Source organism: Papaver somniferum, chromosome 6 (assembly GCF_003573695.1).
Source record: "Papaver somniferum cultivar HN1 chromosome 6, ASM357369v1, whole genome shotgun sequence".
Classification (NCBI taxonomy): Eukaryota; Viridiplantae; Streptophyta; class Magnoliopsida; order Ranunculales; family Papaveraceae; genus Papaver; species Papaver somniferum.
Window position 1 is genome coordinate 71,482,571 of NC_039363.1, and position 72,089 is coordinate 71,554,659.

General features: G+C 35.7%; 2 protein-coding genes and 1 long non-coding RNA gene across 4 annotated transcripts; 2 read left to right on the forward strand and 1 right to left on the reverse strand.

Moving 5' to 3' along the window:
• Positions 1 to 6,464: 6,464 nt before the first annotated feature.
• Positions 6,465 to 12,273, reverse strand: LOC113285760. Its single transcript, XR_003328914.1, has 8 exons — positions 12,040 to 12,273; positions 10,370 to 11,070; positions 10,126 to 10,275; positions 9,536 to 9,951; positions 8,071 to 9,269; positions 7,764 to 7,965; positions 6,801 to 7,137; positions 6,465 to 6,689 (listed from the first exon to the last, which is right to left on the reverse strand). It is a non-coding gene; the product is annotated as an uncharacterized LOC113285760 (long non-coding RNA).
• Positions 12,274 to 12,859: 586 nt separating this feature from the next.
• On the forward strand, positions 12,860 to 17,743 carry LOC113287949 (probable beta-1,3-galactosyltransferase 2). 2 transcript variants are annotated; one of them, XM_026536842.1, is made up of 11 exons: positions 12,860 to 13,399; positions 14,080 to 14,182; positions 14,314 to 14,375; positions 14,476 to 14,687; positions 14,791 to 14,854; positions 15,408 to 15,480; positions 15,597 to 15,717; positions 15,813 to 15,900; positions 15,987 to 16,112; positions 16,236 to 16,345; positions 17,206 to 17,743. In XM_026536842.1, the coding sequence occupies exons 1-11, from the start codon at positions 13,269 to 13,271 to the stop codon at positions 17,352 to 17,354; spliced, it is 1,239 nt and encodes a 412-aa protein (XP_026392627.1). In that variant the 5' UTR covers positions 12,860 to 13,268; the 3' UTR covers positions 17,355 to 17,743. The 2 variants fall into 2 exon arrangements, with proteins under 2 accessions (XP_026392627.1, XP_026392626.1); XM_026536841.1 differs by having other exon boundaries at positions 12,862 to 13,399; positions 14,311 to 14,375.
• Positions 17,744 to 18,033: 290 nt separating this feature from the next.
• On the forward strand, positions 18,034 to 19,113 carry LOC113287950 (CASP-like protein 2D1). Its single transcript, XM_026536843.1, has 3 exons — positions 18,034 to 18,423; positions 18,505 to 18,616; positions 18,714 to 19,113. The coding sequence occupies exons 1-3, from the start codon at positions 18,233 to 18,235 to the stop codon at positions 18,978 to 18,980; spliced, it is 570 nt and encodes a 189-aa protein (XP_026392628.1). The 5' UTR covers positions 18,034 to 18,232; the 3' UTR covers positions 18,981 to 19,113.
• The last annotated feature ends 52,976 nt before the right edge of the window (positions 19,114 to 72,089 follow it).

The following is a 72,089-nucleotide window of genomic DNA, read 5'->3' on the forward strand; positions in this document are numbered from 1 at the left end:
TGCACCTCAAGTGCAATCATGGTCCTGTGCACTGATTTGGTCGCTTATGGCATGTACAACAAGAACCAAGCGTTACGTTGACGAATTAAAATAACATCACTGACATTATAAAACATCGATTATTCGTACAAGAAGGTTGAGAACGATAATCTAGGTCATCTGTACACTAATTGTACTTTACATATGTCATACCAGTAGTAGTATTGTTAGACTCAATATTTTGAAACGACATTAATAGTTACCGGATTAACCATTAGCAGCAGAACACATGATCCAATGAAATCCTTCCTGCAATTTAAATACTAATATTTTTAGATATATTTTTAAGAAGTTCAAAATAAACTGATTTTAATTTGGGTCACCGTTAATAATTATGGTGTTCAATTATAAGGTCATTAATAAGAGAGGACCATGTTCAAAAAAAGTGTCAGCATGTTCGAACCACGAGTTATCCGTCAATTAATGAGTCCGCTTCTCAACCCAAGTTCCACACCAAAGTTTACTCCTACACATGTTGACAGTTGATACTTGTTAGTTTACTCATTAATGTGCCCTTTGCATTTGCCTGTATGTACGTACCTAGACTAGAGGAATGTATTTGTTTTCCTATACCCGATATATTGGGATGTAGATAACATATTTTATTCGAAACTGCATACAGAATTGATTATTAGACTTACGTATTTTGGAAGAGTTGCACTGTGCTTCTCCTCATTTTGTAGTTCTAACTCCCTGTATAATACGGAAAGGAATCAAATTTTGGACAAACGTAAACGAAAACCATGTTATTGGCAACCCTCCTTAGCAGAGTTGCACTTGGTGGTACCAAAAGATAATATTGCAGTCTAGTTAATTCCTCGGAGACAAGCGACTGCAAATCTCGACTGTTGCTAGTGATTTAACTATCAGTTTATAAACTCATTTACAAAAACCTGAATTATTTCGACAAAATCGATGAATTTCATATTGTCATTAGCAATCTTACCTACTAAACAAATTGAATTATTCTTAAATCAAATCTAATCCTTGCGATTAAGTCCAAACCGACCAATTAGATGGTACATCTAGGTAATGCTACCGAATCTAACCTTTCCTCTGAATTTCTTGTTAATTATTTACCATTATTCTTAGAAATCCTCGTAAAAACTCGCCGTCATTTTTAAACTTTAGATAAATATTATTGTTTCATTTACCAAATTAAATACAGTTTTAAAATAACGAATAGACCCTCCAACAGATTTTCAGTTGGAGTTGTTAAGAGGATCAGAAAGAGTTTGACGAGATGAAGCAATCTATTTTGACTGATTATCGGAAGAAAGTATACGTGTCAGTCATCTGACTCATGTGTACCCATCTCACGCAGGGATTTTCAGAGGATTCATGTGATCAAAGAATGGACGCTTTACTGTGAATAATAACACACGTCACAGACCCATCTAACTATAGAAACCCATAAGATATTGACACGAATCTTGTTCTGCCAGACCTTTAACACGTGCCTTTTATCTTTGCATTTCCATATCTGCCCTTCATTGCTGTGACAGTTATGGTTTCCCCGACTCCCCGGAGTCTGCGACGGTAAAAAGAAAAATGAACTGAAAGTGGTTCGTCTACACAAAAATTCGAATCAAAATTGTGGAGCTAAGCTGTATGTCTCCTACAAATGGGGGATGAATATTTTATCAAGAGACAATTTGTATGATTTGCGGTCTATCACGTGTACTAGCTACAGAAAACGTGGCAGTAAAAAGAACCGTCACCTGAGATGATTAAAAGGTCGGACCGTTGGATATGTCGGGTATCTTGGTTCAAATTTCATGTGCAGCATGTGTGTTAAGGCTAAACATCCCCACTTTTGCAATAATAGAGGTATACAATTGGTCCATCCATGTGTTTATATATATAAATCAAAAGACTTTGGTTTACCATCAATTTATTTAAATGCGAGAAAGAAAGGTAAGGTGGCGATGAGCTTTCTTGCATATGATGTGGTACCCACCAAAAACAATGGGTCGATCATGGCCGTTAATGAGGGTGTGGTGTGCCGTCATCTTTATTACACAGGATCGAGGTCGGCTAAAATAGTAACCAGCATTTATTTGAGTAAGATCAATCGAGTCTTTTCGATTGTGTACTTCTTCTTCCCTAAATGGCTATATCACTTTTGGGAATAATTCTTCCGTAGTGTGTACAGTTTAGAGCAATTATTTAATGGGAGTCTTGAATTGTGTAAAGCAAATCTAAGATATAATGGCTAATTCTTTTAATGTTTATCAAAATATGGAAAGTACTAATTAATAAGGTTTAAAGGAAAGCTTGGGCTTGTCCTTGGATTCATTCATTTAAAAGGAATGTTTCTCTAACAAGATGACGGGTGCACACCTCAACTAGTTTTACCAAGAGTCGAGAAATTTTTACATCGAGCTCAAAAACTACTAATTAGCTAAAAACATATCCACAGGGGCAAAAAAGAGCATTGCGTAGTCAGCAAAGCGAAAAACTAAGTTGCAAACACTGGAAGTTTAGCTGATTGTACGTATGTGTCTGCCCAAACAAAAAATCCTGGCTCTGTCATGTACCGGCATGAGCCGTGCACACCTAAGTTTATAGTGAATGGATACATATTAAGCTTTAAAAAGTCAGGGTGATACTCTTAGAGTTACTAAAACACTGTTCATGTTATTTGTGCCAAATCAAAATCGTATCCAATGAAAATGGAACAAAAACTCCATTTGAATTCAAATTAGTTAAATTTAGTTTTTAACCGTATCTAATAATTCCAATCGTACCCTTAACCATATATACGGTTTCTTCAAAATAGAAAATTTTGGCGGAAATACAATTTCAGCAGATCGGAGAAGAGGATTGAAGATCTTCTCTACCAGAATCTTTATAGAGATATCTAGAAAAATCAAAACCAGATCTATATTCTTATCTCTTTCTCCGGTTCGATTCTGATGATTTCGGAAACTAATTTTCCGATCTCGGTTTTGTTTCAATTTAGTTGAATAACAGAAGAGATCGTAGATTTCAATCCTTCGAATCTGAAGATTTATGTGTATTGTTGAAGAAATTCAATTTATTTTGGTTTTCGGTTCTCATCTTCTTCGAAGAAAAGAAGAGAAGTAACAATTTAATCCTTCGAATTGTCATCTTGAGTCTGTAATCATACGTTGGAGTAGTCGGATCATATTCATCAGGAACGCGATTTCGATTTCCAGGTATTTTTATTTATTTGTTTTGTTTTGAATTTTCTAGTTGATTTCATAATAGAAGTTACAATAATGTTACAATTTTGGATCGTTGTTCGTATTGAAATAGATTTGCTTCTGTTGATTATGTTTGTTTCTTGTTGTTCATGGTGAAATCTGTATGAACGTAATTTTGTTGTTGTTAAGCTGTCATATAGTTTTCAGTTTAAATTGAGTGAAACCTTTTTTGGTTCTATACTTTTGCTTGTAGATATGAACTCTGTCATTGCAGCTGTATATTACAATGAAGCTTCATTGTCGTTTCGTATTGGTTTAAAATCAAATCTTATGGATTTGAAGGATAATATTTGTTTAAATTGGGTTCAACTATCTCCATTCACTATTGAAATCATTCACAAATTTGGTGAGCAGCAAAAGGTACTTCAGTCTGATTATGATCTCCAATCAGCTGCTGTGTTTTCTCTGTTTAACAAGTTGCCAACACTAGACTTATATGTATATCATAGAGGTGAAAGTTCAAGTTCAGTATGCCACATAGGTGCTAGTTCAAGTTCATCATCCCATGGGTCAGAAGTTGTACCTGTTAATCAGCCACTAGTTACCGCTGTCACTGATTATGATGACCCTAAAGTAGTCAAAGAACCGTTGAAATCCGCTCGTTGGCTAGCTTTTTTTCACAGTGTTGAACAACTGTTTCCAGGAGGTGTGGACCAAGTGCGTCACGATTTGATAAAGTACCATGCTGCAAATGGTTATGCATATAAGGTAACAAGAAACGAGAAGTTGTGGATTGCTGCTTGTTGTGCTAACAAGAAGAAGGACAAGTGTAATTGGCACATGTATGTTGTTTCTTGTGACGGTGTCGAAGGAAGTCCCTTTATTATCAAAGAGTTAAATAATCAGCATACTTGTGACGGTGGATTTATTAATGTTCCAAATGTATCGAAGAACCTAATAAGTTCCTTGATCAAGGATGAGATTAAACAGAACCCAAAGAAGAAGACAAAGGATATTATGGAACAAATTAGAAGAGAATATGGCTTTGACATAAGTCGTTATTATGCATACGTAGGTAAGAGACATGCACTGAATATGGCATGGGGAGAGGATGAGAAGTCATTCGCTTACTTGCATTGGTATACAAAGCAATTGTCTGAAACCAATCTTGGATCCCGTATTGTTTTGGAAACTGACACGAGTCAAAAGTTTGTGAGATTGTTCATTGCCCATAGGAGCATGTATCCGTGGATTTAATTACTGTCGTCCCTTGCTATTCATGGATGCAGCACATTTGAAGAGTAAATATCTCGGTCACATGATGGCAGCAACAGGACTAAACGGGGATAATGGTACTGTTTCTTAAACTTTTTTCTGTTGGTTTCTTTTATCATTTTTTTTGATGAAACCTTTTTCTGTCTTGTTGGTTTCATCATTTTTTTGTTGTGTGTTTTGTCTTTTTTTGTTTTGTTTGATTTTGCAGGAATTTACCCTTTAGCTTATGGTGTGGTTTCATCTGAGACTGATGCGAACTGGAAATGGTTTATGGAGCAACTCAGGGATGTCGTTTCTCCTCAAAGACAACTTACATTTGTGAGTGATCGAGGTAGTGGTTTAGTCAACCAAATCCCCGTCGTTTTTCCAGGTGCGTATCATGGGTGGTGTTACTGGCACATGTCAAACAATGTTAATGCATGCTTGCCTAAGTCAGCCAAGACTATAACAATTATGTGTTGAAGTTGTTTGAAAAATGTGCATATGCGAATACACATGTAGAGTTTAAGGAGAGTTGGGATGACTTGATGTTTAAAAATCAGAAGCTACAAGAATATCTTAGTAGGGCTCCACTTGATAAATAGTTTTTTTCCCCGGGCTGTCGACATGGGGAGTTGTGCTCAAATGTTGCTGAATGTTTGAATGGTTGGGTTAAGGAAGAGAGGGAGATGCCTATTGCTGTCATGGTTGATAAAATACGGCTGAAGCTTATGGAAATGATGTGCATTCGTCGTGAAGAATGTGTGACATCGTTCGATTGGCGAGGAGTTTTGTGTCCAAAAATGGAAACTGAACTCTATAACAATAAGATGCATGGCCGTGATTACAGTGTTACCAAGTCGTCTGAATTTGTGTATGAAGTTCATGCCTCATTAACACAAAGGGTTGATTTGAAAGAAAAGACATGCTCTTGCAACCGTTGGAAAATCAATGGCTTCCCTTGCGCCCATGCTGTTAGGTGTATAATGGGGAACGGTGAAGATCCTTATGAATATGTTGAAGACTACTTCACCACTAATTTCTATCGAGAGTCGTATTCAAGACCAATCCATCCAGTTCCCACAGTTGAAAGGCCTGCAACAATTTCACCCAAGTCTGTTGTTCATGGACCTAAAGTTTTGCCACAATCAGGACGTCCAAGTAAGAAGAAAATGATTCCTAATACAGGTTCAATTCCCAAGAAGAAGATGAGAACTTGCGGTGGCTGTAATGAATTGACTACTCATAATAGAAGGACGTGCCCTAATAAGAAGACGTGAAGTCTTTTTTAGACTGATTTACTTTTAGTTTTAGTTCAGACTTCTTCTATTTTTTTATCATTTCGCATACAGTTCGTAAATTTTGAGTATCTTTTTTAGTTTAGACTACAATATGCTTTAGTCTACATTTTGAGAATTCATTTTTTTCTGTCGATTTATATTCCTGTTATTGACTGTTATTGCTCATTTATATTCTATTTGACTGTTATTGCACATTTATGTTCCTGTTTTCTTGGTTACAGTAAAACATGTTGATTTCCTGCTAGTATTTCACCTGCAATATGGTGGAACCCTTTTTGGTTTCATCATTTCTACTGTTATTTTGTAACCAAAATAGGTGGGTCCTTTTTTTTTGGTTAGATCACTGCTTTTGTGAATGCTTTTGTAATTGTCTTGGCTTTTTCCCTTAAACTTTTGCTTTATTATGAATTATTGCCATGCCTTTGAAACATATCAATTTTGCCTGTAAACCAAGCCATGATACGACCCTTTCCCATTTGGTTTCACCTGCAATTTGGTGGAACCCTTTTTGGTTTCATCATTTATGCTGGAACCCTTTTTGGTTTCATCAAAATACAGATATACATAACACTATGCGCCAATATGGTTTCGGTTAAACATAATTGAAAACATTATAAACATTGTTTCCAGGTATTTGTCAGTACTCTAATTGAAACCATTCATACACAATTTAAACCTTTTATAAACTATTACAAGCATTCAAATTTATAAATAGTTGACAGTATACGTAACTTTGCTCTCATGCTTTCTACCCTTTCTGAAATATTCTCCCCATGAGACTCTTCATGCATCAAGGAGGATCTTACACACCATCTTTGGTCTCATCTCATGCACCTTTAGTGAAATATCATCTCCAGGAGACGACGCCATGTTTTCCTTCAAGAGGATCTTCATGTAATAACAAACATGAAGACCACAATCATTCCTGAAACAACCAAAAAATTGTCTCAATATTTAATATTTAAAACTGCCATAAATAAATAAATAAATAATTTTACCGAACTTCCAAACATAGGTGATGATTTTTCTAGCTTACCCCATTTGTTGACAACATGATGGCGTGTGCATAGTGTATGGCGGGGGCTGAGTTGTCTGCTCGTCACGGGGGAGCTTTGCATCGTGCTGTGCAAATGCTGATATTATTCTTTGTCTCATGCTTTCATCACTTTTCCTGCATTCTTCTTCAATGGAAGCCAAGGAGTTGTAGTGAGAAAATTCTGCGGTTTCAGTATCAAAATCTAGCAGTGTCCAATGGTCTACCCCATCTCCAACTGTTGTCAGCAACGGAACGAATAAAAATTATACACTGTAGTCCATTTTGTCGATGAACGCTTCAATTGCACTACCACATCTCATTCTAGTGAGTGACATGTCTGAAAAAATACAAGAAAACAGATACCTAATGAGTGACAGACATGCAAGTGTTTTTTTTCTTCGTAATGAGCGACATTTTTTTCTTCCTAAAGAATGAAACCAAAATTGGTTCCATCAAAATAAACTATATAACCAACAAAATTTAAAACAACTATTTCCACTCATACTTTGATTCTACAATCATCTAGACCTACAATCACAAAACTGATCCCCCGCACATCATAAAGTGTTTAACTGAAGATTGAGAAACAAAAGATGCAATTGGTTTCACTCAACTTGTTTTTGCTACAAAGGTTTACATTCAAAATAATTTAACCAAATTGATACTAAGATCTTCAAATTACAATTCGTATCCACATCCTAAGTAAAACACTCTACTCAAGATGAATGCTTCAAACTAACGAATCTTTCCCACACTTTTTGATGGAAATTTATCTAGTATGCTAGTACTAACAGATCCAACTTAGTCAAGGATGCCAAATTCAACTAATACAGTACACAAGAATCTTGTCATGCTTAGTAAGAATGTATCTACTAAATTAACAGTAACCAGAAATCAAATCTAACCGAAAATCTTGTCCATGCTTAGTAAGAATGTATCTACTAAATTGCAGAGGAAACTTACATAGGCAAATGTGCTTAGAAACACAGCTTTCTTGTACTTCGGATTACCATCTGGTTTCAACTCTTCTTTGAGGATGTTCTTTTGCAATTTCAAGATGTAAAACTCAATGATGTCTCCTCCGACGTCTCCCTTTCTCATCAACAAATCCAGCATCCTCCCAGATATTATCAGTTGGTGCTCCTTGTTCTCCCACGCCGTGTAGCTGTAAAACTCAATCTAGTGAATGTTGGATCTAAGAATGAAAAAAAAAAAAAAAGTTTTTTAGAACACATTTTTTGATGAAACCATTTTTGGTTTCAGCACTTACCTTTCAGTTTTGCTTCTGAAAAACCTGCTCACAAGGGGTCTCTGACTTTCATCGAGTACCTTCATAATTTTCAAATTTTCAACTGCTTTCAACTTCACATCCTTCACCTTATACACCTCCTCATTCTTCGCCTTCTGCTTTATTCTTTTCATTAGGATCTTTTCTCCAATCGCATTTAGTTTTTCTTCTTTTCATTTTCTCAGTTATATAATCCCGATATTTGACTGGTTCTTGCATTTTTCTTCTGTCATCCTTTAGTCTTGTAATCATATTACTCAACTTTTTCTTGGGAATGATGTTTGGAGATCCTTTTTCAACATCTTGTTTTTCACTGTCACTCTGCATCAGTCCTAAACTGAATGCAGGTTCACCGTCTTCTATATCAGCTACATCCTCTACCATTCTTACAGTTGAGTAGTAGTATACACTTTGCACCTTTGTCTTTGACGAACAACCTTCCTTTGCATAAACGGATTCCATTTTCCGAATAGCATCCTCACTGTCCTCATCATATATAAACCGAGTTTCATTGTCTTCTTGTTCAATATTTTGCTTCAAAGAAGAACATTTCTTCGCCTCATATTCGACCTGTTCGGCCACCTTGATATCCTCAATAGTATTTGGAGTCAACTCCATACCCTCTTCTTGTTCATTCCCTGGCTTTGATGAACATTTCTTGGACTCGGATTCGACCTGCTCGTCCACCTTGATTTCTTCAAGAGTATTCGGAGTTAATTGTTCACTCTCGTCCTCCGGTTTTGATGAAGATTTCTTCATTTCAAATTCAACCTGCTCGGCCACCTTGATTTCCTCGATAGTGTTTGGAGTCAACTCCGAAACCTCTTCTATTTATGCTCCTTCTTGTCCTTGTTCTTTATCAGACTCTTCTATTCCTTGTTGTGGTTCTGCATCTAATGAAGAGACAACATCGCCAGATTTTCTGCATCTCCAGACAGTGAAACCCTTTCGGGTTCCATCAAAACATCTTCAACAACATTTCCAGGTACTGAAACCTTTTCTGGTTCCATCAGAAAAGCTACATAACCTTGTATCATTGCTTCACTAGGTTGAACCCTTTCTTCAACATCCTCTTGTCCTGTTCCTTCATGCAGTAAATGCTCTTGTTCTGTTCCTTCATGCAGTAAATGCTTACCGGCAATATGCATCATTTCATCCTCCGCCGCTGCACCTTTCACCACCTGCAATACAAGGTTTAAGATACAAAATGTCACATACTAACATACAAGAAATACAATGTAAAATTACTTTGAACCAGTTTTTCAAATAAAAATGTAAAATTTATAAAAAAATAAAAAAATAACTAAGACATAAAAAAAATGTAAAATTTCTATTTAATAAACAATAAGTAAAATTCGCAGATCAAATCTAACATATCAATAAAAATGTAACATTTTTCAATTCTATTATCAATAAGAAAATTCTGCAAATCTAACTAACATATCACCTCAACATCTGAAACCTTTTCTGGCTCCGAACGAACATCTTCTTTCTGGAGCAAGTCTACTTGGACTCTCTTACGCTTCCTTCTGGAGTAAGTCTTCAATGATGGTTGAAACCCAACCTCAGCGTCATATTTTTCCATACTGCTTTATCTTCTTCGGAGAGTCCATTGTTTCCAACTGTTGTAAGATTTTCAATCACCATTCTTGCCCACCTGTATTTGGCCTCGTAAGAGTTGTCTTCAACTTGTGCAGGCACTTCATTTTCAGCAATATGGTCTGCAACATTGTCTTCAACCGGCTCTTCAGGTTCAACAGAATCTTCAACAACAATATCATCTTCATCTATGGGCTCAACCAAACGCGTCTCTAGATCGTCATATTCAAGCAAGAATGACCCCTTGCGGCGACGCATATTCTTCTGCAGTACATAAGTAAAATTGGTTTCAGCTAATTTTTTTAATAAAACCAAAATTGGTTTCAGATAAAATTTTTGATGGAACCAAAAAAGGTTTCATCAGAAAAAAAGTAAATCTTTATCTTTTTGATGATATTAAATTTGAAATGGATTGATAGAAAAGTAAATCTTCTTTACCTCAGAGTATAAATCTTTCTTGTCGGAGAAATCATCGAAGTTTTCCAATATTTGCTGGAAGACATTGCCAAGGTTCCATCTAGAAAAACTCGGATACCTGTCGAGCCCATCCTTCCTTTTTGCAATCATAGTCATCTCTGCTACACAATACTTAAAAAAAAAACAAGATTCAAATTAAGAATCAATATCAGATACATTATAAAAGAATATAAATTATTAATCAAAAGAACAAAAAGTAACTTACCAGCGGGTAAATTATGCAACCAACTACGTTTTCAACATCGCCATCACAATCTATTATTGACTCAAGTAGATAATCATGGAACACTTGTGGCCAACAAACCTTGTTCATATCAAATACCATATACAAGTACTTGGCATCCAGACTTCGCCCACCTTTGTTGGGGACGAATACCGACACTAACAGGAACATGACGAAAAACTTTACAAACTCATTTGCTTTGGTTTCATCCGCTGCGGCTTTCATCATGCAACGTTGAATATCAGCTTTGAACGTCTTTTTACTTCCTTTAAAATACTGAGCGACGAAGATTTTAACCTTTTTCTCCAGTTTTTCACCTATGCCCACTTTTTCATCTACTTCTACACCCTCCATCATTCATAGACTAAAGATAACAGAGAAAGGTTCTGGAATTGTCTGCAGAGTCATTTTCTTCGATTTACCTAACCTGAAACACAATGGTAGCTTACCATCTTTTCTGAATTCAAGTGACTGTAAAACCATCATGACTGCTTTTGTCTTTTTGACGAGCTCTTCTTCTTCCATTACACCATCAAATAATGGCTCAATGAAACGCCAGAATGGACATGATTTAAGAGCTAACATATACGGTTCTTTGTTCTGTATCAACGCCTTTATGTCAGCTGCTACTTTGCACAAATGATGCAACGAGCATCTATACGACTCTGTTTCTCTTTTTTTACCTGTAAGTGAAACCAAAAGTTAGGTGAATCATAGATAAATATAATGAAACCAATAACTAAAAATGATGCAACCAGATTTGGTTGCATCAGATAAACTAGAAATAAACACGCTAAACAGAGAACACAACAATAAGAGCTTTAGTTGCAAATTATTTTTTAGATAAGCTATGTGTTCGCAAACTCCAGAAAGAAAGAAAAAGAGGACAAAGATCTAACAAAACTGGTACGCTATGTTTTGTTCGTCTTCTTACACAACAATAAGAGCTTCAACGGTTCATAACTCCATATACATCATTCTCATATACATCATCCTATGACCTTAGTTATGTCACAAAATTTTGATTTTCAAAGTAAATAGGCATGATGCATATGTAGGTTCATCAGGCAAATTTTTATTACTTAAAACAAACATATGGTTATTGATGAAACTAAAGTACAAATGGTGTAACCAAATATAGTTACATGAAACAAACTCTTGGTAACCAAATATAGTTTCATCACTTTTTCATTTTGAATGATGTTTGTTGATGTTTGTTGTAAAATGAAAAGTGATGAAACTAAAAAAGGTTTCATCAGAAAAGCCAGAATATACCTTAGCAAGCATCATCAGTTATAGTGGAACCAATTGAACAATTGGAAAATGATGAAACCAAATCTGGTTTCATCAAAAAAATCAGATTATACCTTAGTAATACCAGTAGCACCAAACCATACCCATCAAAAGATTATAAAATCATATATTGATGAAGATGATGGAAACCATATTTGGTTTCATTAAAGAAACCATTGAAGTAAAAAAAAAATCTATTATGAAACTACAGAAACTTATGTATGAAATCAGCAGATGAAACCGAAGATTCATAATCGAATTTCTACGGAACCTAAGATTCATAATCTCGAATTAGGTGAAATAACATCAAAATGAAATCAGTAAAGAGAACATCTGAAGAACAATAAAAATAGGTTTACCTTTTGGAGATCTTTTTTTTACAACCACTTTCCTAATAAGTTTCCTCTTTTCATCTGTCTTTTTCTCTTGCTTCTTCGCCATTTTCTTCTTCGCCTAATTTCTTAAGAACATAAAACTAGGTCAAAATAAAATGAAACTTCAACCTAATTTCCTTTCGAGGAAGGTTAGATTTCTTTGTTACGAGTTCGATTAATTGTTTTCTGTAGCAAGAAGATGAAGGAATCAAAAATGGTTTCAGATCTGGTTTCTGAGGGAAGAGAGAGGGAAGTTTTTGATAGTTTCTAAGTGAAAAGAAGTGTCGGTTAATCGAATAGAGAAGAAAATAGAAGGTGTAGCAAAATAGACGGAAGGGTTATTTAGTCAGTTTAGGTAAAATTGGGTAAATGTGTTGGTTTTGTTTTGTTGGGTCTATTTTAGCTCGATAAGGACCCAATGGTGTTATAACGCGCGCGTTGGGATGGATATTTGGAAATTTTTTGGAGTGCAAGTGCGTAATACATTGGTAATCCGTCGGTAATGCATGGGTCCCAAAGTGGGTCGACGGATCCTAAAATAAACCTCCACTAAGAAGGGTCGACATACGGAGATGACATAGGATAAATCAATTCACAAATGGATATTTCATTTTATTTTATTTATGGATGGAAATGACAAAGTCAAGAAAGTGAGAGAATTTACTATTGATATCAACGTATAACTAACAATGAAACAGGAGGATAGGTAGGTCATTTGGTAATGAATTTCCTTATTAAATAAGGAAGGTTCGTTAAAGTGTAAGGGGTATATTAGTAACTCAATAGTGTTTTGAAGAACACTACAACTACAAAGGGTCAGTAGTCAGTTGTTGAGTCTTCTCTGTGTATAACTTGTTGTAATCTTCTTCTCTCTCTCTTCCTCCTCCATTGTTATTGTTGTTGCCTGCCTGCAAGAGAGAGAAGAAGAAGAAGAAGAAGGAAACTTGAAGTTAAGGTTTCTCTTTTTCAAGTACTAAGTACGAGTTGTTCTGGTGCATCCACTTGTGTAAAGTCAATATATTACGATTCTCTGTTCTCACAATGTGAAGAAAGTTAAAGAAAGAATAAAGAACGGACGCTGATTTTGATTCTGAATTCTTCAAGTACACGATTCCTTATTGATTTTGGTTTTCATATTTTTGATGACATTGGATTAGTTTTGGGTGGAGAGAATTATTGAGTGATTCAGAAAAAATAAGAAGAATAACAAGAAAATGTCTTTCAAGAGTAGAGGAATAGAGTCACCTTCCTCCAATCATAGTAAGAGCAATAGTGTTGTGACTAGAAACTGGGCTATTTTACTATGTCTTGGAAGTTTCTGTGCTGGTTTGCTATTCACTAACAGGTACCTCCTTTTTACGTGAATTTTCTCTCTTATTTCCCATTGATATTCTAATTTTCATCATATGGGTATCAGCTATTACGATGAATTGTGTATTTGGTTGTATAGAAAAGAAAACGTAAAATTCAATACTTTTTTCAGAGGATTTTTTCTGCATTACTGTGAGCGTAAAATCTATGATTTTGATGAATTCTGAGATTTCCTTGTTGTGATTTGGTGTATGATTTTTTTTCCCTTCAAATTTCCTACTTTTTTCTGTTATAAGTTTTGGTGATTCTCTGATCAATTGGTTTGAGTAATTGGGAGGTGGTTAATTGAAACGCCTTTTTTATCCTGGTTTTATGGTTTTAATTTACGTTAGCTGTTCGGTTTGATTGAAATCTTTGTTGTTTTTTATTTTTTTTGTTGAGTTTGGTTAATTAGTCTATAACATCAATTAGGGTTCTTTGTTCTTCTTCCAATGCCGTATGTAGTATCTTGTTCCTGTTGTATAGAGTCTTAAGGGATCTGAATGACAATTCTACTATTTCAGATCCAATTCCCATAATTTCATATTTGTGCTAACGAATTTGAGAATTCTTGATCATTGATTTGTTCCAGTTCAATTATTATTAATATTTTTTAAATTCACATTTTGAAATTTCATTTTATAATTTACAATTTATCAAATTTTTCTTTAATAGAATGTGGACAGTGCCTGAACCTGAAGCTAAAGGTATTACAAGGACAGCTGGTAACGAGAATCAAAGGCTAAGCCTGGTTTCAGATGGTTGCGATCCAACACTTGTGAGTATAACTATGCACTGCTGCATAGATTTATCAAATTCTAGTGTTTTGTCAGTGAATTATATGAATTATGATTCTTTCTTCTATCTTATATATACATGCTGGTATTTTTCTTGTGTTCTATTCAGAAGAGTATAAAGCGTGAACCGAAGGACATTATGGGCGAGGTTACGAAGACTCACCATGCTATACAGTAAGAAACATATTTTCTCTCGTGCTAGCTGGATTTCGTATTACTCTTAAACTTTTAAGTAATCTGCAGTGAAAAATTAATTCCTGAATATGGAATGCAGAACATTAGATAAAACGATTTCGAATTTGGAGATGGAGTTGGCTGCTGCAAAGGCTACACAAGAGTCTATTCTCAATGGATCTCCTATATCAGACAATGTGAAAGTGAATGAGTCAACTAAGAAAAGAAAATATTTAATGGTTGTTGGAGTAAATACTGCTTTTAGTAGTAGGAAAAGAAGGGATTCAGTTCGGGCAACTTGGATGCCACAAGGTCTGTAGATTGATCTTCCGCTTTTTGCTACTATTCTCGTGGTTACCTATTAAAGTTTTGGTTTCTTGTTTGAATCTAATTCAGTTTTCTTTCTTTAAAAAAGGTGAAAAAAGGAAGAAGATGGAGGAAGAGAAGGGTATCATCACTCGTTTCGTAATTGGTCATAGGTCAGTATCCAATATATGCTCTGAGAAATCTAATGTCAGTTATGTTGGATGACGCTTGAAGCAATCTGTTGGGGGAAGTCGTAGTGCTAAAATTTTAAAATACCTAGACAATCACAACTGCTTTTGTGAATGCATTGAGTTAAACATACTATTCTTCTTCATTTATTTTATTAAGAGCAAAGAAAAACTGGACCAAGGAACTCTAACAATCAGAAAGAGAACCAACACACACATACAAAATCAACAGTGACCTGAAATGGACTTCCAAACTAGTTTGAACATTACATTACTCACTCCTTTGCCCATCCTCTTAAACTGGTTTTTCCAAGCATCTTCTTGGAATGTTAAATAGCTTGACCGCTGCCTGCCTTGTTCCATATCTTTATCACAAGCATCTGTTTCAGATGGGTCAGTTTCTTTTGACACTGAAAACTTATAGAAATAAGTGCCAGGAATGGTTTACAGATTTAGAAGTTCTTTAGCGTGTACACTATTTAGAGCCAGACTGTTTTCCTTAAAGTGGATTCTCTAAATTGGACTTGTTATTTTTCAGTGCAACATCAGGTGGTATTCTTGACAGAGCTATTGAAGCAGAAGACAACAAGCATGGGGACTTCTTGAGGCTGGTAATTTCTTAGTTTCTTTTTTACATGTACGCTACCAGACGTCAGTTTAGGAACACTCTCCATTATCTGAATATAAGCTGTAAATTTCACTAATCATTATGTTTATTTATGAACAGGATCATGTTGAAGGATACCTTGAATTATCCGCCAAAACAAAGATATACTTCGCTACTGCTGTTGCGTTATGGGATGCAGATTTCTACATCAAAGTTGACGATGATGTCCATGTAAATATAGGTAAGTCTGTACAATTTTTCACAACAGCTTATTGTTACTCTAAAATGTTTCTCCTTGTTCTAATTCATACATATCTCCTTTCAAATTACCTGCAGCAACACTTGGAACAACATTAGCTAGACACAGATCAAAGCCACGGGTGTATATTGGGTGCATGAAATCTGGTCCCGTTCTCGCTCAAAAGTAAGCAAAATTAACCCACCATAACCATGGTTCAAAAAGTTGATTTGCTGGAAACTGGTTATTAATTTGCATATTCAATGAAACAGGGGAGTGAGATACCACGAACCAGAGCACTGGAAATTTGGTGAAGAGGGAAACAAGTATTTCCGACATGCTACTGGTCAACTATACGCTGTTTCAAAAGATTTAGCTACATATATTTCCATAAACCAGTAAGTTTACACATTCCCTTCTAGCCACAAAACAGAAGTTTTTTTTTTTTTTTACCTATTGGGATTCAGGACCTAGAGAACTACTATCTTGCTTCAATCTCATTGAATTTCTGATGATTCCAGGCATGTTCTACACAAATTCGCAAATGAAGATGTTTCATTGGGAGCTTGGTTTATTGGTTTAGATGTGGAGCACATCGATGACCGGAGACTTTGTTGTGGTACTCCTCCTGGTAAGTTCTAGAATACTATTTTGTTTTCACGGCTACTACCATGAATAAATTTTATCACGAATAACAATGAAATTAGAAGCTAAAGTATCTACTCTATATATTAAAATAAATGAACACAAGAAGAAGAAGAAGCTACTCTATCAGACTGATTCAGACATTACTAGTAATGCACACCTCCTGCTTAAGACTTCTGATAAGAACCTGATCGTATCAACTTCAGATTATATGGACATCATCAGTTAGACGTAATGTAGCCCAACAGGAGTTCCAGGAAATGGTTATAGACAGTGGGGACTTAAAGATCCAAACAGGTCACTTTTTGCCCTAGTTTTTTTACTACCTAAAAAACGGTATAGTGGTTTACAAGCACACCAGTTACAACTTCTACTTCTTTGTTGGTTGTTTGGCTAATAATAAGCTCCGGCTGAACCTCCTCTTTTCGTTTTTTTTTTTAAGTTTAACATGTGAGTGAACGCACAACCAAGAATACTAGCCACAGATTAGCAAAAATATACCAAAAACTAAATGTAGACGGGTGGTGACAATATTACAGGTTGCATTTTAGACCTATAGATTCATCAATTTGCAAGTAGTCCATCCCAGTATACCATTTCAATTGGATCAAGACTCAAGTGAATAGTGACTGGGATGGTTAAAGACTTAAAGGTCAAGCTGTTAACAAATACTATTTTTTAATCGATGTAAAGCTTTAAACAATACCGGGCCGTAACAACCGTATGTCTCGAATGTGGAAAAATAAAAAAAACATCAATAAGTAAATAAAATCACTACTTTATGTAATATGTAGAGATGCTTAGTTAATTAAAATAATAATCAGTGATTTGATAATGTTACCGCAGATTGTGAATGGAAGGCTCAGGCAGGCAATGTTTGTGTTGCTTCGTTTGATTGGAGTTGTAGTGGGATTTGCAAATCTGCCGACAGGATCAAAGAGGTGCATCAGAGGTGTGGGGAAGGTGAGAATGCTCTTTGGAGTGCAACTTTCTGAGTCCCATCATTATCAGCATAAGCAACACTACCAAACTGTACTTCCAAACTCAGGAAGTAATCTGGTTTTTGCTACTAGAACAGAGAATTGTATGTAAACATTACCTTTGTAGAATTATAGAGAAAGAAAGAGAAAGGAGAGGCGTTACCACTGCTTGGGGCTGTTTCTATTTTAGCAGAGGAGATTGACCCCACATTTGTAGCAGAGAAAGAACTAAAGATATGAAAATTTCAGAAATTTCCACTACTCAATTCTTTAAATTGCTCGGAGAGCCAGTTTGTAAGTTTTCCTCCACCATGGCTACTGAGCTTCATCCCATAATAAGTGACAGTATTTTTGAGTAGCCTTTTGCTACCTTTCCTGTTTACATATATAGAAGTTTCAGTGTATTCTCCCTCCTTTAGATAACTATGAACATTTTTGATGATCTTTCCTTCATTTCGAAGCTTCTGTCTAGATGAGTCATGAGTTCTCAACAAGATTAATGGAGGCAATGCTAATGGTGAGTATAGGGAAACCAGATGAGTCATGAATTTTGAACATGGAGTTATCATCATAAAGCTTACTTTCTTTCTAAGCATTGAAACCCCAAGTGTATAAAGCATGCTTTAGCAAAACAAAATCATTCCATGTACTTCGCTTGGATAATAAAGACAAATCAAAATACAGTGTTGTTATTATCACACTAAAAAAGCAATCCCACTATCCACACCTACCACAATATGCCAACTTTGCTCTATACTTCCCCAAGTGTTCAACTTCAACTGATCAGATAACAGAGTTGAAAACCAGTGGCATCTCTTTCTCTGTCTCACTCCAAAACATCTATCTAGAGAATTGAATTCTATCTTCATATTCCTCCTAATTCACACTTAAAGATGAGCAGTGTTTCACAAGTTCAACTCACTTCCTCAACAGAGAATAATCACCATTACCTAAAACACCTAGATTTCTTCTTGAGACTCTCTGTTATACCTTTCAGTGTTGCATCTATATGGGTAACTGCTACTACTAAGCAAGATAACAGTACCTATGGGAATTTGGAATTCAATAATATCATTGGCCTCAAGTAAGCACTAATCTTCTGAACCTTTTTTTTTTTTCTCTTATTTTTTTCAAAAACAAGTTTTTCACTTTGTTAATTCAACAGGTACTTGATCTGCATCAATGCCATTTCTGCTTCCTATGCTCTTGTTGCTATAATCTGTTCATGGTTCAAGTTCTTGTTAACGAAAGCTTGGATTTTCTTTATTTCCGATCAGGTGATTTTTCCTACCAAAAACTTCAACAGTGAACCGTGAATAGATGGACTTTCTATGCTCATATCTTGATCTGTTTCGTGTGGGTGTGTTTTTTCAGATTGTAGCTTATTTGGTTGTCACATCAGGTTCATCGGTGATTGAGATACTTTATCTGGCTTACAACGGTGATAAAGAAGTTTCGTGGAGTGAAGCATGTAGTTCTTATGGAAAATTTTGCAGTAGAGTGAAAGTGGCTTTAATTCTACATGTTTTTACTTTCTTGTGTTTCTTAATTTTGTCAGCAATCTCTGCTTTTAGGGTGTTTAGTAAGTTTGATCCTCCTAGTATTCCTTCTAAAGGAGTGGAGAATGATGGAGAAAGCTAGAAGAATGAAGCTAATGTATGATGTTATACACTGTATGAATAAATGTTACTAGAGCTAGCCTTTTATCATTTTAAGGCTAGATGCCGGAGAAATTAGGAAATGATAATGAAAAGTGGGGGGGTGATAATCTCTATGAATAGGTATTTCAAGTGTGTTTCTTTCTCCTAGTGATTTAGATTTTTGACCCTCTGTCATTGTGTGATTCGAAATGATGAAAACAACAAGCTCAGTGACAGTGGGTGTACCTAACAAAACCACTGCTAAAATTGTGAAAATTTTGAGAACTTCATTTGAAAATGACGAAAGGAATCAAAAGATATGGATGAAAAAGTTGGAAACTCTTTTCAATTCCAAAACACTATCCTTTTTTTTTTTTTTTTTTTTTTTTTTGCTTTGTACGTTTTCTTATCAACTACCTAGGACTAGGCGTAGGAGCTAGGACATTGTTTTGAGTTGGTATCATATTCACAATACATGAACACAACCAGACTTACTCCGGTCAGTAAGCTTGCACCTGTATCGACACGGTCAGGATCGGTCACAACTCACAAGTTACAACGCTTAAGGAACTTATTGGAGAAAAGCCTAAACAGGAAATGATTGTGTTTCGGACCAAACTCCAAAAGTTATTCTTTTGATCTTTTCTTTCTAGTTGCTTGACGGTCTGTTCTGTCATTATTCATTGTGGCTCACGAGGCTCAATCAATCACAGAGGTTTCTAACGATAAATGCCGAATTTGGGTACATGTACAACCACAACCACCGTATATATTAACCACAAGAATGGTTATATGTAAGATCTCTAAAAGATAAAAGTAAAGCTAAGCATACATGGATTGCGGAAGATATTTTCTGTAAGATCTCTAAAAATATGCTATGAGGCACTCACTTTCTAGGCAGCCGAAGTGACTGAGCACTCTGTGCTTCAAAAGTTGCCTCTAAGGCAGTTAAAAATACCATAATGCAAATGAGAAATATATATGCAATTTTACTCATAGTGCAGTATACTCTCCATCAAAATCTAATATATCCGTAACATGAAAATGCAATCTCACCATCTATTGATTAAAAATGAATAGTAACCAGTAGGTCATCTCTTGAGCCTTCTGAATGAATACAATACAAGATAAAATTGAATTGCTATACTAAATTTGCACCAGAAACACAAATATTTATTCACCAGTCACCAGCCTTTTCTTTTTATGTGAAACTCTTATTGGCATTAGCATTGGTAATCAAACATACAGAAAGTAGAGTACTATGGTGGTGACCTGTGAGATCAATAACAAAACAATCACATGCACACAAAGATAGATTGATAAGAGATATCTAATCTTATAACGCGGCCTGGGGCTGTGAGCACGCGGTAAATGTAATAAAACCATAATTATAAATGAAAAACTCAAAAACTTCTTCTTAGAGTCCGAAGTCGACCGCTAACTTAATTTAACGTACCTATGCTCTGGAGAACACAGTAATGTACAGGTACGTGACTAGTAGAAGAATGTACAGTAAGTACAAGAATACTGATCGCGTAATCAGTCATCAAGAAATAGTAAAAAAAACTTATGACGGGAACCCTAAAAGAGGAACATTTAGAGACCGGCAGTGATAGTGTAAGAGGAACAAGAAATGGTAATATTGATGTGCATTAATTGGCTCGTTAGTTTATTCTCACAGACAGATAGTCAAGTTCGATTAAATGAGTACTACTGTATAAAGTTTATTACTACTAGTCTAGTTGTATGTTAATAAGTACAATCGATACAGAAGTAATTATGAATCAGAGAAAAGCTAAAAGAGAGAAGAGTACTTGGTTCTGTTTTCACGTGAAAACTCTGAAACTACAAACAGTGTTTACAATAGTGAATGTCCTTCCCGCATTACCCACCAATCATTCACAACCCTATAGCAGTATTCTAATACCACTATTGATTACTAGTTATTAATAATCCACACCCATCATCACCAGTTGTATAGCTGTTGGTCCATCCAACTTAACTTCAGTTCCTACTATTGTTGCCACTCTCGGGATTGAAGTTCATCAGAATGTACGTACCTTGTCTGACGACGAACAAAAGGAACGCACAAATCACAATGTTCTCCAGAATTTTGTAGTCTAGGTTCTGTTTTCTGAAGAGAATTTCATCAAGAAAATGAAGGAACAAGAACAAAACAAAAGTATATAAAATAAGTGCAACGTAATTCAATTATTCCTATTAGTAACTCAGAAGTTCAGAACATGAAATTGGATTGATCACCATGTATATATGCAGGCATGGTGTTTCTCTACTTAATAAGAAATAGAATTAATAGCTGAATAGAAAATTTAAAATCAATCAAATACCTAACTAGCTATCAATACTTGTCATACTTGTGGTTCCAACAGAGTAACATAACCACACATTTTCTGAGTATGTAGAATCTAGACCTCTGTTCCTTTGCCACCCTTACTAGCTCAATTCTTCTCCTATTCCTTCTTCTTCTACTTCTTCTCCTGCGTCTGGTATTCCTTCCTGAACTTTCTTCTATTTCTTCTTCTTCATCATCATCAGAGTGCTGATCATGGTCATGTGTTTCTGCTTCTGATGATCCAGAATAACACTGACCCATATCTTCAATTGCCTGCGTACGACTTGACAATCCTTCTTGCAGTTTATTATGAGGCAGTGAGTGAGGGAGTGTGAGAGAGAGATGTAAAAGCTTATAATTATAGTGGTGGTGTCTGAAACAATAAACAATCAAAGGTGATCATCAGTACATTTGTTGCAGGATCGATGGTGGGTTTAACCTTGTAAGCTACAGAGGTAAATAGTGAAGATGGTACAGTTTGGTCGGTCCCAGTTTCTCGCATGTCTTGATCAGATAATTATCAGTCTGAGTTGCTTTGACCAACTTTTAAACGTTGATCGAATAACATTTTAGCAAAAAGTGTGATAAATGGTGGATAATTCATGGGTCAAGTCAGTATGTATGCATCTGACTGTTTATAAACTCGAAATTGTTTTTTATTTAACGAGATAAATGGTAACAAGAGACTGGATTAACATAGCTGCCAAAAATGACTAATCGACTAAATGCATGTTTGTTTTTTCCATTGTCGGGATCGTAGCTACTGGATAGTGGCCTGTCATTAAATTTTTAATAGTACTACTAATTAATGGCTTTTTTTTTTCTTTGTAGAAAAAAACTTGGGCAAGCCTAGGAGTTAGTGGCAGGAACAGGGCCACTACTCCTATGATTAGACTTCTTAAGGCCAAAGCTTAATGAAATGTATCCAAATTATGAAGTCTTTGGATAGTTCTAAGGACACCTAAGACAAAAGAAATTACAATTATAGTGTTTCCTACATCTTTATCTAGATTTTTTTTTTGAAGCATAAGTTTTATTAATATTAGAAAGAAATTACACGAGGGTACTTTGTACCTATAGAGTCTGCCATTACAATAGGAGTAATACATAGTGGTGTTATATGATCCGAGATGGTTGTTGATAGCTTTGCTGAAGCGCTGTCGTCCGTCGCTTTGTTTGCTAACCCCTCTGCCGCTTGATTCCCTTCCCTGTAATTGTGGTTTATGGTGTAACGTGGAATTTGGGCCATTCTAGTTTTGATTTCTGCTATCATATTGATTAAGTACCAAGGTGGATCGGTTGTTGAGTTTAAAAAACGCAGGAGGTTTTCTGAATCCGTTTCGAATTGTACCTGCAGCCATTCTCGATCTGTAGTTGTTCTTGTCGCGGTAAGCATGGCCCAAATTTCGGCGGTGAGGGCGGTTGTTATCCCGAGAGGTTGTGCGATGGCTAAGATTGTGATAGCTTCATCGTTTCTGCAGATGATACCCGCTCCTGCAAGACCCGGATGACCTCTAGCTGCCTAAGATTGTGATAGCTTTATCTAGATGTCTGCTGCTTCTTTGATGATAACTGAGGTGGTATCCTTCTCGGACCGTGTTGTGATGGAGCATATAGTAAAACGAACAAGACTTTCCAATGATTCAGCATGAATTTCGACGTTGTTTTGCTACATTTCTTTAACCCAGATGAAAGCTAGGTCTGCCCCCCTTCTCCAGAGTACAATTGAACTTTGTTAAATTAATCCACGATAAATTAATAACTTCATTAAGATAATATTTTTTGTCAGTCCCGATATGCGCCAGTGTGCTAAATGAACAACCATGCTAAATTTATAAGATAATAAAAAATTTAAGTTTCCAATAGGGCCCAACTAATATATCAATCAATAATCAGTGTAATAACACTATATTATGGTGCTTATTAAAATAGGAATCTACGGTTTTTTGATTTTTTGTACGCGTTTACAGTATATTGGACTCATTTCTAATTCTTTGTACTCCCTTGAGAAGTTCGGAAATGATCTTGTTGTGTTGTCTTCTTCTTATTTTAATTTTAACATTAAAGTATATACATTTATATACATAATACTTATGCCATAAAAGAATTAAAAAATAATCTAAATTGAAAATAAAATCTCTAGATATTTGATATTACACACATAATTTAGAAATTTAAAGTTAAATTTGGTACTTTCTCCATTTTGAAAAGATAAACTTGGTTTCCTTATTTAGGTACGTCAAAAAAAATAGTTTTGTTCCATTAATAGAAAATCAAATGTTATGAGTTTACTTATCTAACCATTCAACATATCTCTATTCTTTTTATCTCTTATCACAAAAGGGGACCACTTCTCTCTTTTTTTTCTCTCTAATATGGATCAAGGACGAATTAGGAAAAAACATGAAAAAGTGCCTGTAATGATTGATTTTCTTAATCTTTGTGCAATACCAAATAAGTTGTGATTACTAATTTTCTGGTAACCTACGTAATGTGATCCGCTCATTGGATCAGATACTAAGTTAGTAAAGATACCAGAGCTCAGAGCTGACACAAAGAAATAAAGATACGTTCAAAATGAAATCTGCTCAAAAGATCATGTACTAAGTAAATAAAGATGCTTCGATAGAGCAGATGCTAAGAAATAAAGGTATGTCTGTAAAACATATTTAAGTATGCAAATAAGCTAAATAAAAAGATATCTCAAAAAACATATATAACTTAGTAAATAAATAGCTAAGTGAGAACATAATGTAAGTGCAATTAAGTTGTCAACACACAAGAGATTACATGGTTCGGTTAATCCTAACCTACGATGATGGGTAAAGATGATAAGTTTATTGATGATCTTGGTACAAAAGGGTGGAAGAACTCCAATAAAGAGAGTATGAAGCTCTCGAAGTAAAGAGAAAAAAAGTAGAGAGAGAGAGTCTTTTCCCTAATTCCTAACCAACCTAATTGTCATCTATCAAGAGAAGATAATGATGAGCATTTCTAGATCCCTTTGTGTCCAAGTTATCTCAGTTGTCTTTAGTTCCATTGAGACATGATGGTCATTGGTTAAACTGGTACCTTCTTTAACCATTCACCATCTTCAGTCAGATTATGCCACCTCAGCTTCCTCCCTGTTCCCTCGTGAACCGTTTATCCTCCGTATAAGGTATACTTTTGTTGGCGGCGTACCTTCCCCGGTCAGAGGATACCACGTATTCTAAGCCCACGAGGTTGAAGACCACGCACCTTCACATTAAATGCTGAGCAGACTTCTCATCTACCTCTGACAAACAGACACACCCATGTGCATATATTATAGCCTATTGCTTAATAATTAATCAATCTTGGTAGTGTTTTGGTGTATTCCATTACAACATACTTTCTTATTCCCACCTTTAATAGTACACCACACGTTGATGGAAATAGCTTCGTAATTAAGCAATCTAAGAAATGATGTAGAGTGTGTTGTTGTAACATAATAAGTTTCTCTATCTATAATATTGTGCCATGTGGCACAGTAGATTTTTGGTATCCACATAAGTCTATCTTTTAGCAGTCCTGAAACTATTAGTTTATCGTATCTTGAATATCCTCTAGTCCTACTAGTGCTACCTGCAAAATCCAAAGGAGTTAGTACCGTAAAATAAAGGAAAGACTCTAGGTCTTAGAGAATACATATTTTTATAACTATCCCAAAGACCTCTCTCTGATCAGATATGGTGGGATATTGGAGGTCAGTATCAACATCCAAAGCTTCATTTTTCTCACTAAAAGGTAGTATACGATCCTGATTCCTGCATATGATGAATTTATTATGAGAGTAAAAATGTTGTTTAATTTTGTCAAAGATGTTCCTTGAGTTTGGTCGGGTATGTTTGAAAATAAAATCATACTTAGATTTCCAGATGAACTAGCAAGCAGTAGTATGTATGTTACTACTGTAGGTGAGGTTATTGTTATCTGGAGCAAACCAAGAATTTATCCAATCTATGGAATTTGTAGTGGAGTCAAATTCACAATGATTTGGTCCAAACAGATGGTGCCAGAGGTAACAACAATACATTTTAAGAATAATTGTGTCATACTTTCTTCCACACTATTGCACAAACTTGCAAATTGGATCAATATAGCGAAGTATGCTAGCAATTTTAGCATTTATTGACATAATCTCATGGGAAAATTTCCATAAGAAAATCCTTATAATAGGAGCAACATCCAACTTCCATAATGGATCCCAATTGATAATATGGGAATTTGTTCCATAAGAGTGTTTATCTTTGCCCTGTAGAGAGATTTGGTTGTGAAGTTGCCTGAATCTGTCAGCTTCCATTGTATTGGTCCTCCTCTCATGGGTGAGTGATATCGTCAATAGTAGGTTTAGCTGATTGGGGTCGAACCAAATATTTTTTATATGAGGATTGCCCCATTGTCCATGAGCAGGTGTTTAACAAGCTGCAGATCTTCAGGGAAGTTAGCAGGTTTGGATAGTTAGGTGTTGCGGTTACTGACCCATATTATTTCCATTCTTCGAGCAAATGTGATCTTGAATATTGCCGATTCTTTCTAGGATTCTTTTCCATATCCAAGAATCACCATCCTTGGTTTGGTTTCCATATTGAGAACATTCTTTTTGAAAACGAGGGGGTACCAAAATACACCACCAACTTTTTCGTAGGCAACTTGTATGGACGAAACTCAATTACAATTTCGAGAGTTACAACTTAATGAATCTCAATCATGAATTATAAGAAGATCTTATATCTCTTTCTCTCACAATCAAAATATAAACAGAGACAAGTCCGTGAACCTGATTATTCCCTGAGAGTACTTGGATGATTCTGAAGACCAATATCCAAGATTGACCAAGTCGTATCCAATAATTGCGATTGAATTATTTACTTGGATTAATTTACGTACAACCTGTAATATTTTAATTATAAAGATAAACAATATAATGCAGAAAAAGAAATAACACAGACACCAGAAATTTTGTTAACGAGGAAACCACAAATGCAGAAAAACCCAGGGACCTTGTCCAGATTTGTATACCAAACTGTATTAAGCCGCTACAGACACTAGCCTACTATCAAAACTTCAGACTGGAATGTAGTAAAGATCGAATCTACCATCACAGCGATTCAGTTACAGTTGTGCTCCTTACGCCTCTTGAATCTCGCAATAATATGCGCAATTGAATCCCTTAACCTGACGTCCTTTACATACTTTTTATGGTATGGATATCGGGTATGCGTACCAAAAAGTCGTTGTCGAACTAGTACATGTACTACGGCTCTAGACTTATAATAGTTGTCCCAGTATGTGAACCGGTATGCATATTGTCCTCTATCCATATCTACAGTAGTTCTATATCTCTCTAATAATCAATTCGAAACATTCCCGAATAACATCAATGACACATGTCATTGTTCCAGGCTATTTTCAAATGATTAATTCTTGAATCATATTTTAGGTCATAAACAACAAATTGTTCTTAACCAAATTCATCAAGTATGAACAATGTTCTTAAGCTTAGTCAAGATATTTCGAGAACGATTAACAAGATGAACTTGACTCGAAATTTTTATGATACATGTAATGTCTAATTTAGTCATGCGACATTCTATCATAGATAGTAAGGTGAAAACTTGAGTTATAGGTGGTTCCGTCTTCACTTACCTTTTGTTGAAGAAGTTCTCTAAAAGCTTCGGTTGATCTTCGCCTTCAAGCGGTAGAACGCAGTGATGTCTGGTATTCAACTACATACTTCTATCCTAATCCGAGACTTTACTAAATGTATATTAGAAAGCAAGATATAGTTTTGATAAACTAAATTTGACAACAAGTTTGACATAGCAACACTTGTGAGTTCGACCGACCAATGCTCTAACACTTTTTAAATAAGTATTTTGCATCCATGAGCTGGTACCAGAGAGAGTCCTTTTCCTTTTACAATCTCCAACCAATTTTGATGATCATGGCACTGTAAAAGTGTTCCATATTCATAAACCCCAGCCCTCCGAGGTTTATTGGATTTCATAGAAATCCAAGCTTTAGGGTAATAGCCTCTTAGGATATCAATGACTTTCCCAAAGAAAAAGTCTTATTGGATCTTATTTAGGTCTTGGAAAATTTACTTTGGGAGTTTGAAGCAGTTCATTGGTAGATGCTAGTTGTGGATTCAACAGTTCTAATGAGGCTTTGTCTCCTTGATGGGTTGAATGGGCCATTTTTTCTAATGGCTAGTCTAAGATTTAGTTTATCCACATAATCTTTGAATGAGGTGATTTTGTTTATATTTTGAATATTGGGGATCCTAAATACTTATCATTCAACTCAAGGACTTGAATTCCCATCTGTTGCTAATATATATGCTGAGAGTGGGATCAGTGTTGTTGTTGAAGAAAACACATGACTTATTGAAGTTGATTAACTGAAGTGAGGTGTCACTGAACATTTTGAAGATATCAACTAGGTTATGGATTTAAACTTTGTTAGCTTTACAGAAGACCATCAAGTCATCAGTAAGTAGAAGATGGTTGATGGATGAAGTTTCTTTGCAGATCTTTATGCCAGTAATGAGGTTCATTTCTTCACATTGGATTAGAGTTCTTGAAAGAGATTCCAAGAAAAAGATGAAAAGGTAAGGGGAGAGGGGCTCACCTTGCCTGAGACCTCTAGAGGGTCTAGAATTTATCAGGTGAACCATTGATAAGAACAACTTAAGTTGTGGTGGAAATGCATTGAGATATTTTGCCGCACCATTAGTCATTAAATCCATTTTTCTTCACAATAGCGAAGAGGAAATCTCAGTTCACTCTATCAAAAGATTTTTCCATGTCAATCTTGATACCCATGAGTCCATTATGACCTTTCTTGCCATTTTTTGATCTCATAGTATATATGATTCCATAGGCTATAAAAATGTTGTCAGAGATTTTCTTCTTGGAATAAAGGCTGGTTGGTATGGAGATATGATTTTGTGAAGGAAATATTTGGGGTTTTCTGACTTTGGTATTAAGGAAATAAAGGTGGAGTTCATTTCTTTAAGCATGTGGCCTGATGAGAAGAAGTTTTGAACTATTTTAATAATATATTCCCCCATAATGTGACAACTGGATTGAAAGAAATTTGGAAGGAAACCGTCAGGTCCTGGGACGTGCTTTATCCCCCACCACGCTGAAGAGATTAGCTTTGATTTCCTTTATATCAGGTATTCTATTGAGAGTGGTGTTGTCAATATGGGTGATAGATGTGTGAATCGGATGGATGATGTCAGGGTTGATCTGATGACTCTCAGCAATAGCCATTTTGGTGGTAAAATAGTTAGTGAAGCAAGCAACAACCTCTCTGGCCTCAGTGATCCAAGTCACATTTTCATCTTGAAATGTATCAATTTTGTTTCTTCTGGTTCTGCATTTGGTGGGACCTATGGAAATGTTTTTTGTTCTTGTATCATAGTTTTATAGCTTGATCTTCACTCTTAGTTTTCCAGAATTTTTCCTCAACGTCATACCATTCACCGACCTTTTTCCTAGCATTATTGAGTAATTGACCCATGTCATGCCTGCAGTAATCTTGTGAAGCCAGTCTATATGGTTCTTGCAGTTTTCAATGTTGTTTTGATATTTCCATAGACTTCCTTGTTCCAAAATCTGATGAAAAGTTTGATGTACTTCAGTTTTTTATTTTAGAAATAAGGAAGGCAGTTATCCCGGCTAGATTTTTGCTCCAGCACTCAACAATGATTTTCCTGCGCTTCTCATGATCAAGCCAAGGCCTAAAGAACTTGAGAAGTGTTTTGTCACTTTTCCAGTGAGGATTTGAGTTTAGAAATATAGGGTCATGGTCAGATCCAATAGCAAACATGTTATAGATAGTTGTATTGGGGAACAACAAAACAACAACCAGCTTTCTGAAGCTATCCCTCTGTATAATCCAGTTAAAGCAGGACCAGATCTTTTATTTGACCAGGTAAAAGAGCACCCAGTAAAACCAATGTCAACGAGATCCAGATCATTTATCTTGTCAGTGAACATATTAGCTTCAGTGGTATCCATAGGATGAACACTATGTTTTTCAGAGTCATGGAGAATAATGTTAAAATATCCAATGATAAGCCATTGAAGTTGATTAGTGAAATAAGCCTTCTCAATTACTTCCCATGACTCGGTTTTCTTGGTCAGATCATAACGGTTTCCATTGTAACCAGTGAATAACCAAGGAGGGTTGTGGGCAGTGTTGAAAATAGCATTAATATGGTTCAAAGAGAAGTTAATATTATCGATGTTGATATTAGTTTTCTATATCAAAGACAGACCCCCAGCATTGCCAATAACACCTCCTGGTTCCACAAACCAATAATTGTGCACATTGATATCCTTCATAATTCTCCTTAAATTATATTTCTTCTACTTTGTTTCAGAAAGGAAGAGTATATCTGTTAGAGCACTTCTCGATAGAACTCGCAAGCATTGCTATCTCAAACTTGTTTGTCAATGTTAGTGATCAAAACTAGAAGTCTTAATTTCTAGTATACTTATAGTGTAGTTGAGCACTAGACTTCACGACGTTCATCATTTTAAGACGAAGAACTACTAAGGAGAGCTTGTGGAACTTCATCAACAAAAGGTATGTGGAGACTAAAACTCATCTATCACTTCGAAAGTATATTTATACTTTATCTCATATATTGAGACATAATTCGTGTTACGATATAGTTTTCTATTATACACATTTGAGATTTCGAGCTGAGTTTAACTCGCTTGCATGTGAAAATCGCCGATTAATATATGATCATGGCTATACATTTCTATATTAAGGGATGCATTCTTTGCAAACCGTAGCTATAATGTTCATGAATTGATTCGAGTGAATCAAACCGATTTTGCTTCAATTGTGTTCTTGTATACTTCTATGAGAATATAACAATTGAACTTTAACTAGTTTCATTTCACTCATTTGAACTAGTTATGATTAAGATGAATAAGGTTGATATGAGAGTGTTCATATAGCTTACCTCGGTTAACTACGATTGAGCCAACATGGTGTACACGTTTAGGTACAGTTACATAAACCTAAATGAAGGTACATTTCATTTGTCTATAAAAAGCTAAGTTCGATCTAACAGTTGAAAGATATTAGCTTGAATCTAATCGGGTTTTCATCTAACTGTGAATATTGAATGCTTTGTTACCAAGGTAACTTAGATTGCAAACCCTGATTTGAAAATTATATAAAGGAGAACTCTAACAACTGGGAAACCTAATCTCCACACCTCATGTGTGATATTAGTTGCTTAATCTAGAGTCGATTCTACTTTAACCTTAGATTTTTCACGAAATCTTGTAGGTTAACGACTTGAAGACTTTATTGGGATTGTAAAGCCATACCCAATATTTTCTCTTTAGTTGCATATTCTGATATTGCACTGTTTTATCGTATTGATTACTATCTTCTCTAAGATTTGCTCGAGATTGATCTCCGATAGGCAAGATAAAAAGTAGTCACAAACATCTTCGTCTCATTGTTTGTGATTCTGGTAGGCTTATATAGATGTGTAAATAAGATGAATAAATGGATGCCTACAGTGATACCGCAAGTGCACGGTGTTGTTGCAGTGAGTGCACAAGTACGGTTCGAATCCACAGGGACTTGGGGATGTGTTGAGATTCTCCTAATCTAAGCTAATTCTATATGCAAGGCAGTGACAATGAGGGATAGGCCAAGGAAGGGAAACAAGGCTACAATGCATATGTACAACGACAGTGGCAATGGTATATACAAAGGTAGCAAAGGTATGTACAAGGCAACAAGAAATCCAGGATGCATATCTACAATGACAGTGAAGGTGATATATTTACAGTGAGGTAGTGATATAGTAACAATGTGACAAAACAAAGACAATGGCCAAGGGCCAAAGGCAGTGCCAGGGAAACAAAGTGGAAAAGTAGTGAAGAAAATGAAAACAGTGGGAGTGGAAGTGTATGGAGATGGATGAGAATTCTCTTTCACCTAGCTAGTTAGCCTGGGATAAATCCTTGTCCCTAATGGACAAGAGGGTCTAGTTCAAGCTAGTCTCTTGGCAAGGGCAATTCATGTGGCAAGTTATCTAACCTAAAATCCTTAGATTAACCCCTAGCATTGCCTATCTGATTAAAGCATAAACAATCACAGGTCATTTAGGTTTCTAGGTCTCTAACTAATATGGCTGGTTAATCCCTTAGAACTACCACTAACCCCTAGCATTAGTGGTCTTTTTACAGCACCACTAATCACAAGTCAGTGAGGCTTTTAGGAATTTAGCTAGCCTAGACTATTTTGAGTTCTACAAGAATCAACCTAAAGGCTAACCAACAAGGCTTAAGGGTCTTCTCACCCTAGTGGTGGATTTATAACATGCTGAAGTTAGGAGTTTTCATGTTTGACAAGCATTAAGACTCAAAACAAGAACATGTGAGTCAAACAGGGGAATTACATGAACATTAACGTACACAAGAACATGAACATAACATCAGAACAAAGTTTAGAACACAAGAACAAAATTTAACAGTGAAGAACATGTACTGATAGTATTATGGAATTGAAAATGAAATTAAACATGAAATTAACCCAATTAGGGGGTATCTCGGATGACCCAAGAACCCCTTTTGTATTCTCTACAGCTTTCCTTTTATAGTTTTTCAAAAATACAAAACCATAATTCGAAACCCTAATTTTTTTGGGGAAAATCAAATTCTCTCACCAATTTCCTGAATTGAGCTCGACCCATGCTTTGGGTATGTCCCCTCTGCTCTTCTGAAGCTTTTCCTGCCCTCAATTTTGTCTTCTCCTCGCTGTTGGTGAAACCCTAGCTCGAGCTTTCTTGTCAAACCCACACCTAGGGTTCAGAGATGTGAATTTGGAAAGAAGTCTAGGCTAGGGAGAGATGTCGTGGTGTTGTCGGTGGTTGTGTGGTTCGAGAAGAAGGTGTAGCTGGTGGAGGTGATGGAGTTGCAGAACTGTGGAGCAGCTCTCTGCAGTTTGGGGAAGATGAGAAGAAGAACTCGATGGATAAGAAGGGTCCGTTTGGTTTAGGTCGATGGGTTCGATGGCTAAGGTGTTGAGCGGAATCATCTGAAGTTGATGAGCATCGAGGAGATCCGTTGGATAATCGCTTACTAATTGAATCGAACGGCACGATGTAAACAAGCTCTGAGCGACCGTTGGATTAAGTGATACAACGAAGCTGACGGTTCCAGATGGAGTTAGGTGCTGTAGTGTTAGACAGGAGCTTCAGACTTTGATATACGACGATGCTGCGACCGTAGGATGCTGACATGATCCAATCTGACGGCTAGAAAGGGAAACGGGTATGGATATAGGAAATGGATTTGGGTGAGGGTTTTGGGCCTTGGGTATGCCAAGCCCCATATCTTCTTTAAGAACAATTCTTCCTCTTCAAGCCCACTTCTAATTGATCCGGCTCTTGCAAACATCATTCTTCGCTTCCTCCTAGCGGGAGTTTTGCCGTTCCTTTGCTCTTTTCGCTCCGTGAGATAACCAGGCTTTATTTAGTACCTAAAAATGCAAAATTAATTAAGAAAAGTATTTATTCTTGAAAACAACGAAAACACAGAATATGGGATATAATATAGAATTAATGCACAAAAGATGAGTTAAATGCCAGGAAAAATATATAGAAATATGCACTTTTTAGCACTCATCAAATACCCCCAAACCTGAATTTTACTTGTCCTCAAGTAAAACAAAACTAAGGAAATCCTACCTATACCACTGTCGCTGGTCTCTAGAATGCATTTAGCGTATGCACTAAGCCTTTTAAACCACTAAGTGTCCCTAGTGGACGAGTGAAGTCTCGTGAAGGTTTGCTTAGAACGTACCTACAAAGTTCTAGGACAAAATATAAGCTCAGATTCCATCAAATGTGACATGTGCAAGTCAGTTTAAGCTCACAGCAAAATGGAGATGTCAATCTAGCTATCAAAGGCACAATCCTAGCACTGATAACAAATAAAGACATGTGATAAGAGTGTAAAGTGTATCTACACATGTGTAAAGAAAGATCGGATGTTATGACTACTAATCACCAAGAGATAGTTTCTCAGGCTAAGAACCAAGGTCGAAATCTAGCTAGCTGTCTGGACTTTACGAGAATTGTGAATGAGTTGGAGGTATTTCACAATTACTCGCGTTGTACATCAATGGCATACACCCTCCTTGCTTATTACAACGAAACAACAAAATGACTATTTACATGACTCTTATTTACATTGACTACTCTCTTTTATTTTTGGAACAAGAGAGGATGGAATTGAAAAATAGTTGATTTTTTTTTTGTACTTTCTGATATATTTTTTCTGAATATATACATCGTTTTTTTTTTTTTTTTTTTTTGTTAAGGAAACACTTTTGATACATATACAAAAGGAAACAAAAATTACATGACACTTTGCAAGAGGTAGCCCTTTTTGATGCACCCAGTTAAATTCGATGGTTGTTTTCTTAATGTAACCTCCACCTTCTATCCCAACCAACCAAAGAACAAGCTAGTCAAGTTTCGTTCAGTATTCTAAAGTGATTGGCAACTAAAACTTCCGATAGAACACCTCAAGGATGAGGCTATACATGTATTGGTAGATCGTACGCGTGCAAATTTCTTATCACTATGTGAATTGTGCTAGAATCAGGGTGCCTAAATATCTAGACTAAGACTCCTAATAATTACATATTTGCACAAGAGTCAACATTTCAAGGTAAATGAGCTCCATTTTTATGTTTTTTTCAATTTTTAATTTTAATTTTTTTTAATTTTGATTTTTTTTTTCATTTTTTTCAAAAAGAAGAGTTCTTTTCAATTATGGCATATTATCAAAGTATCTACTTTTCACCCCCAAACCTAAACTAAACATTGTCCTCAATGTTTCAAAATATGAACAAAATTATAATACAACATATGAAGAGGATCATGTTGAGTAGAGAAAAAGGAAAGAGAATACCCGATTTCGGCGAAAGCAATATTAGAACTCCGTTATTCAAGGCAAGAATCCAACATATGTCAGCCGAGATCATATTGGATTAGCAAAATATATACAAAAGGAACAAAAGGGTTTTAAGAAATTTTATCTACTGGATTATATACAAAAATTCACCATACACTAACAATCTAAAGAGTTGAGGATCAACCCAAAAGACAAAGTGTAGAGGTTTCAACAGCTTCACACAAATATAACAGGAAATAAACGCAAGTGAAACTGTGAAACAAAATGAGCTACCCCCAAACCTGGATTTTTCAACAGATAAAATTTTGGATACAAAATCTCGCAGTTTTGGGGGTTCATCATGTACAAGGTCTAACTCAAAGTGAACTGTGCTAGGGACGGGAAAACATGCTAATTCCAACTGTGGCTCCTCAAAGATATTATACTTAGATGCAAAATAGTCCAAAAGGACTTGGGAAGCACACAGTTCCAAACCTAGATTAGGGACTCTCAGAAAATTCGGTTTGACAATATGGGTACAAACCAAATCTAGGTTGGGTGGAAGGCCATCAGATTGTGACTTATGTAGGACGATAGGCACATCATTACTAATCACATCAACATCTCCTAAGTCTTCTACACGTGTCACAACATGCTCACAATCATCAAACAAATTGGCAAGATCACAATCAGAGTCATCAACATCATCAACAAATTTATTCTCATGCATCGGCAAATCAGGAGAAATATCACAATGTGACCTAGGTAGAGAATCAGACACATCAAATATATTTTCATGCATATTAGCATTAGTGTCTACAGAAGATTCAACTATTCCTATGTCATGCTCATCTTCGCAGAATAATTGTACGAATCCCATATCAATATCAAAATCATATGAATTACAATGAGTATTAGAAAAAACAACATTCATGAAGGTCGAGGGCGAGAAGCCATATGTTATTGAACCAACAGGTTCCACAATATTTTCATGTTCTTCTAACATATCATCATAATCATCATAATCATCATCATGGTAGCATGCATATTGGTCCTCATTAACAGTGGTGGTGTCATTAGTCGATTCATGTTCTTCTAAATTAGGTTCATATTCAACATCATTTACATGAATGGGACTAGACACTTCATTAGGGACAACATACATTTCCTCATGAATTTCCTCCTTTTGTAGGTGAAGCAAAATCTGATCTAAATATGCATGAATTCGTGATGTAGATCTATCAAAGTTTTGCTTACTGAGTCTTAAAGCTTCTGTGGTGGAGTCTAAATTCATGGGAGTACAAAATTCTTCATGTTCAAATTGTGGTGAATGGTACATGCGTGCATGGTCATTAGGGTTTACAAAATATTGATCGCAACCCTCAAAGGATTGATTATGTTCCCAATGACTACCATTCTCACAATTTATGGGCATTTCATACCTTGGATTTTCTCTAGATTGCCTAAAATTATGCAAAATATGACAATTCTCAACATGGTGGTCTAAACTACCACATGCGGGACATGCATAGATTTCAGGTTGCCTAAGAAAATTAGATGTGACAGATTCCTCATGTGATTGCATTTCTAAAGCTGCGATTCGAGCTTCTAATTGATCGATCAGTGATGATTGTGTGAGTGAGGCACTAACAAAATGTTCATTTTCACGTTGTGATGAATGATGCATGTGTGAATAGTCATTAGGGTTCATGTATTGAGGCTCGGGACTCTGAAAATGTCCATTATAATTCCTATGACTATTGACATCATGGTCTATGGGAGGTTCGTAACGTGGAGTATGTCCATACGCAAGTTCTCTAAGGGATTTGTTGTATTCCCCAACTGTATACCAAGATATAGACATGATTGGGCTCAAAAGCTAAGTAACTATGTTACAAAGCCCAAAATTTGGTTTTTAATGGGTTTGGATTTTTGGGAAAAATTTGGTTTTTATGGGTAACATTTGGCTTTGTCGGGTTTGAAAAAGAAATTTGGTTTTTAATGGGTTTTAGAAAATTTGGACTTAATGGGAAAAGAAAACACTTTGGTTTATTGGGTTTTGAAAACTTTGGTTTTATGGGATAAGAGGCCAAGCCCACTGTTGGGTTTTGGAAAAATTGTTGTGAAACAGAGCCCAACTTTCGGCCTAGAGTTTGGGTACACGGCCCACTAACGACTTCAGCAAGCCCAGAAACTAACGAAGCCCAGCTGAGTTGGTAGGTTCAGTTAAACTTGTTTAGGTTGTTTGTTGGGTTTTTGAAACCCAAAATTTTGATAGGGACAATCCCACAGTTAAGCTCAAATACAAACCCAAAAGTTAACTTAAATTACAAGCCCAACAAAAAAAATGGAAAAAATTATTACAAGCCCACAAATTAAAAATGGAAGCCCACAGGTTGGGTTCTCTTAATGGGTTTAGGATTACTTTCTTAAGCACAGCCCAGCTGTTCAGTTTGGTTGCAAAAGCCCAGTTGGGCTTTGGATCACAGCAACAGCAGCTCCAGCAGCCCAGTTGGGCTTTGGCAGCAGCAGCAGGAGAAGCAGCTCAGCAGCAACAGCAGCACCACAAGCAGTAGCTGAACAGGGGCAATGTTGCAGGCTTGGCAGCAGCAGCTCTACAGGTTCAGCACAGAAGCAAGCTGCACAGGCCAGCAGCACAGGGAAGAGGAAGAAAGTAGCAGCAAGTGGCAGGCCCAGCTGCAACTCAATCAGCAGCAACAGCAAGGGCTCAGCCAAGCAAAACAGAGTCACAACAGCACAGCAACAGGAGCACCTGGAAAGCTCAACAGAAGCTGTCAAGAACAGCAAGAACAACAAGGGAAAATGATGCAAAGATGAAAAATTATGCAAAGATGAAAATGCAAGTTATGATGAGATAAATGCTTACACTAAATGATTATACTAAATGCAAGATATGCAAGTGAATAGCAGCAAAAGAAAACAAGGAAAAACAGCAACCACACAATGCCAAGTCCCCGGCAGCGGCGCCAAAAACTTGGTAGGCTTATATAGATGTGTAAATAAGATGAATAAATGGATGCCTACAGTGATACCGCAAGTGCACGGTGTTGTTGCAGTGAGTGCACAAGTACGGGTCGAATCCACAGGGACTTGGGGATGTGTTGAGATTCTCCTAAGCTAAGCTAATTCTATATGCAAGGCAGTGACAATGAGGGATAGGCCAAGGAAGGGAAACAAGGCTACAATGCATATGTACAACGACAGTGGCAATGGTATATACAAATGTAGCAAAGGTATGTACAAGGCAACAAGAAATACAGGATGCATATCTACAATGACAGTGAAGGTGATATATTTACAGTGAGGTAGTGATATAGTAACAATGTGACAAAACAAAGACAATGGCCAAGGGCCAAAGGCAGTGACAGGGAAACAAAGTGGAAAAGTAGTGAAGAAAATGAAAACAGTGGGAGTGGAAGTGTATGGAGATGGATGAGAATTCTCTTTCACCTAGCTAGTTAGCCTGGGATAAATCCTTGTCCCTAATGGACAAGAGGGTCTAGTTCAAGCTAGTCTCTTGGCCAGGGCAATTCATGTGGCAGGTTATCTAACCTAAAATCCTTAGATTAACCCCTAACATTTCCTATCTGATTAAAGCATAAACAATCACAGGTCATTTAGGTTTCTAGGTCTCTAACTAATATGGCTGGTTAATACCTTAGAACTACCACTAACCCCTAGCATTAGTGGTCTTTTTATAGCACCACTAATCACAAGTCAGTGAGGCTTTTAGAAATTTAGCTAGCCTAGACTATTTTGAGTTCTACAAGAATCAACCTAAAGGCTAACCAACAAGGCTTAAGGGTCTTCTCACCCTAGTGGTGGATTTAGAACATGCTGAAGTTAGGAGTTTTCATGTTTGTCAAGCATTAAGACTCAAAACAAGAACATGTGAGTCAAACAGGGGAATTACATGAACATTAACGTACACAAGAACATGAACATAACATCAGAACAAAGTTTAGAACACAAGAACAAAATTTAACAGTGAAGAATATGTACTGATAGTATTATGGAATTGAAATTGAAATTAAACATGAAATTAACCCAATTAGGGGGTATCTCGGATGACCCAAGAACCCCTTTTGCATTCTCTACAGCTTCTCTTTTATAGTTTTTCAAAAATACAAAACCCTAATTCGAAACCCTAATTTTTTTTGGGGAAAATCAAATTCTCTCACCAATTTCCTAAATTGAGCTCGACCCATGCTTTGGGTATGTCCCCTCTGCTCTTCTGAAGCTTTTCCTGCCCTCAATTTTGTCTTCTCCTCGCTGTTGGTGAAACCCTAGCTCGAGCTTTCTTGTCAAACCCACACCTAGGGTTCAGAGATGTGAATTTGGAAAGAAGTCTAGGCTAGGGAGAGATGTCGTGGTGTTGTCGGTGGTTGTGTGGTTCGATAAGAAGGTGTAGCTGGTGGAGGTGATGGAGTTGCAGAACTGTGGAGCAGCTCTCTGCAGTTTGGGGAAGATGAGAAGAAGAACTCGATGGAGAAGAAGGGTCCGTTTGGTTTAGGTCGATGGGTTCGATGGCTAAGGTGTTGAGCGGAATCATCTGAAGTTGATGAGCAGCGAGGAGATCCGTTGGATAATCGCTTACTAATTGAATCGAACGACACGATGTAAACAAGCTCTGAGCGACCGTTGGATTAAGTGATACAACGAAGCTGACGGCTCCAGATGGAGTTATGTGCTGTAGTGTTAGACAGGAGCTTCAGACTTTGATGTACGGCGATGCTGCGACCGTAGGATGCTGAGATGATCCAATCTGACGGCTAGAAAGGGAAACGGGTATGGATATAGGAAATGGATTTGGGTGAGGGTTTTGGGCCTTGGGTATGCCAAGCCCATATCTTCTTTAAGAACAATTCTTCCTCTTCAAGCCCACTTCTAATTGATCCGGCTCTTGCAAACATCATTCTTCGCTTCCTCCTAGCGGGAGTCTTTGCCGTTCCTTTGCTCTTTTCGCTCCGTGAGATAACCAGGCTTTATTTAGTACCTAAAAATGCAAAATTAATTAAGAAAAGTATTTATTCTTGAAAACAACGAAAACACAGAATATGGGATATAATATAGAATTAATGCACAAAAGATGATTTAAATGCCAAGAAAAATATATAGAAATATGCACTTTTTAGCACTCATCAGATTCCACAATATCTTGTTTCGCTAGCGTACAATTAAGATTATTGTGAGGTGATTGATAATACTAGGCTGTTCTTCGGGAATATAAGTCCGGTTTATCAATTGGTTCATGTTCACCTTGATTTATCAAAAGACGGAACAAAACTCATAGGTATTTCTGTGGGAGATATATTTATCTATTCCAATAGACTTTTTTGTGTGAGACAGATTTGTTTAACAAGTCTTCGACTTTGGGTCGTAGCAACTCTTAGTTGTGGGTGAGATCAGCTAAGGAAATCATGTGCATAGTATCCTGCTAGGATCAGAGACGTAAGGAGCGTAACTGTACCTTGAATCAGTGTGAGATTGATTAGGGTTCAACTACAATCCAGTCTGAATCTCAATGGTAGTAGGCTAGTGTCTGTAGCGGCTTAATACAGTGTGGTGTTCAAATCTGGACTAGGTCCCGAGGTTTTTCTGCATTTGCGGTTTTCCTCTTTAACAAAATTCTGGTGTCTATGTTATTTCTTTTCCGCATTATATTTTGTTATATAATTGAAATATCACAGGTTGTGCGTTGAATCGATCAATTGGTAAATCCAACCTTTGGTTGTTGATTGAAATTGATTGATCTTTGAACATTGGTCTTTGGTACCGTTCAAGTTACTTCTCTTATATTCAATGGGTCTCGCAAATTACGATTTGCTAATTGCATATTGAATTGAGAGATATAGATATAAAACTCTTTGATATACTTTTCTCTAGATTGAGTCTGATTGTCTAGTTCGAGCGTGGTTATCAGATTGAGTCTGAGTCTGATTGTCTAGATTGAGTCTGATTCTCTTGAAAGTATATTGGAGTTTATCTATTCAGATTTCCAAACGAAATATTAGGTGTGGTTTTTGTACCCCCGCTTTTTCAACTTGTATCAGAGCAGGAAAACACGTTAAAGACCTTATAAGTTTGTGTTTGTAGCGATCTGAGTATAGACGATTTTGTCTCTAAAAACGCTTCACCAGAGATGGATAAACTCAAGTTCGAGCGTGTTCTAGAATCCATCGATATGGTTGAGAATCCTAATTTAAAAAAATTCATCAATAATCATTGTCTAGAAAAACATCGTTTGATAAGGAAAATTGATGGACTTCATTGCAAGATTTATATAAAAGATTTTGAGCTTCGAGAACGTTCTGAAGAGGTTGTTGAGCTCCAAAAGAAGTTGGATGAACAAATCCGGATCAACTCTGATCTTGTTACAGAAATTGCAAAACTTAAGGATTTGAAATCTGTAAAGTCATCTTCAATGGATTTGAATAACTCCTCTAACTCTTCGTTGAAGAATTTTCGTATGTCAGGTGATAAGCGAGGTTTAGGATTTGTGAAAACTGAAAGTGCTCAGAATTCTTCGAAAAAGAACAAAGATGTTGGTACACGCGTGTTTTGTGGTTGTCATGATCACTTTCAACATGTATGTTTGTCTTTTAGGAAAAGATTAAATGTTGTACGTAATCTTCACAAGAATGTTGTACAACTTTTGTCTGCTCTTAAAAGACAATCAACACTAACAGGAAAGCCTAATTTGGTTAGTAGTGCTAGTATGGGAGCTTTTGCTCTAAAATCAACACCACCCTTTCAATGGTTTGTTGATAGTGGATGTAGCAGGCATATGACTAGAGATCTCTCGCGGTTTTTCAACACAAGCGACTTTGATAGTGGTCCAGTAATATTCGGTGATGGAAGTTGCTTCTACATAAGCAAGAAGGGGAGGATCAAATTACCTGGTGTTCCTGAAATTCATGATGTAGTATACGTTAAAGGTATGACTACTAATCTTCTTTCTGTTAGTCAAATCTGTGACAAAGGCCATAAGGTTGTCTTCAATGCTAATGGATGTAACATTGTAGACAAATCTGGAAAAGTGATTTTTCCAGGATCACGTGGCAAAAATAATTGTTATCTGTTGGATACTCAGTTCAGTAATTGTTGCAATTTGACTAAGGCGGAATCTACACATCTTTGGCATGAACGTTTTGGTCACATCAATTATCGTCTTCTAACTAAGATTATTAACAAAGAACTTGTTAGAGGTGTTCCCAAAATCAATGCTAAGATTGAAGGTGTATGCGGTGCCTGTCAAAAGGGTAAACAAACGAAAGTTCCACATAAATCATCTCGAGATATTCTAACCAAAGCTCCACTTGATTTAATTCATATGGATGTCTTCGGCCCAATTCAACAACCTAATGTGGCTGGAAAGAAGTATGCTTTGGTTATGGTAGATGATTATACCAGATTCACTTGGGTAGATTTTTTGTCTCACAAGAATGAAACCCTTAGTGAATTCAAGATTATCGTTAATAGAATCCAGAATGAACAGGGTAGCAAACTAAAGAAAATTAGAAGCGATCGTGGCACAGAATTCAAGGAAACCTAAGTGTTTGAATACTGTGATTCTCTGGGTATTATTCAACAATACTCTCCAACCATTACTCCACAAGCTAATGGAGTTGCAGAAAGAAAGAATAAGAACATTCAGGAAATGGCAAGAGTAACGCTCCATAACAAAAACTTACCGTTGAAGTTTTGGGGAAAGGCAGTTTTTACAGCTTGCTACATGATCAATCGTGTTTACTTATGGTCAAAAACCTTAAACACTCTCTATGAGTTGTGGTACGGTAAGAAACCCAACTTACACCATCTCAGAGTGTTAGAGCATTGTTCGGTTGAACCCACCAAGCGTTGGTATGTCAAGTTTGGTTGTCATATTTTAGTGAATCAAAACTCATGTTAAGAGTCGCTTGATTATGTACTAGAGTCAACTTCGTATAGGTTAGCTTGAAAGTATTAGGATATGAGACATTACAAGTATTGCGAAGACTTGAAGATGTGAAGAATCAAGGAGCTACAACGACAACAAATCATCCTTCCACTTGAGGTTAGTGATATTTGACTTGAACTGTTTTATTCCCTAACGTATCTTTCAAGTCGTGCATATTGAAAACATTACTACGAAGCATATTTGAACTCTAGATAGACATAGTATTAAGGAATACAATACGAGGTTTATTGCTTAACCATTAAACTTTGCAGATAAGACATCGCCATAATCATTTGAATGTTACTGTGATTATGTACAGGTATGAGGTAAGGATTTCATCCTAGGGAACAATTTTTTACATGTGTTCTAAGGAAGTAAGTTCATAAACTTGTTTGTGAACCGAAAAGGAAATTGCCAGGTATTATTGGTTTTGTTATTCATGGCATATCTTATGAACAACCAATATGTGTGATTGAGTGTAACCGCTCACAACTTGTTTGTGTTCTTGGTAAAACTATTCACAAAGGCCTGACTTATGTATTGGTATGACTTTTATTAGTGAAACCGATCTTAAGTAATCACCTGAGATGGTATGATCGGGTTTGTGTTATGTATGACCAAATTTGGGAAAGGGGAACCTATCCTAGTAAGAGGTGCAGTACATCACAAAGGGTAACCAATCCTTGTATGAGGTGCAGCAAGGTTTATAGCATAAAGGGGAACCGATCCTAGGACATGTGCAACACGTTTTTATGCAAAGAGGAACTTATCCTATGGACATGTGCAACACATACAAGTTAGATAACATATATATGTGGGGAACCGATCCTAGTACCTAGTCAACCGAATTTTTGGAAAGCTAGTGTGACTATGCACAATACTCACATGGAGGTAGAACCGAAACTTATTTTGGTAGAACCGTTAAACCCATGATTGTGATTGAATGTTTGTTTGATCAATCACATAGTTCTTAAAAGTCAGATGAACCAATTCTAAACTTGTTTGGAAGTGTGGCAAATCGGTTTCAAGGTTGTAAGTGTGAAAGAGAACTTACAAAGTAAGGATGTCGACATACTTTGAACACGTGATGTGAATGTTTATTTCTTTAATTGTTCAAAGTTATTCCTTAATAGCTAAAGGAAGAAAATCCCAGGATCGAAACATAAGTAAGTTAAGAATATTTTAATTAAGGTTATTAATTTCATTTTATATGGAAATATAAGAATTAGTAATGTGCATTTACTATATAGATCTTCCGAGAGATTTCGATCATTATATTTGGACAGAGCATTTCCAAGATTTATGAAAACCGAATTTGTGCTTTAATGAATATCTTGAGAATATTTTCGGTTTTGGAAATTCCTTGGTGTCCAAACTTCCTTGTCTATAAATACTTGAAGTTTGCCTTTCTAGCAAACTAATCCTTCGTAACAACAGACTTCCTCTTTTGTTGTTGTTACTGGTGTAGCCGCCTATTTGGAGAGGAGAGTAACCTAATTAGGCGAAATCTTGTGCGGCCGCTGAGTTTAAAGTCTTCTTTGGGATTGAGAAGCTCTAGCGTGTACCGTTGGTAGGAAACTAGATAATTGTGGTTTATCTTTTGTTTTTGATTGATTTGATTGACTAACGGTGGTTAAAATCTGATTGCACCTAGTTTATTTATGCTTGAGGATCTTCTCTTTTGATATAAGATTCACTCAAACTAGTTCAGAGTTTCGACATGGATCTTTAGACTGTTGTTAGTTCTAAAGACGATCTTATGATATCCATTGTTAACAGACTCTGTTCTGTGCGTGATTGATCACAAGAGATTCAAGTGATTGTGTGCAGGTTTTCATTGAAGATTTAAGAAGCTTTGAAGACAAAGAAGATATTGAAGATCTGACTTGGGTTTATAATCTTTGGTGTGCACAATACTTGTTTTGGTAAAAGAGGATCCAATTAATAATCGGTTTATCCTTATGGTAGATTGGATTGATTAATTGAGTATATCGGCATCAACACAATTATTTGGATTAAGAGTGTTGTTGGATTAATCTTAAAAGATTACTTCGGTAATTGAACATAAGATAGATCTTAGGACTTGATGAAGGAGTTTATGTTAAGATAAACGGAAGAGCCTTTGTCCGACTCATATCACTTGGTTGAATAGAGTTGATACCAAACAGATTTGTTGTTCCTTTACTGTTTGGAATACGAACCAAAAGAATTGTTCCAAGTACGTGACTTATTTATAAGTTGGAGGCGTGGGAATACAGACGGAACTAGGTGAACTATAGGTTTAGTTGCTTGGTCTCAACTATACGAAGTTAGGTGTAATTTTGTGTAGTGTCTTAATCCTGAGAGTATTCAATTCTGGACAAGGTCCCGAGGTTTTTCTGCATTTACGGTTTCCTCGTTAACAAAATCTTGTTGTGTCATTTATTTTATATTTCCGCATTATAATTGTTTTATTATAATTAAAGTAAATTACACAAACATTAATTCCTATTTACTTGATAAGAAATCCTATTGTGTTTGGTTAAGTCTGAACCTTTGTATCAAGTAAACATACTTCGTTGTTGCATTGTCTCGATCGCGTATCCATAGACGATCACACGAAGTGTGAACCGATTAGTTGTATTATATCGACTCAGTACATAGACAATCACTTTCGGAGAAAGGACTTATAGGTTAGAAAATTTTTAGCTTGTGGTATATTTTGTATACAAGGGTACCTGCATCCCACCACGGGTAAACTACATCGCGATGAGAAAGGTGTAAATGTGGATCAAAAACTCTATCGATCTGTCATTGGAAGCCTTTTATATCTTACAACTACTAGACCTGATATTGCTTTCAGTGTTGGTTGTTGTGCTAGGTTTCAGGAAAATCCAAAGGAATCTCATCTTGCAGTTGCGAAAAGGATCATACGATATGTCAATCACACTGACGGATATGGTCTATCTTACACTTTTGATACTAACAGTGATCTTTATGCCTATTCAGATGTTGATTGGGAAGGATGTCTGGAAGACAGAAAAAGTACATCAGGAGGTTTCTACTATGTAGGATTGAATCTTGTGGCTTGGCATATCAAGAAACAAAATTCACAATCCCTGTCTACATGTCAGGCAGAATATATTGCTGCAAGCTCATGTTATACTCAACTTCTCTGGATGAAACAAATGCTTGTTGATTATGGAATTAATACTGGAATAATGAAGATATTTTGTGACAACTCAAGTGCGATTCGAATCACTGAGAATCCCGTTGAGAACTCAAGAACTAAGCACATTGCTATAAGGTATCATTTTATTCGAGATTTATATGAAAATGGTATCATAAATATGGAATTTGTGCCTTTCGAACAACAATTGGCTGATATTCTCACCAAACCATTAGATACTGCTGCATTTCAACACTTACGGCAGTCTATTGGTGTTGTTTTGGTTCATTAGTCTTTCCTAAACTCTTGCCCCTGCACTTATCTCGATATGTTGGGCAATTGAGTCTGGAATTCCAGTTTAAGTGTTACTTCAATTCTTCATTTGTTTCAGTAGTTGAATTTCTGTTGAGTATCTTAGTGTTTGTCCAAAAAAATCCTTCTTTTCTCGTAAAAGTAAGGTCGCTCTTGTTGTTCTTTCGGGAATGACATTTTATGGGGGAGAGTTCTTAATTGAACTTTTGCTTAATTTCCAAATCTTTGTAGGGAGTGCGGCTGTGGAATATTATAGGAGTTATCTTGTATATTTATAAACTCTTTGATGAATACACTAAGTTTCGACTATGTGAAATCATCGAAACAAGTTGGTATGTAGTTCTCTTTTGGTCATGAAGTATCTCTATGAAAATTTCATGAGGATCCCACTAGTTTTCGTACCTTTGCCAATTTATATTGACAAAAAGGGGGAGAATTAATGTGTAGTTCACACTACAAATACATATGGTTTACGGATCATTATGTAATGAGGAGTGGTTTTCATTGTGAGAAATATTGACTAAGGGGGAGTGATACATATCACCATAATATTGTTGTCAAAGTTGTGATACAATTGAACTTTGATGATGTGTAATGATACTATGACACTTTATAACAATGATTTAGAGCAACTTTTTTCTCATTGTTATTGCTACGAATCTTCAACAACTATGATGCTGAGTTGAACACATTTGGAATCATTGGACTACTTGGAAGTGACGAAGATTTCGAGTAATGTTGAAGAACCAAGGAGATCAAGCATTTGGATGAGAAGCTACAAAGTTTATTTATTTTGTAATCCATATGTATTGATAGTTTTGTCACTGAAATTGACAAAGGGGGAGATTGTTAGATCAATTCTCGGTCGAACTCGCAAGCGTTGCTATCTCAAGCTTGTTTGTCAATGTTAGTGATCAAAACTATAAGTCTTGATTTCTAGCCTACTTATAGTGATGTCTCATACTAGGATAGATTGTGTAGTTGAGAATTAGACTTCACGACGTTCATCATTTGAAGACGAAGAACTACTAAGGAGAGCTTGTGGAACTTCATCAACAAAAGATATGTGGAGACTTAAACTCATCTATAACTTGTAAAGTCTATTTATACTTTATCTCATATATTGAGACATAAGTCGTGTTACGATATAGTTTTCTATTTATACACATTTGATATTTCGAGCTGGGTTTAACTCACTTACATATTTCTCGAAATATGTGTTGGTAAGCTTTCGCTTCAACCAAGTTCATCTTATATTCTTGACGAAATTCAAAAGATGATCATGTGAAAATCGTCGAGTAACATCTTACATGGTTTGTGTGATACATTCACTTGGTGTAGACTTGGAATGTTTCATTATGATTATTTCAATAACTTGAAAATTGCTTTGATGCTAATAGTATGTGAAAACGGCTATTGTCATCCTCTAATAAAGTTTCAATGATTGAAATAGAGTTTAGAATACTTAACCATCAATGGAATATGAACATAGTGTGCATTCTTCCATGTATGTGATCCATGACCGGAACTAAAGTATGCATACCCGTATGCGTACTTGTAGTTGTGAAATTTTGTGTACCAAGTACACATACCGATACGCATACTTGCGTAAAGTATAGGTCTGGGAATTTCTGCTGGGTTTTGGAAGTGTACTTACATTTGCGTACCCGTTCGCATACTGGCGAACCCAAACTCAGACCGGCTACTTAAGTATGTGTATCTGTTTGCATACTTGAGTGGTTAAAGTTTTAGAATCGTTTGTGACATGAACCTATACATTTATATATTAAGGAATGCATTATTTCAAATCGTGGATATAATGTTCATGAATTGATTCGAGTGAATCAAACTTATTTTGTGTTCTTGTATACTTCTATGAGAATATAACAATTGAACAACTCTTTAACTAGTTTCATTTGAGTCATTTGAACTAGTTATGGTTAATACGAATAAGGTTGATATGAGAGTGTTCATATAACTAACCTCGATTAACTACGGTTAAGCCAACATGGTGTACACGTTTAGATACGGTTATTTAAACCTAAATGAAGGTACATTTCATTTGTGTATAACAAGCTAAGTTTGATCTAACGGTTGAAAGATATTAACTTGAATCTAATCAGGTTTTCATCTAACAGTGAATGTTGAATGCTTTGTTACCAAGGTAACTTAGATTGCAAACCCTGATTTGAAAATTATATAAAGGAGAACTGTAGCAACTGGGAAACCAGACCCAACTATTTTCTCTGTAGTTGAGTGTTCTGATCTTTCCATGTTCTATCGTATTGAGTACTATCTTCTCTAAGATTTGCTCGATATTGATCTCCGATAGGAAAGATAAAAAGTAGTCACAAACATCTTCGTCTCATCGTTTTTCATTCCACAATATCTTGTTTCGCTAGCATACGACTAAGATTATTGTGAGGTTATTGATAATACTAGGCTGTTCTTCGGGAATATAAGTCTGGTTTATCAATTGGTTCCTGTTCACCTTGATTCATCAAAAGACGGAACAAAACTCGTAGGTATTTCTGTGAGAGACAGATTTATCTATTCCAATAGACTTTTCCTGTGTGAGACAGATTTGTTTATCAAGTCTTCGACTTTGGGTCGTAACAACTCTTAGTTGTGGGTGAGATCAGCTAAGGGAATCAAGTGCGTAGTATCCTGCTGGTATCAGAGACGTAAGGAGCGTAACTGTACGTTGAATCCGTGTGAGATTGATTAGGGTTTAACTACAGTCCAGTCTGAAGTTCATTGGTAGTAGGCTAGTGTATGTAGCGGCTTAATACAGTGCGGTGTTCAAAGATGGACTAGGTCCCGGGGTTTTTTTGCATTTGCGGCTTTCCTCGTTAACAAAATTCTGGTGTCTATGCTATTTCTTTTCCGCATTATATTTTGTTTTGTAATTGAAATATCACAGGTTGTGCGTTGAATCGATCAATTGGTAAATCCAACCTTTGGTTGTTGATTGAAATTGATTGATCCTTGAACATTGGTCTTTGGTACCGTTCAAGTTATTTCTCTTATATTCAATCGGGCTCGAAAATTCCGATTTACTAATTGCAGATTGAATTGAGAGATGGAGATATAAAACTCTTTGATATACTTTTATCTAGATTAATTCTGAATGTCTAGTTGATTCTCTTGAAAGTATATTGGAGTTTGTCTATTCAGATTGCCTAACGAAATATTGGGTGTGGTTGTTATACCCCGCTTTTTCAATATCAAGATTTAACTCGTTGCGCATGTCATTAGGTATCTTTTGGCATCTCTAGCACCAAAACCTTGGAAAATCCTGGCGAAAAAGGTGAATAATTTCCAAAGTAAGAGACAATGTGATACTTTACCATGATTTTTCTGGTTATGACCTCATAGTTTTGGGTGATATGCATATAAAATTTTCTAAAGTAAATGGGAAAAATTATGTTGTGCAAGAAATAAGCTTTAAAAAAACAGAAATTGGAGTAAGCATATAACTCAATAGCATATAACATAATAAGAGAGGTTAAGGTGTTTACCAAATTAGCAGTTTGGGAGCCGTCCAAGGCATATTATCTATACTAGCTATTCGAAGTCATTTGAAACTCTCTGATAACAATGGCAGAATCCTTGGTTTTTTTGAGAGTTTCAAGTTCTTTGGGGTTGTTTGGTTTTTTCCTTTTAACTTCATAAGATTGGTGTTTCTGGTAATCAGCATTCTCAATCTCAACTATGAAAAGATGGTATTTTTTCTTGGCTTTCCAATTTCCTCTTTTTATCATTAAAATTTCAGCATCCATTTTTGCCTTGATTTGAGCTAAGGTGGGGAAGGTGTTAAAGAAAATGGGTTTGGCGGGCTAGCACCAGGAAAAACCATAGATTTGATGATAGCGATGGAGTCAGTAGTGTTAGAGCACTGCTCGGTTGAACCCACTAGCGTTGGTATGTCAAGTTAGTTGTCAATTTTAGTTGCCAAAATGCATTCTTGATTTAGCATACTAAAGATAGTTTCGGACTAGATTAGGTCTAAGAAGTTGAATCGAAGCTATCCTTAAAGGATGAAGATTGAAGATTGAAGACTACAAGAAGACATCAACAAGTACTTCATTTTATTTGGATTCTTGTTCAATTCTACCTTTCTAATCTATCAAGATAAATGCTCACTCTATGGAACAACTCCAATGATGGTAAATGTACATTTATGTATATATACTTGAGGTTATTTGATTCATGACCTTGGAGACAATAACCTTTATCCTTATAAAGAATCTCATGCTATAGTGAATGAGCTTATGAATCCAATGAGCCAAGAATCACTCAATTTCGAGTCACAACGATGAAGTTATGAGTGATTTATTAAAGTAACAATTATAAGTGTTGCTGTAATTGTTACAGTTCGTTAGTAGGAAACAATCCATGGGCTGTTTGTAACAGTTCACGGACTTGGACCCAATTACGTGACTAGAAGTCTTTTTTAGTTAAATTGGTGATGTTTCCTTGTCTAGGCAAGATGGCTATTAATCCAAACATATTTGATTACCATATTAAAGTGTGTGTGATAACTTTTAATTCCTGCCTAAGTTAAAATGTGATTTATTCACATAAATAAATATTTGCTAATTAATTATTTATGCATAATATTTGTAACTTAGGAAAGACTCCCATAATTAGGAGAGTCTTGAAAAAGGAAAATACCTAAACCCTAAGCTTAGTTTTCAAGCTAACTTTTCACTATAAATAAAAGGTTCATGAGTTTACACGTTTTCATCCCCTTTGTAAAATTGGCGTAAGCTTTGCAGGTTGTTTCCATGTCTTCTGTTCTTCGTGAACAAGAGTGAGATAAAAGTCTTTGTATTGAGGATCACAAAGCCGAGTTGGATTTAATCTTCATGATTGATCACACAACTTGTAATCTAGGTTTTTCACCTCTTGTCTATTCTAAGGTTTTCTCTTCTGATATAAAACCATTCAAGAGTTGTTGATCATAAACCCTAGGTTTTGATAGATTTCAGTTTCCGATCGTATACCAACACTTGTTAGTCGAAATCGAAAGCTAGAAAGAAAACTTCGATTAAGGTATCTCGTAAAAACCTTTTGAAGTTTTAAACAAGATATCTCTAGATTTATTCTAGTTGTTCTTGTGGTAGAATAATTAGGTTTCTCTTCCTTTATTGAAGATTATAATAATCCCTAATCTACAAGTTTGTTTTGATATTACTTTTACCTAGTAATTGTTTTTATCAAAACAAACACAAGATTTCCAAAACCTTGATTCATATCTAAATGGAAATCAAACCGCTGTTTTGTGCAAAAAAAATACCGAATCGTATCAATCGTGTTGTTGTTTCTTCTAAAGAGAGCCTTGGGTTCTGCTAGAAGATTTACGAGAAGAATTCCTAAAGACAATTGGCTTTGTGCTAGGAGTTTTATAAGTGCTGAAGCAGGTATTACATCTAGTCCGAATAGGTAGTAGGAAATTGGTGTAACAGCTTATAATCAGAGTGTGTTTATTCTGGACTAGGTTCCGGGATTTTTATGCATTTGCGGTTTCCTCGTTAACAAAATTCCTGGTGTCTGTGTTATTTCTTTTCCGCATTATACTGTTTATCTTTATAATTGAAATATCACAGGTTGTACGTAAGTTCAATCAATTGTGAATCCGACCTTTGGGTTGTTGATTAAATTGATTGATACCTGGATGTTGGTTTTTGATGCCGTCCAAGTTATTTCTTATATTCAATCGGGCTCGCAAATTCCTATTTGTTTGATTGCGGATTGAATTGAGAAATTGAGATATAACTCTTTGATATATTTTTCTTAAGATTGAGTATGTCTATCTAGTTGATTCTCTTGAAAGTATATTGGAGTTAGTCCATACAGATTGCCAAACGAATTATTGGGTGTGGTTATTAGACCCCCGCTTTTTCAAGTAGCATCATCATGACCCTGTTCTCTGGCAACAACTTTCATATTTGGTAGCGTTTTCTTATAAGTACCTTGAAATCTTTTAACAAGGGCGACTTTCTTGTTTTTGAGTTGACAAGCAACTACTTCAGGATGTTGGTTGGTTTCCTCATTTCCCATCCTAGATGTTTGAGCAGCTCCAAAGATGATAGGGTTCCTAGATGACGACCCTAGATCTGCTATGGCATTCTCCAATTGAACCTTCTTGACATGTTTCATCGAAATCATTTTTATAAGGGGTGCAAAATAAAACAATTACAGTATCGTTTTCGGGGATCGTTTAGAGAATAAATAATTATTTAGGAGTCCACACAAAATAAAACAAGTCAATAATTAAATTCATCATCATTTAATGAAATCAATGTGGGTCAACGTTAAGTCCAGATACCAACCACTAAGTTGGACAAACATTGAACTAAACACTGGTCTGGAAAAATCTTGAGTACCGAAAACCAAATAACCCAAAAGAAAAAAGGTCCACGTAATTTGACTGCCTCAATTACATTCCAGTTTCCAAATTTATTTTTCAGCTACTAGTAAGCATGTGTTCCCATTAGGCATGACATTGTTACTGAAAGTCATTAATGAGGCTAACGGTTGGCCGCTAACCTACGCAATAAGCTGGTCTGCAAGATCGCAGATTTATGTGAAGTCTGAACTGTCACTTTTTATCCATTGAAAATCATTAAGGTTGCAATAATAAGAATTCGACAAAAGGTGGGGGGCTGCCAAGTACAATCAATTAATAACTTAGCCAAGTATTGGCTTGATTTCAAGGTTAGATTCTGTCAAATATACGAGACTGTGAGTCCAATTACGACTCAGGTAAGCAAACAGTGACACCAGTGCTATGTATATGTATTTGAATCATTTTACGAATTGAGTATTCACTGTTTACTTTGTATTTGAATCATTTTATGAATTTACTATTCACTGTTTACTTTAAAGTGGGATTGAAAAGACAAAGTAGTTTTCGCCATTTTTATTCAAATTTTTTATAGAGATGAAAATGGAAACTGCAAGCCAGTAAAGTCAGGGTAGTTTATCTTCCTACTATATATTCGAATATAGATTGTTGATTGCTTGAGTCAAACTCTTTCTTGCATTCACAATGGTGGTGAAAATTTGTTGGAGTACAAATTGAATGTCGGAGGAGAATTATATACGAGGACAAAACTATTCGTTTGCTGTGCAATTTTTGATACCACATCCAAATACACCAAATTAAGGACCATCCAGGGGATTTTTTATCGACATTTCAAAGTAACTAGCACGGGCATTTATTTATTTTTGATTTGGTGTGATGTGGGTGCGCCTCGCCCGACCATGTATTTTTGATTTGGTGTCGCGGGACTTTGTCTTGCCCCATCGCAATGCATTTTTATTTGGTGCGGTTCGGCTTCACTCCGTCGCTTAGGATTTTTAATTTGGTGTAGCTCGGCTTCGCTTTGTCCTGTCCCGATGTATTTTTAATTTGATGTCGTGCGGCTTCGCCCCACTCCGTCAAGATGCATTTTTGATTTGGTATGGCAAGGCGCACATTGAATTTTTGATTTAGTGTCCCGTTCCGATACATTTTTGATTTGTTGTCATACGGCTTCGCCCCACCCTGTTGAGATGCATTTTTGATTTGGTGTGGCGAGGCACGCTTTGAATTTTTTATTTGGTGTGGCTCGGCTTTGCCTCGCCCTGTTCCGATTCATTTTTGATTTGGTGTATTTCAGCTTCGCCTCGCCCCCTCGCTTAGGATTTTTGGTTTGGTGTGGCTCAGCTTCGCCTCGTCCCGTCCCGATACATTTTTGATTTGTCTCGTGCGGCTTCGCCCCACCCCGTTAAGATGCATTTCTGATTTGGTGTGGCGAGGCACACTTTGAATTTTTTATTTGGTGTGGCTCGGCTTTGCCTCGTCCTGTCCCGATTCATTTTTGATTTGGTGTGTCTCAGCTTCGTCTCGTCCCATCCCGATACATTTTTGATTTGTTGTCTTGCGGATTCTCCTATCCGTCGCGATGCATTTTTGATTTGATGTGGCGATGCACATTTTAGATTTTTGATTTGGTTTGGTTCGACTTCGCCTCGTTCCCGGATGTATTTCTGATTTAGGGTTGCATGACTTCGTCCTTCCTGATGTATTTTTGATTTTGATGTCGCGTAACTTCTTCCGGTCCAGTTATAATGTATTTTTAATTTGGTGTGACGGGGTTTTGCATGTTTACCCTTGATTGCAGACTCTATTTTGAATTTTTAATATGGTCGGCCCAGAAATTCACGATACCCAGAGAAAATTTGAATATGGTTCACCTTTTGACTTAGACTACATAGTTATGGGTGTGCGTCATACTTAATTTGAGGAAATAGGTTTGCAATTTTGATTCTTGGTTTGATGGTGAAGAATGAGATGTGTTTTTGTATTATTATTATATTTTTGATTAATTTCTTGTAAAGGTCACTTACGATTGTTATCATTTGCATTATAGAAAGGGGAAAAAATTGATAACCTTTTTCTTTGTTTTTGAAGATTAACTTTTCTTTTCTTTTCTTTTCATTTGATCTGTACTTTGAATGATTAAGTTAATGAAGCACAGGGAAGTATAAGGTCAATTATATAAGGTAAGGTATCAATCCAGTCACGTTTGAGGACATTTATTTCTCAGGTAAATATCTCACTGCAGGAATGATATGTTGAATGAAGAAGATATTGCATCGAACCAATTTTAGATCGTACAGGATCCGAGAGTTCGTCGGTTGGACTGGACGGGTTTATACTTTTGACGGATGTTTTGTATACTTAACTGGCTACTGAGGAAACTAAGTATCTAGGGGTAGTTTACTTGGTCTCAACTGTTAAAGCATTGCTCAGTCGAACTCACATGCGTTGCTATCTCAAGCATGTTTGTCAATGTTAGTGATCAAAACTATAAGTCTTGATTTCTAGTCTACTATAGCTAAGTCTCGGACTAGGATAGAAAGTGTAGTTGAGCTCAAGAACTCCATGGCGGATCATCATACAAGACGAAGAACTACTCAAGGAACTGGTGGAACTTCATCGACAAAAAGGTATGTGGAGACTTGAACTTGTATATCACTCAAAAGTCTATCTACTCTATCTCCTATCTTGAGACAAAAGTCATTTTTCTATATAGACTTTGATTATACACATTTGGTATTTTGAGCCGAGTTTATCTCGCCTATCTATTTCTCGAAATATGTGTTGGTAAGCTTTCGCTTTGAATAAGTTCATCTTTACCTGGTGACGAAAGTCATGTCATGTTTCAATCACTTTGAAAATTGCTCTGACGAAAAATGGTTTGTGAATAACAACTATATAACATTCTCTGAGAATGTTTCAATGATTGAAATGAGAGTTTAGATTATATAACCAATGATGGATATAAGCATTATTGTGGAAACACATATATGTATAAGTCCTTATTCCTTAAACCGAAGTTTGCGAACTTTGTTGATCAAGAGAACCGGAACAAGAGCCGTGAAATAAGTCCGCGAACTGGAGGAAGTTCTCGACCCGAGAAAATCTGCTGGAGTTTGAGAACTCCTTCTGGGAACTTAAGCCGGCGAACTTGAGTTAGGTTATATCTAAAGACGATTGTTTGTGAACTCATGTTTATATAAACTGAGGAATGCTAATTGCAAACCGTGGCTATAAAGTTCATAAACCGATTCGAGTGAATCAAATCGTTTTTGCTTCGATTGTGTCTTGTGTAGTTACATAAGATTTCCTTGCAATTGAACAACTCTCTAACTAGTTCATTTGAGTCACTTGAACTAGTTATGGTGAAGAAGAATATGGTTGATATGAATGCTCATATGGCTAACCATTTGGTTTACTATTGTTGAACCAACAAATGTACATGTTTGGGTACGGTTACACAAACCTAGAAACGTGCATTTCATTTGTGTGTAACAAGCTAAGTTTTCGATCTAACGGTTGAAAGATATTAGCTTGAATCTAATCAGGTTTTCATCTAACGGTGAATATTGAATACTTTGTTACCAAGCTAACATTGATTGCAAACCCTGATTTGAAAGAATATATAACGGAGAACTCTAGCAACCGGGAAACCTAATCCCTATACCTTACGTGTGATACTAGTTGTGTAAGCCAGAGTCGATTCGCCTTTAACCATTGGTTTCTTCTTCGAAACCAGGTTAACGACTTAAAGACGTCATTGGGATTGTGAAGCCAAACATATACTACTTTCTCGTAGTTGTGTGATATGATCTTGCATATTCTGTCGTACGAGTACAATCGTAAGGATTGGCTTGAGATTGATATCTCCGATAGGAAAGATATAAAAGTAGTCACAAACATCTTCGTCTCATCGTTTGTGATTCCACAATATCTTCTTTCGCCGCGTCGATTAAGATTATTGTGAGGTGATTGATAATACTAGGCTGTTCTTCGGGAATATAAGTCTGGGTTATCAATTGGTTCCCGTTCACCTTGATTAATCAAAAGACTGAACAAAAACTCTTGGGTATTTCTGTGGGAGACAAATTTATTAAGTCCATATACTTTTCTGTGTGATACAGATTTGTTTATTAAAGTCTTCGACTTTGGGTCGTAGCAACTCTTAGTTGTGGGTGAGATAAGCTAACGGAATCAAGTGCGTAGCATCCTTCTGGGATCAGAGACGTAGTAGCATAACTGTACCTTGGATCAGTGTGAGATTGGTTGGGGTTCAACTACAGTCCAGACCGAAGTTAGTTTGTAGTAGGCTAGTGTCTGTAGCGGCTTAATACAATGTGTGTTCAATCTGGACTAGGTCCCGGGGTTTTTCTGGATTTGCGGTTTCCTCGTTAGTAAAATTCTTGTGTATGTGTTAGTTCTATTCCGCATTATATTTTGTTATATAATTGAAATATCACAGGTTATGCGTTGATCAATCAATTAGAATATCTGACATTTTGGTTGTTGATTTAAATTGATTGACACTTGGATATTGGTCTTTGGTACCATCCAAGTTATCCCTCTAGTATTTGATAAAGACTCGCAGCTTTCTATTTGCTTGAGTATATATCAAATCGAGAGATTGATATATAAACTCTTTGATATACTTTTTATCTAGATTGAGTCTGATTGTCTAGTTGATTCTCTAGAAAGTATACTGGAGTTTTTCCATACAGATTGTTAAGAGAAATATTGGGTGTGATTGTTGTACCCCCGCTTTTTCAATTGGTACCAGAGCAGGCAAACACGTTTAAGACCTTACAAGTCTGTGTTTGTAGCGATCTGACTCTATGGACAAGAGTACTATCTCTGATAAACGCGTCACCAGAAATAAAAGTTCTGTCTCGTCTAATTCTATTAAAAAGAAAGGTTCTTCAATCTCGAATGTAGACGATCCTTGTGTTCTGACGAGACAGATAAACACTGACATGCGTAATCCCGATTACCCTTCAAAAGAGTCTATCTCTCTAAATGAACGAGAAATAGCTAAAGAGAGTGAACTGATGATTAATTATGTTAAAGTTCAAGATGATCGGTTGAAACAACATGTCAAAATTCTTCTTGGAGAAATAATAGACTACAATTCCAAAAACTCTGAAGCTTTGACTTTATCTCTTCTTAAGGCAAGTCTTGAAAGGGATATCTTGGAAGTCAAACATCGCTTGAACAAACTCTCAATTCAAGGATGTTTCAGAAAGTCCTCTAGACCATCTTCATCATATACTGTGACTGAGGAAGATCCAGAAGAAAATTCAGTGTCCTTTTCTTATGGAAAAGATGTACCTATACCCTCTTGTCAAAAATGGTGCACATCACATGAAAGGAGGAAATCTTCACAGAGTGTTAAGATAGTACTTTCTAACATTCAGAAAGTCTTTCCTTTTTATGATTCAAAAGGATCGGTCAGGAAAATGAGAAACTCTAGGTTGAGTAACAATTTCTTTGTTTATCTTCAACCCACCTTTGACGTAATATTCAAAGGAATAACTGACCTTCATGTGTCTAAACCAATTGGTTTCAGCCCCCACCCTGTGTATCCTACCAGGAAAGTCAGTTCTATGAGTTCCTTGAATGCTCTGACTCAGAATAAATGTCTTAACAATCTAAGATAAAATCAGAAACTTTCCATCTTCAAAAGAGGAGTTAATAATACATTTTATGTAAACAAGGTATCAGGAAGAAGACGATTTCCTTCAGGTAAGAATCAATTCTCTGAGTCATATTTTTGTAAGGATAAAATTTATGATTACCTTTCACATCATAATGGTTTTCCTCCAACATTTCGTAAGGAAAGGATAACCAAAATCAATGTCCATTTAATGAGCTAATGGCTCATACTTGTGTTAAGTAATCACAAGGTTGAAATCTCACTTACAAAAAATCCTAGCTAAGTGAGAAATGTTTAGGTATACTCTTTACCAAAGTGACACTGATTATCTAGCTAATTTCTTATCGTTCTTAGATGGATTATCAAGTAACACTTTTTCATGAGTATTTTTTTTTGTAAGATTCCTTTTTGATTTTTTTTGCTTCTAGTTTTTGGATCTATGCCTTCAAACTTGTTCCTTTTGAAAAGAAAAAATATGGACATTGTCTGTCAACAAGATGCTATACAAACAATCCTCACAAACATCCTTTTTGGAAGGAGTTTTGTGAACCCTCTTCTTACGGGTATACTTACGGTTTTGGGATTCTCTCACAAACCAATTTCTGTAAACCCTGAGTCTCTCAAAACTTGTTTATATACCTACCCTATTGAGTTGAATTATTTCACTCTAGGCTCTTTATCATCAATGGCTTCATCATCCTGCTCTTGGGATTTACCTGAAGACTTCGTTGATAATGCGATATATTTCGAATTCGACAAAGAGAAAGGAACCTTTGTTGAAGTGGAAGGATATTTTCCTCAATCTCCTGATTCCTACTCATACGGTGAGGAGGTTGAAGAGATTTTGGCTGAAGTGGTTTTCGATTTTCTCAAAAACTTTGAGGATGCAAAGTAGCGACTTGTTGATACTATGAAGTGTCTTGATATGGTAAGAACTGAGTTGAAAAAGGTTAATTCTGACCTTGTTCTCATGAAAACTCATGTCGAAGAACTTCTCAATAAAGATATCCACTTAGAAGATGCCGTGGATAATATCAATCACAATCTCAAAGACCTCAAGACTCGTGAAGATCCTGAACCGTCTATTTGATCTTAGTTCGTGTTCGGGCATAACACTAGAGTCTTCCTTAGTTTCTTAGCTTGTTGGTTTGAGTTTGCCTAGTAAATCTTCTTTTTTATTGTTTTATTTAGAAGAATAACTAGATTTTGTAATATCAATTATTGTGATTACACGTAGCTATGTCCCACGTTTTCATCTTCATGTTTTTAGGTTTATTTGTTTAAATTCTAAAACTGTGTGGAAGATGATTTTTGCAGTATTAATCTTTATGGTTTTATATATTGCAATTCGTTATGGGATATGTGTGTTTGCGTCCGTGAACTGTGATTGTCCCATATCTTGTCAAAAGTTAAGTCCTTTATATGTCGATATGCATGTGTTGATAAAAGAATGAATGAACTTTTGACAAATACAAAATTTAAGCCTATTATGTAAATTATTGATGGAAGATAAGTTAAAATCTTTTATTTACAAGGATTATGTCTATTGTATATCATCGTGCGAATAGTGATGGAAAATAGGATGAGTCCTTGCTTATTCCACGATATTAGGTCGATCTCCGATCCACAATTTTTTTGTATATACTGTGTTCCATGAGGTGACTTATGTTGAGCACTATCGACTAAGTTGATTATTTTCTTATGATTAGCTTAGTTGTTGCTCCGTGAGATACTTTATGTCGATCATGACCAATTAAATTGATTACTTTTTGTGGTTAATTTGGTTGTGTATTCCGATTAGATTAATTATGGGTTCTCTTGTGATTAATCTAATTGAGTATTTTTGAGTCTCCATAAGTTCACTTATGTTGAGCATTTCCGATTAAATTAATCATATATAGGTTCTCTTTTGGTTAATTTAATTGTGTATTTTTTGGATTCAAATTCATATTCGTATGTGATTTGTTATGTCCAAAGAAATCCTTCTTTTCTTTTGAAATTAAGGTCGCTCTTGTTGTTCTTTCGGGAATGACATTTTATGGGGGAGAGTTCTTAATTGAACTTGTGCTTAATTGCCAAATCTTTGTGGGGAGTGCGGCTGTGGAATATTATAGGGGTTATCTTGTATCTTTAAACTCCTTGATGAATGCATTTAGCTTCGACTTTATGATTGCATCTAAACAAGATGATATATGCTTACTTTTGGTCATGAAACATCTCTTTCGGAAATTTTATTAGGATCCCGTTCTTGTACCTTTGCCAATTTTATTGACAAAAAGGGGGAGAATTAATATGTAGTTCACACTACAAATACATATGGTTTTCAGATCATTATGTAAGGGGTAGTGGTTTCCATGTGAGATGGAGTATTGACTAAGGGGGAGTAATACATATCACCATAGTATTGTTGTTGAAGTTGTGATACAATTGAACTTTGACGTTGTGTAATGATACTATGACACTATATAACAATGATCCAGAATTATGTTTTCTCATTGTTATAGCTACGGATTTCCAACAACGATGATGCTGAACTTTCAACCTTTGGGATCATTGGAGTACTTGGAAGTGACGAAGATTTCGAGTAATGTTGAAGATTAAACATGTGGAATAGGAGCTACTTAAGTTTATTTATCCTTTTGTATTCCATGTATATTGATAGTTTTGTCACTAAAATTGACAAAGGGGGAGATTTTTAGAGCATTGCTCGGTCGAACTCACATGCGTTGCTATCTCAAGCATGTTTGTCAATGTTAGTGATCAAAACTATAAGTCTTGATTTCTATTCTACTATAGCTAAGTCTCGGACTAGGATAAAAAGTGTAGTTGAGCTCAAGAACTCCATGGCGGATCATCATACAAGACGAAGAACTACTCAAGGAACTGGTGGAACTTCATCGACAAAAAGGTATGTGGAGACTTGAACTTATCTATCACTCAAAAGTCTATCTACTCTATCTCCTATCTTGAGACAAAAGTCGTTTTTCTATATAGACTTTGATTATACACATTTGGTATTTTGTGCCGAGTTTATCTCGCCTATATATTTCTCGAAATATGTGTTGGTAAGCTTTCGCTTTAACCAAGTTCATCTTTACCTAGTGACGAAAGTCCTGTCATGTTTCAATCACTTTGAAAATTGCTCTGACGAAAAATGGTTTGTGAATAACAAATGTATAACATTCTCTGAGAATGTTTCAATGATTGAAATGAGAGTTTAGATTATAAAACCAATGATGGATATAAGCATTGTTGTGGAAACACATAAATATACTAGTCCTTATTCCTTGAACAGAATTTTGCGAACTTTGTTGATCAAGAGAACCGGAACAAGAGCCGTGAACTAAGTCCGCGAACTCAGTCCACGAACTGGCGGAAGTTCTCGACCCGAGAAAATCTGCTGGAGTTTGAGAACTCCTTCCGGGAACTTAAGTCCGTGAACTTGAGTTAGGTTATATCTAAAGATGATTGTTTGTGAACTCATGTTTATATAAACTAAGGAATGATAATTGCAAACCGTGGCTATAAAGTTCATAAACCGATTCGAGTTAATCAAATCGTTTTTGCTTCGATTGTGTCTTGTATATTTACATAAGATTTCCTTGCAATTGAACAACTCTCTAACTAGTTCGTTTGAGTCACTTGAACTAGTTATGGTGAAGAAGAATATGGTTGATATGATTGCTCATCTGGCTAACCATTTGGTTAACAATTGTTGAACCAACAAATGTACATGTTTGGGTACGGTTACACAAACCTAGAAACGTGCATTTCATTTGTGTGTAACAAGCTAAGTTTTCGATCTAACGGTTGAAAGATATTAGCTTGAATCTAATCAGGTTTTCATCTAACGATGAATATTGAATGCTTTGTTACCAAGCTAACGTTGATTGCAAACCCTGATTTGAAAGACTATATAAGGGAGAACTCTAGCAACTGGGAAACCTAATCCCCACACCTTATGTTTGATACTAGTTGTGTAAGCTAGATTCGATTCTCCTTTAACCTTTGGTTTCTTCTTATAAACCAGGTTAACGACTTAAAGACTTCATTGGGATTGTGAAGCCAGACCGATACTACTTTCTCGTAGTTGTGTGATCTGATCTTTCATATTCTGTCATACGAGTACAATCGTAAGGATTGGCTTGAGATTGATATCTCCGATAGGAAAGATATAAAAGTAGTCTCAAACATCTTCGTCTCATCGTTTTTGATTCCAAAATATCTTCTTTCGCCGCGTCGATTAAGATTATTGTGAGGTGATTAATAATACTAGGTTGTTCTTCGGGAATATAAGTCTGGGTTATCAATTGGTTCCTGTTCACCTTGATTTATCAAACGATGGAACAAAAACCCTTGGGTATTTCAGTGGGAGACAGATTTATTCAATCCGTATACTTTTCTGTATGATACAATTTTTTTTATTAAAGTCTTCGACTTTGGGTCGTAGCAACTCTTAGTTGTGGGTGAGATCAGCTAAGGGAATCAAGTGCGTAGCATCCTGCTGGGACCAGAGACGTAGGAGCATAACTGTACGTTGGATCAGTGTGAGATTGCTTGGGGTTCAACTACAGTCCAGACCGAAGTTAGTTTGTAGTAGGCTAGTGTCTATAGCGGCTTAATACAGTGTGTGTTCAATCTGGACTAGGTCCCGAGGTTTTTCTGCATTTGTGGTTTCCTCGTTAACAAAATTCTGGTGTCTGTGTTATTTCTATTCCGCATTATATCTTGTTATATAATTGAAATATCACAGATTGTGCGTCGATCAATCAATTTGAATATCCGACCTTTTGGTTGTTGATTTAAATTGATTGACACTTGGATATTGGTCTTTGGTACCATCCAAGTTATCTCTCTAGTATTTGATAAAAACTCGCGAATTTCTATTTGCTTGAGTATATATCAAATCGAGAGATTGAGATATAAACTCTTTGATATACTTTTTTATCTAGATTGAGTATGACTATCTAGTTGATTCCTTAGAAAGTATATTGGAGTTTTTCCATACAGATTTCTAAGCGAAATATTGGGTGTGGTTGTTGTACCCCCGCTTTTTCATCAACTATACGAAGTTGGCATTGTATTTTGTATATCGGCTTAATTTTGAGAGTATCGAAAACTGGATTAAGTCCTAGGATTTTTATGCATTTGCAGTTTCCTTGTTAACAAAATCTTGTTGTGTCATTTACTTTATTTCCGTAATATAATTGTTTTATATCATAATAAAGTAAATACACTTATGCGTTAATTCCTAATCAATTGATATTCATCCTATAATAAATCGGTTTCAGACCGTAACTATTATCAAGTGAATATCGAGTTGTTGTATTGTCTCGACTTTGTCCATAGACAATCACCACTTGGTATCAGACTTATAGGTTGATATTTAAAAGATTGTGGTGAATTTGGGTACCCTCGTCTTTTCAAAAACATATAAAATCAAAAATCATAATTTAATGTTTTTCAATATTTCGGTTTGGGATCACCTTCAACATCAAGGAATATTTTTGAACAATTAATGATAAGAGTTATGCACATGTTCAAATAATGTCGACATCTAGAAGTTTCCTATCTTAGGAAACCCTAATTCCAAATCCACACATAACATAAAGAAACATGTGAATATTAGAAACTTGGTTTTTCTCTTGGGACCGGTTCTAACATGACTCCCAAACTAAGTTAGGATCGGTTATACCATGACTCCCTATATAGGTTATGACCGGTTATACCTTACTTCCCAATACTAGTTAGGATCAGTTATACCATGTCACTATATATAGGTTATGACCGGTTATACCTTGCTTCCCAAAACTAGTTAGGATCGGTTATACCATATCACTCAATATAGGTTATGACCGGTTATACCTTTTCTCCCAATACTAGTTAGAATCAGTTATACCTTATCACACAATATAGGGTATGAATGATTATACCTTGATTCTAAACATAAGTTAAGATTGGTTTTACCTTGTCATCTTGCATTTGTCATCCAAATATTATTCAATGAAAAAACGGATCAACACACTTATGATTTCCCTTTTGATTATAAAACCAGTTCATACATCTACTTATGTAAACCAATGTAATAATACATAGTTTCCTAGAATGAAATCGCACCTATATCCCACATATAATCAAGTAAATAAATACATATATTATGTTGATGTCGTATTTACGAAGTTCAAAAGATAAGCATTATACTTTGTAATTCATTATAATTCCTTGAAAATGTGATCATAATGTTATGGCCAAGTCTAATCACTAGAGTGTTATAAATATATCTTCAAATGCTAATTTTTCAATATAGAGCGACTTGAAAGATACGTTAGGAATGAAAACAAGTCAAGTCAGTATTACTAACCTCAAGTGGAAGGATGATGCCTTCGTTGCAGTCTCAACATTCCTAGACTTTCTAGTCTGACCTAAACAAAGTTGACTTTAGCAATTAATCAAGCGACATTAGATGAGTTTTGATACTAAAAATATGACAACCAAACTTGCTATACCAACGCTTGGTGGGTTCAACCGAGCTATGCTCTAACAGTGTATGTTGTAGTGCACATTACCTATTATTAAATTATTTTTTTGCAGCTGTGATGTTGGTTTGAGGTTGAAGAGTTCTCTGGTGACAACCAAGTTAGTCAAGCATTTGATCGTTGACAATATACATGGAGATCCTACTTTAAAACCAATTAGATCATTTCACTTTTTAAGAAGACTTATGGGTCCAATATTAAGTATCACCATGCTCGTAGAGGGAAAAAGGTCGTATTTGAAGAACAGTTTGGCGATGAAGAGAAGTCGTATAGTGATTTAGTTTGGTATGTCGATCACATTGAGGAAATTAATCCTAATAGCTATGTGAATTTTGAGATTGATGATGTAACTAAAAGATTTCAGAGGATTTTCATATGTTTTGGTGCTTGCAAGCAAAGCTATAAGTATCTTAGGCCCAAGATTTACTTGGACGCAACTTTCCTTACTATAGATTCAGGGGTGCTTTGATGGATGCAACCTGTGTCAATGGAAACAACGGTTTTTACCCATACGCTTATGCTCTTGTTTCTGCTGAAAACAAAGAAAATTAGTTTTGGTCTCTGTACAATCTTAAACTAGTAGTGGATGGTCGTCCGATTTTTTTTCTTAGTGATTATGGAGAAGGCCTTCTGCAGGGCATTCCAAAAGTATTTCCTGATTCATATCACAGTTATTGCTTTTATCATATCAAGTGCAATATTCTTAGTGAAAAATACTATAACCCCCTTACTATATGGGTTCAACATATAGAAACCCAACAAAATGGATCTTTCACTATCAGCTCCATTCTTTCACATTTTGATATTTATAGACCCAGAACTTTTAATTTTGGGGCCAGATTTTGAAATTTTACCTGAAGCTGACGTCGTCAGTAAATAACAAATACCAGAACTAGCCCTCGGGATAATACCGTGTTTTAGACACCGATACCAGATTCATTTCTTCGTTTATCTTTCATAAAATTTCAGAGCTTCTGCGATATTTCTAGGATTTTTCTTCTCCTTAATCTAAACTGAAACCATTTACAGATCCATATTGACTTGAGGTGAATAGGTTTAGCAGCTACGGATTCAATCAATCGATTTTGAATCTAGGTTTCATTTGTTCAAAGCTATTTCAGGTAATATTTTCGATTTGAAATAGGTTTTCGTCATTATTTTTCCTCAATTCTTAGTTTGATTAGGTTTTGATTCTTTGTTTTCTCACATGCTTCGCAGAAGAAATCCGAATGGAAAGAGATTAATAAAGAGAACTTCTGAAATTGTTAAAAGCTTGCTTTCACCGATGAGAAAAAATGAAGAAAATCGTCAATCGATACTTAAATCTACAGATTCATCAACAAAAACGATGAGAAAGATAAGTTTATTCTTCTAATCTTATTTGATTTGATTAAAATTCCTCATTCAGTGATTTCTAAATGGAATTTAAGAAGAAAAAAAATTTGGTTCTTGAAAACCTAATATCTCAGATTTCATATAGAATTTCTTATCTAATTTCTGACAAGAGTTTGGATCTATCGTCATCCCATCTTTATCTCTCTTTTGAGATAAAGATTCTGAAAAAAATTACAAAAGTATTTGTTAGGGTTACTTCTAGAGATTTGGTCGATCTCTTTGTCTTCATTTTTGATTAATAATTATTTTTCAAATTCGACATCGGTGAACTTTAATATCTATAACTCGTCGAAACAATTTAATTTCGTTACCTTTTTAATTTGCATGCACATTAGATTTTATATTTATGTTCAATTGAAATTTATTTTAGTTATTTGAAATATTCGAATTATCTTCACCTATGAACTATGAATGTTAAACCAACTGATTTTATAGCTTCTTATGTTACAGTTAACATGTTAAATTAGCTAAATTAACTTAACATTGTATATTAAATGCATGACAACATAGCAACTGTATGATTGAAAAGGAATACACAGATGCAGGTCTTGAAGTTCATCCTTCAATAAACTTGTGTGTTTCAAGTTTCAGTAACAATCTTGCTCAAACAGATAAAATGCATGCTCTGTGATTCTCTTACCTTAAAGTCAATCTGAACTTGAGTACCTCCTAATTTGGATACTTGAATACACGCTAATAACGCGCAACTGAGAACAACTTTTAACGCTGCTCAAAAATATAAGTGTTCATTTATAATTTATTTCTATATAATCTTATAATGCTTGTTTATGAATGCAAGTTTCTGAGTTTCAGTTGATAAGACATGAAGCAAATTATATCTACAGTGTTTCTATTTTTCAATTACTATGGTAGTGTTAAGCAAATGAAGTTTCTGAATTTTTTTTATTAATGACTCTATATATTTGTTTACGTGTATGTGTGGATTACAGGGAGTGGTGGTGTTGATATTAATACCAGCAGATGATTATGGTGTTGTTGAATGTGCTTCAGGTTTGTAAAACTTGATGTTGGTTGAGTTGTTGTTATTAAACATGACTCCTATGATAAGATGTTGCTGAATCAGGTGTTCTTTATGCAATATTTTAATGTGCTAGCACTTGGTTCACATCTATATTCTACTGTAGTAATCAGAAGTTACATTTGTGAGGCGATGAAAGATGTAGTTTCATTTAGACTAGTATCACTTATAAAACTGTAGTTTTTGAATATTGATTTGGTCTTTAGTTTTATATAAAATACTAAAATAAGGACAAGCTATGGTATATTCTAAATTACTTAATACAACTGCTTTAAGAAATGGAAATGTAATTTTGATATTTTATTAGATACATAAGGAGATACACCAACTACTAATTTTTCTGCTAGGGCAGTTACCTGCATTTTTATATATTGGTCGCATTTAAAATAGTGTCCCTCTATCCTATATGAATGTGTAACTACGGCATACACATGCATAAAACATGTGTAACTTTTAGTTACACAAGCCATTTGCATGTATAACTTCCAGTTACACATGCCACATGCATGTGTTTGAGAATGGTCAATACACATCTAAAGTTTACCACTTGCAGATGTAATACAACCTTCCTTGTAAAGAAACGTGGACTCCTTTGGAATTGTTGTCTGAGTTGAAACAGTTGGGGAGCCTATTCGTAGAAAATAATGGATTTAATCTTGCGTTGAAGGATTTACAGATTTTGTCCCAATCATTAGAAAGATCAAAATGCATATATGTATTAGTTGTTGACTTGAGTTTTACGAGAGGTCTGGAGTACTGGGTAATATTTCAGGACTATTGCCTTTGATCCAAAGCTCAAGCTAAGTCCCCTGCTAGACTTCAATAGTGAGTTTACTTCTTGTATTTAGTTTCTATTTTATATATATATATCTTTGTGACTCCGTTAAGATCGGTGAACATAGTTTAGGTCAATTAAATATGCATTCTTAGAGGAAGAAAAAATGAATTTTTGGTACTCAATATTTAACCGGTCCTTTATTTGGTATAAAACAACCATATTATTTTTCTATCTAAGTCATGTTGCTTTTTTCTATGGCTTCTTACATGAATCGATACGTATGTGTACCTACATATATATGTGTAATTGCTAGTTACACATGCATTTTGGATGTGTAATAGTTGGTTACACATCCTTAGTTGATTCTGCTCTTAAGATTTGTAATCGCTTGTAAGTGGTATTGTTCTGTAACTGTTGTGCTTTCAATTACTTTGGCAGTTGCTGCAGCCAATTACTGAACTGAAAAAATCCTAGGGATGTTACTTTCGGTCTTTTTGCATCACTGGTAGGTGGAGGGTTGGCAGGGATAACAACTGCATCCATTACTTACCCACCAGATCCTGTGAGGACGCTGCGGCACAGGTAAGGATGATCTGTAGAGGAATATTTGTTACCTTTCAATTATATAACTGCCAGTCTTCAAAAATCTTTGTGTTTCTCGTATTTGGCAGTAACATTTCTAAGTTCATGCTTTCTAAGGAGTTGGATCAAGTATATCAATCACTTTTGCAGTTTATGTATGCTATGGTGGTGAAGTAATAAAGTCTCTTCAAGTAACCTTGCGGTTCCTAATCCAAAGAAATATAAAGAGGTAGACTTACCTTTAAACATAGCCGCATAGAATGAATTGCAAGCTTTGCTACATGGATAATAGATGAACATCATTTTTTTTGGTATATTATGCAGGGTCTTATGGACTCAGATACTTTACCACTTAATGTATCATATGAATTTGCTGATTTTATGGACTCAGATACTTTACCACTTAATGTTTCACATGAATTTGCTGATTTTATGTTGACATATATAAGTATGATGCATGTGTAACTCCTAGTTACACAATTCAGATGCATGTGTATCTGCAAGTTACACATGCTAATTGAATGTGTAGCTTATAGTTACACATGCTAACTGAATGTGTAACTGCTAGTTGCACATGTTATGTGGATCTACTGGTTTGTATCTACGATATGCTTATTTTTAGTTGAATTTACTGGTTTTGTGCTGTCTTGTGCAGGGAAATACATAAGGAAGTTGGTTAAAGATGGATTCATCAGCTGCAAACCAAACCAAATTCATTCTCGATCTCATGCATGAAGAACGACAAAAGCCATATTGATGGGTTTTCACGCTGGATATGGTACGTTATACATAATAATTCACAGTTTTTTGATTTTCAGTATTCATAATGTGTATTTTCCTTCCAACGGACACTGAACCCTTAGCTATATCTGTACTTATGGATTAACTCTGTCATCATTTCTCAGTAGTATGCGCTATGTCAATAAATCAGATTAAAATACAGCTGGAAGTGTTCTTTAGATTACTTGGTTGCAGTACTAAAATTACTATGGCATGCAATTCGGTAGTTTAATTAGTTAAGATTGATTGTTCTAACAATCACTGAATTTACTACCTTGTGAAACTCATTTTAATACATCTATTAAATTTGTATTGGGAATTTTAGCTGATTGTGTTTGATTTTCCTTTTGTATTTATTGGTATGCAAAAGTATGTGAAATTTATAGATACACATGCTAATTAGATGTGTAACTTCTAGTTACACAAGCCAATTTGATGTGTAATTTCTAGTTACACATGCCGATTGAATGTGTAACTTTAGGTTACATAAATTTTACTTACATATAGTATTTACACAAGCAATTACCAAAATAGTAGGCCTTTCACAAGTAGTAGTATTGTGTATGATTAAACCTAAGTAGTTACTTGTAATCTTGTATAATAACGCCACTTTGAATGATTCAGGTTCAGTTAGTGATTGAGAATTTAGAGCAATTGTTCCTGAAATAACAGAAATGATCGGCTTGTTGTCAATGATGATCGAGGTGATAAGTTAATGCTACTGCGAGCAAATCCAGATGCCCCTATATATCTCTGCCTATAGGTAAGTAATGGAAATGGTTTTTTTAAGTAAATGTAGGACTAACTAGTGGAACTATGTTACCCAGTTTAAGTCCATAGCAAGTCCATAGTGAAAGTAGTGTATGGACAACAGAATGAAATATACATAATTGTATTCTTTTGTAGGAATTGTTAGATTTTGAAGTTTGAACGCTTTCATACTTTATGGGTGCTCAAGCTAATTGCATATAGTAGATTAGCTCCAAGACCAGATTTTGAAGTCGTGTAGCTACTAGTTACACATGCCAATTGAATGTGTAACTGCGAGTTACACATGATAACTAAATGAGTAACTGCTAGTTACATGTGCTAATTATATGTGTAAAAGTTTTAGTAAACCCGAAGTGATACGTAATTCAGTTTATTAGTTGCATATATGCCTGAACTAGTTGCAACCTGGGTGTTGAAACTTTAGATTTGTATATCTCATATCATGCATTCATATTTTTTATGTTCTGGTCTGATACTGGAATACTAGTCAGTCTTTCCATACATAAATTGATTTATCCATCTTTTCATAGGTTACCCTCTCTGAGCAGATGAGTTAGGTGGTATGATTAAGTAAGACTTGAGATGATATAGAAGAATATGAAGATCAATTGATGTTTTGGATTGGTGTCTCAATCTGCAGATGTTGATTATTATTATAAAAACAATACCAGTAATACTACCTCTCTGGTGGTGGTGGTGCTGCCGCTGTTGACAACTCTCTCGTATTGAAACACAAAATATGACTCCTATCGAAGGTAACTACTTCTACTTAATTGACACTAACTCATCTTCTTTACCATGATATACTTATGACCGTAAACAATCAAGTTATAGAGGACATACCAAACATCGTTTCACAAGGAAGTAAACTATTTCATGTCTCACTTTTACTAGAAGATTGTTTGGAATGTTTAATTTTGTGCTATGATGTTATGAGTGGTGTTACAAATGCTTGCTAGTAGGAATTAGCATATACCTTGAAAACATTGATATGTTGTTTTATGCATTGACCCTATTCTGTCATTTTCTGCGTATATTATAGCTTGTTACTCATACCTGGATGCAAAATGAGGGCTCTGAATCAAGATACATTCACTTGCTTTCAAGTTTCTTTATTGTGTTGTGAAGAAACCGATCTCATGACGGATGTGTAACTTCTTCATACACATCTATATGGATGTGTAACTGATGATTACGCATGACGGATGCATGTGTAACTCCCAGTTACACATGCTAAGATAGGTTATCATGTGTATTTTCTGTGATCTTCATTTTGGAGGGAGGAAGACAAGAAGGAAAGGAAAAGATTTAAAATTCATAAAATCACAAATCAGACGCATGTGTAACTCTCAACTACACTAGATAGATGCATATGTAACTCTCAATTACACTAGATAGATGCGTGTGTAACTTCTAGTTACACATGCTAGAAATTATTGTAAATGAATATTAAAGTAATACATGTATTTTTTGTATGCGTTCTTTTTGATGTCTAATTTTTTGATGTGTAACTTTGCATTACACATGGCATAAGGATGTGTAACTTCTGGATACACATGCCATATGCATGTGTAACTTCTGTTTACACATTCACACTGTATTTTAATAATTTTGGGCCTAAATTTAAATTTTATTTAATTATGGGCTTGACAATATATAAAAGGGTATGGATGTCCTTTAATAACTCGGGGACTAGATTTAAATTTCTTTTAATTAAGGGCCTCATATTATGGGTTATCCATGGGTTGGGCCTTAGCTTATTTTTCCCATATTCTTATTGGATCAGGTAACACGAATTCCAAGGCCGTTATCGATTTGTTCTACAAAGTTGTTTACGCAGCTTGCTTTGGATTCAGCGCTTCAGCTAGATAGATGCACTTTCATCCCCTATGAGAACCTGCGAAAGCATACAATATTAGACCGATGCCACCAATATTATTGAGATAAGAACAATCTGATTTAATTTGAAAACAGTCTCTAATGGGAGGGATCAAATAAGAGTTAATACTGATTGTATCTTGGTCTCACATTATCCTATCTCTTTCCTGCACTTATGGATGATTGCATCCACCGAAGAATTGTTGCCTTTGAAAATTCTGTCACATCTGTATGTCAAGATGGACCAAACCACAATGGTTATTTTGCAAACATCTATCTCTGCTATCTGGTGGGATAATAACCTATCAAACCAATCGCAAAACCAGTCAGCTAGTTAATTGTTATCTTGGATAGAAATTCCCAAAATCGCAAACCAAAGTCTCTTTGACTGACTGCATTCAAGGATGTTGTGAGAAGTTGTTTCAGTGTCTTGAGAGCAAACTTGGAAACCAAAGTTTCCGTCTCGTATTACATGGAATAACTTATACCTAGATGGCAAGATATCCGTGATGTACTTCCATAAAAACTGGTTTATTCTTGGTAGAAGTAGAAGTTTCCACAACCTTTTGAAGATGGACTGCATT

Bases quoted from the DNA above. Each gene is read 5' to 3' on its own strand.
- LOC113287949 (XM_026536841.1), top strand. From the start codon at position 13,269: ATGTCTTTCAAGAGTAGAGGAATAGAGTCACCTTCCTCCAATCATAGT. The intron at 14,376-14,475 runs GTAAGAAACATA...TATGGAATGCAG, and splicing joins AAGACTCACCATGCTATACA to AACATTAGATAAAACGATTT. The intron at 15,901-15,986 runs GTAAGCAAAATT...TCAATGAAACAG, and splicing joins GGTCCCGTTCTCGCTCAAAA to GGGAGTGAGATACCACGAAC.
- LOC113287950 (XM_026536843.1), top strand. From the start codon at position 18,233: ATGAGCAGTGTTTCACAAGTTCAACTCACTTCCTCAACAGAGAATAAT. The intron at 18,424-18,504 runs GTAAGCACTAAT...TTAATTCAACAG, and splicing joins AATAATATCATTGGCCTCAA to GTACTTGATCTGCATCAATG. The intron at 18,617-18,713 runs GTGATTTTTCCT...GTGTTTTTTCAG, and splicing joins TTTTCTTTATTTCCGATCAG to ATTGTAGCTTATTTGGTTGT.